Below are 65527 nucleotides of genomic sequence, written 5' to 3'. Positions count from 1 at the left end.
ATATTGCTTATGAGTCCTGTAGCAGCCTTCAGCCCTATTTAGTCTAGGTTCACATCGCGTTTTGGACATCCGCCACCGGTATACAAAGATATTCCGATATATACTACAGCATTGTCATAGACTATAATACATTAGACAGAGTCTGCTCGCGTCTAATTCCATTCAGTTTTATATTTGTTAGACAGACTTGAAGTCTACCATGCGTTTTTGTCCTGTAACAACGACGAAACAGGCCAAATGTGGTCAAATAGACAGCAATTGATTCATTAAATTCTATGGCTGTGCCGCTGTGTACTGGATACCTGTTTGACAGCATCCAAAGAAGATCCAAAATGCGCCTTCAACTTAGATTTGCGCCAACTCCAGCTCTCCTTATTAACAATCATATGAAAAACAAAAAATTTAAACAAAACAAAAACACAAGTCCCTTGTATAACGGAAGACAGCGACCGTCTATATTCCCTTTAGTAACCAACTATATACACTATATAGACGTCATCACCGTATTAATGCGCCTTCGCAAGAGCCGGTCACAGACAGAGGAAATGGGTCATCCAATATGGCCGACATTTGAGGGACTCCTTCTGATTCCAAGGCAAAATTGACAGCCGAAAGGACGACCGCGGTTTATCCACACGTTTACAGCCAATTTTGCAATTTCCACAAAGTGCTTGAGTAAATCAAAACCTCTCAACTCTTCTGTACAGTGAACAGGTTAAAAAAAAAAAAAAAAAAGGCAAGAAAAAATGCCCAAAAGTTGTTCATTGTAGATTGTAAAGCTATGATTTGTGACTTGCAGTAAAAAGAGTGAAGAAGTTGGGGTATAGCAAAAAAAAAAAAAAAAAAAATTAAAAAAGGCAAAATTTATGATCAACTTATGGTGATCGTTCCACCTCCACCACCGCATACCATTTAGGTCACTTTACAGTATAGAAGCCAGAGTCTGGTAGACGTCAGATTTACGCCATCGTACCGTGAGGAAATATTTAAAAGCGTCAGCAAGAACTCGTTCCAGAGTGAAAATTGTCAGTAAAAACGTGAAATATTTCAAGTTTCGAATTTCAATTTTGTATCATTCAGCAAAAAAAGAAAAAAAAAAAATTGTCTCTTAAAATTAAAGTGTCCCTGTACATGTCCATAGAGACGTATGAAAAGCTTTCATCGGTTGGCATTTGGGTGCTGAGCGATCAGCGGTCAAATCCCAACCAATTAAAAATTTTCACATGTCAAATGAGTGTTAAATTTAAAAATTTCAGTTTTTTTCCCTCAATCAGGCACAGAATTTAGAATTTTAAGGTCCCATCAGATGAGACGCGATTTGTGTGTATTGTGCTATGTGTAGTGTACGATTCTAATACCCCTCCCCCCAAGAAAATACCATCTAAAAATAACAATAATATAAGCGTAATAACGGAAATCAATGATCCCTTTCAGCAAGGCTTAAAAATCTAAAAAAAAAAAAAAAAAAATCTAAAAAAAAAAAAAAAATATTGGATGGAATTGGCTTGTTTTTCAAAAAACTAGAAATCTCTTCCCGAAGCGGCAGAAGTCATCCACCACGTGCGATTCCTTCTTTCCGTGCTCTTTGACTTCGCCTCTTCTATAAGGACTCCGATCGTCTTTTATCGGTATGAACCTCAGTCATTGAAAGTAATTGTCACCCCGCCAGCCGCCTGTTCCTTAGTGACGGCCTGGTCTCACGGACGATGAGCGGAATGATGAAGAGGATGGTCAGGAAGGTCTGCAATAGAGGATACAAGAGGATAAAGATGGGTCATGGGGGCTGACACTGCAGACCCCGATAGAGGTTGTACTCTCATACACCAGTGTATACAATTTTTTTATTTTTTTTATTTCTTTAATAATGTATTTTTATGGCCCCTCCAATGTTGCCACCAATGGCTGTGTCAGGAACTGCAGGGTTGTACATGCCCCAATTCTTGCAGTTACATATCACTAGCAATGCCCAGCCTCCCCTGATGTCTATACAATACATGTTAGCATTAGAACTAGGGATGGTCCGAACCTGCCGAGGTTCGAGATCGTATGAACCCTAACGCTCGGCAGCAGATTCCCGCTGCCTGCCCGCTCCGTGGAGCGGGCGGATACAGCGGGAGGAACGCCTGGAAAACTGGGATACAGCCTATGGCCAGTTTTCCAGGCTGTCCTCCCACTGGATCCGCCCGCTCCACGGAGGATTAAGACAGTGGGAATCATTACCGAGGGAAGCTGTCTGTGTCAGTAGATCTGCAGGTACATCAGTGAAGCAGAGCGAGCGGGGACAACGGTCAATCACTGTAGCGCTAGTAACACAGACAGCTTCCTCATATGCAATGTCTATTCTAATGGTAACATGTATTATATAGACATCAGGGGAGGATGCAGCACTAGTGACACAGACAGCTTCCCCCAGTGTAATGTCTATTCTAACACTAACATGTATTATATGCACTGTGTAAATAGGTATTAGGATACTACAGTCCCTTTTCGAAGAACAGATTTATTGGAATTATAATTTTATTATTGGATTGTTACAATTTTATTGGACTTTCCTCACAATACTTGGGACATTGCCAATAAGGTTCTTGTGTTGTTTTAATGTTTTATTTGTTTTTCTTCTTACGGGGACGAGACACCTGTGTGCAGTCCGTTCCTGCTGTTGTATTTCTATGTCTTTTTCTGAAAATCTTAATAAAAAATTATTTTAATCTAAAAAAAACATGTATTATATAGATATCAGGAGAGGCTGCAGAACTAGTGACACAGACAGCTTCCTATAGTGTAATATCTATTCTAATGGTAACATGTATTATATAGACAACAGGGGAGGCTGCAGAACTAGTGACACAGACAGCTTCCTATAGTGTAATGTCTATTCTAATGGTAACATGTATTATATAGACATCAGGGAAGGCCGCAGCACTAGTGACACAGACAGCTTCCACAAGTGTAATGTATTATTATAGACATCAGGGGAGGCTCTGCAGCGATAATTAACTGTGCTGGGACCAGGGCTTGTGTAGTCCTGCAGCTCCTAAACCACTGGTGACACAGAGGGGCTACAACTGTGAATATCTGTGTGTGTGTGTGTGTATGTATATATATATATATATATAAAGACACACATGGCACAGAGATTGAAGACACGCACTTAGCTTGCAGGAAATGCTCTAATAAATCCTCTACTTACCATAAGGATGAAGAAATAGAAGACCCACATCCAGCCTAGCGCCCCCTGTATGACAGACACCAGCACCTGCAAGTGATATAACCAGAAGCTTTCACTGACTGAGATATATACAGTAATACAGCTATAGTGCCGCCATATGCACTCATAAGGGGTGTTCATAGTGGGGTCTGCAGTCTGATGTCATAGGGGTCTTACTGCAGTATGGGGCAAAGCAGTTAGGTCATGAGGCATTAAGGGGTTAACACTCCTAGATCCCTCCAGACATGAACGTACCTGGCCTAGAGCGGCTCCAACGCTGCCTGTTCCGTCCACAATGCCGGTGACTGTAGCTAGAGCCTCGCTGCTGCCTCTTACCATCTCCTGACGCCCCAGATCCGCAGAGATCGCCGAGCTGATCATGTTGGAGGGTCCCCCGATGAAGAACCCTATGGAGAAACACGCAGATAGTCTGGATATACTGTTGTATATACTGTCTATAGCCATGGCCTACGACAACTCTCAGAAGCTTTATCTCTTGGAGTATTAGGTGCATTGAATTAAATGGACAAAGTGAAATGCTGAAGTTTGCCCAGTGGTGGCGCTGTAGGGGAATTAACAAGGTAACACACATCTGATTGCTTATTGTTAAAAGGGGTTGGTCACCAAAAAATGTTTTCTTTCAAATCAACTGGTGCCAAAGAATTGATATTTACTTCTATTAAAAAATCTGGAGTCTTCCAGTACTTATCAGCTGCTGTATGTCCTGAAGGAAGTGGTGTATTATTTCCAGTCTGACACAGTGCTCTCTGCCGCCACCACTGTCCATGTCAGGAACTGTCCAGAGCAGCAGCAAATCCCCATAGAAAACTTCTCTTGCTTTCCAGGCTGGAACAAATACATCACCTCCTGCAGGACATACAGCAGCTAATAAGTACTGGAAGCCTGACATTTTTTAATAGAAGTAAATTACAAATCTCTGGCACCTGTTGATTTAAAAGATCCTTTCTAACAAGCAGATACTGTCCAATGAAGAGCCAAATAAAAAAATAAAATAAAATTGAAATAATAATAATAATAATCATAATACTAATACTAATAATACTAATACTAATAATAATAATAATAACTAAATAAATAAAAAAAAAAAAAAAAGTGCCACCCTTGTCCTAAGGTGGTGTGTGGTATTACAAATCCGCTCCATTAATTTAAATGGAAATGAGCTGCACTACCACACACCAACTGAGGACGAGGGTGGCGCTGTTTCTGGAAGAAAGCTGCTATGTAGAGGCCGTACCTGTGATCGTCATGAGGACCGCGTTGATCGCCTTATCGTTCGGAGAACCTGGGAAAAGAAAAAGCGTAAAGCTACATAAACTTCTCTAGGAAGCAACAAACAATGTACAAAACCAATAAACAATCTGCAGGAAAAAAAGCGCTGTGTGAACTTGGACAGAGCTAGGCCACTAATGGGTTAAACCAGTGACAGGTGCGTCACACATCTCAAATCTCTCCCCCAAATCAGATCACAATGATTCCTAATCACAACCGCAACCACGGCCATAGACGTTATCTACTTCCCCTTTCTCTGTAAGACATCCACAGCTATAGGAGGTTTACACCGATCAGCTGATCACTTCTCTCCCTGCAGGAAACAGTCTCCATAGATCTCTCTGTACAGTCAGTCTCCTGCAGCAAGTAGAGAAGCTCTCAGCTGGGCGCTTCTCTCTGCTCGGCAAACAGACCCCCTCCCCCTCCCGCTAATCAGAGCTTTTTGCCATGACTGACATTATGACAGGTTCTCTAATGTCATGTGATTCCTCTTTAATATCTGTCCTTTTTATGTGGTGATTTTAAGGTTTTATTTTTTATGATTTTATTTCGTTTATTTAATTTAATTTTATTTATTAAGACTTTTTTTTCCATTTTCTCCAAGGTCTATCTACCTATCTACAACTCTGCAGCGCACACACGTATACACAAACAGATACAAACACACAGCTCTGCTACACACACATATATATATGATTTGTGTTTGCATGCATGCATGTAGCAGAGCTGTGTGTACGCCGATGCTGAAGAGGTTTGTATGTGATATATATATCAGCGTACACAGCTCTGCTACACACACATATATATGATCTGTGTTTGCATGCATGCATGTAGCAGAGCTGTGTGTACGCCGATGCTGAAGAGGTTTGTATGTGATATATATATCAGCGTACACAGCTCTGCTACACACACATATATATGATCTGTGTTTGCATGCATGCATGTAGCAGAGCTGTGTGTACGCCGATGCTGAAGAGGTTTGTATGTGATATATATATCAGCGTACACAGCTCTGCTACACACACATATATATGATCTGTGTTTGCATGCATGCATGTAGCAGAGCTGTGTGTACGCCGATGCTGAAGAGGTTTGTATGTGATATATATATCAGCGTACACAGCTCTGCTACACACACATATATATGATCTGTGTTTGCATGCATGCATGTAGCAGAGCTGTGTGTACGCCGATGCTGAAGAGGTTTGTATGTGACATATATATCAGCGTACACAGCTCTGCTACACACACATATACATACATACATACAATCTGTATTTGTGTGCAGGTATGTAGCAGAGCTGTGTGTACACTGATGTTGGAGAGGTTTATATGTGATATATATCAGCGTACACACAGCTCTGCTACATGCTTGCACACAAATACAGATCTGCTACATCCAACACACACACCTCTGCTATATACAAAAACCCACATTTATGAAGAAGGTCATGTGACTGATCACTTGACATCATAAAAGGTCCTGCGGGACTTTCATTTTTCCCTCTAAGTTTGAACACAGGACCTTTATTCTTTTATTTGCTGCGGGAAGCTGGATGATATGTGCCCGTCGCATCCAGCTTCCTCTCCTGCATCAAACGTGAGACAAGACACTGGATAACTCACGGCTGTAACCGAACAGCGAGCCCACGGCAAGCAGCAGACTGATAGCCAGGACGGGGGACCTCTGCTTCATCAGGTCAGAGATAAGTCCCTGGATAGTGCCACCTACAGGAGGATATAAGGAGAAAAACTGAGGATTTAGTCCCTTATTAATTTTTTAACCAAACCTAACGCCCGAGGGATGGTGATTAGTGCCGTACAAATCCGATAATCCGGCATCTTTGTGCCCATTGTAGCTGTATTTGTTCACTTTGAAACAGCGCCACCTTAGTCCAGTGGCTGTGTCTGGTATAGCATGCTCAAGCAAAGTGAAATACTATACACAGCCAATAGCAAAGTGGAATCCTGTGAGGTGGCCAGATGTTCATGGCCACATGTATATAGCGACTCACCTATGATTCCCCCTATGTCGTACCAGATGGACAGCTGGTCGGCCTCCGCCTCTTTCCAGTGGAAGTTAATGCTGAGGTAGAAGGGGAGCCAGAAAAAGAAGGAATAGTTCACCAACTTCAGACAGGCGTAGGCCAGAGAATACTGAGAATACAAGAGAACAATACATTATATATGTATACTAGTATAGGCTGTAATACCACAGAGCAGCCTAACTACTGCCATCTACTGGTCACTGAGGGAACAAGGAGAACAACAGGAATCATAGGATCAGTAATGTATATATATACCAACAGAATAGTGAGTGCAGCTCTGGAGTATAATACAGGATGTAACTCAGGATTAGTAATGTATGTACACAGTGACCCCACCAGCAGAATAGTGAGTGCAGCTCTGGAGTATAATACAGGATGTAACTCAGGATCAGTAATGTAATGTATGTACAGTGACCCCACCAGCAGAATAGTGAGTGCAGCTCTGGAGTATAATACAGGATGTAACTCTAGATCAGTAATGTAATGTATATACACAGTGACCCCACCAGCAGAATAGTGAGTGCAGCTCTGGAGTATAATACAGAATGTAACTCAGGATCAGTAATGTATGTATGTACACAGTGATCCCACCAGCAGAATAGTGAGTGCAGCTCTGGGGTATAATACAGGATGTAACTCAGGATCAGTAATGTAATGTATATACACAGTGACCCCACCAGCAGAATAGTGAGTGCAGCTCTGGAGTATAATACAGGATGCAACTCAGGAACAGTAATGTAATGTATGTACACAGTGACCCCACCAGCAGAATAGTGAGTGCAGCTCTGGGGTATAATACAGGATGTAACTCAGGATCAGTAATGTAATGTATGTACACAGTGACCCCACCAGCAGAATAGTACTGGAAGACTACTGCGAACGACGTCTTATTCAATGCGAACGATTTGCTAAATGATCAACGATTTCTCGTTCGGTTATTAATCGTTAACTGCTATACAAACAAACGATTATCGTTTAGATTCAAATGATTTAACGATAATCGTCCCGTGGAATAGGGCCCTAATACAGGATGTAACTCAGGATCAGTACAGGATCAGTAATGTAATGTATGTACACAGTGACCTCACCAGCAGAATAGTGAGTGCAGCTCTGGAGTATAATACAGGATGTAACTCAGGATCAGTAATGTAATGTATGTACACAGTGACCCCACCCGCAGAATAGTGAGTGCAGCTCTGGTGTATAATACAGGATCAGTAATGTAATGTATGTACACAGTGACCCCACCCGCAGAATAGTGAGTGCAGCTCTGGAGTATAATACAGGATGTAACTCAGGATCAGTACAGGATCAGTAATGTAATGTATGTACACAGTGACCCCACCAGCAGAATAGTGAGTGCAGCTCTGGAGTATATTACATATAACCAGGCTCACACTCACCAGTAATACTCCGGGTAAGCAGCAGGCCTGTACGAAGCCGATAGCTTTGGTCTCACTCGGGGCGTCCGGCTCCTGTATGGAGTAACTCGCCTCGCTGTCGCCCTCTGTGTCCTCACTAATCAGGGGTCGGTTCGCCTCCTCCTCCTGCTCTTCGCTCTCATTCTCCTCCTCCCCAGCATCGGGCAGACCTGTGGATACATAGCCATGATATAGAGCCCGCCGCGCAGCCATACATATTCCTATTATGAGGGCGACTTTACCCACTTACCCAGCTCTTTCGGCGTGGTCACCAGACCAAAGAAGATGACCAGCCCTCCAGCGAACTGTACTGAAGCCGTCACCAGGAAGGCGTACTGCCGGGAAAGATACAACAGTCATGTGATATGGATGAGAGGCCCCCCCTACAGGCAGCAGGGTGCAACTACACTCACTATAAGTGGGATGGGGAACCTGCGGCCCTCCAGTTGCTGCAAAACTACAATTACCATCATGCCTGGACAGCCAAAGGCTGTCCAGGCATGATGGGAATTGTAGTTTTGCAACGGTTGGAGGGCCGCAGGTTCCCCATCCCTACATAATAGTGGTGTCCTATATGCGTAACCTATATAGGTATACAGTGACGTACCTCATACCCATACTGAAGCACAGAGGACGCAAGGAAGGCCCCCAAAATATTCCCCACAGAAGCACAGGCGCTCCACAGTCCGAACACCACCCCTCGCCTGTACGGGAAGAAGACATAGAAGTCATTGTAGAGATTTATCAAACATGGTGTAAAGTGAAACAGGCCCCGTTGCCCCTAGCAACCAATCAGATTCCACCTCTTATTCCTCACAGACTCTTTGGAAAATGAAAGGTGGAATCTGATTGGTTGCTAGGGGCAACTGAGCCAGTTTCACATTACACCATGTTAGATAAATCTCCCCCATTGTGTTTATTTAAAGGGGTATTCCACCCATTCCCTTTCTGCTAAAATGAAGCGGATGAGATGTTCTGGAGCACTATGCTACCTTCTAAAGGTTATACAGGTCAATTCTGGTGCTGGATTGACCCTCCCCCCCCCCCCCCCACCAGCAAGTAACAAGATATCATGCCTGTAAAAGCCCTTTAAGTAGTAATAACATTGTCCGATTTTTCCATAAAGTCTAAAGGAGTACTCCAGCGAAAATCTTTTTCTTTCAAATCAACTGGTGTCAGAACGTTATACAGAATTTTAATTTACTTCTATTTAAAAATATATTTTCTTCCCAGCTGCTGTATGCCCTGCAGGAAGTGGTGTATTCTTGTGCTCTCTGCTGCCACCTCTGTCCATGTCAGGAACTGTCCAGAGCAGGAGAGGTTTGCTCCTGCTCTAGACAGTTCCTGACATGGACAGAGGTGGCAGCAGAGAGCACTGTGTCAGACTGGAAAGAATACATGACTTCATGCAGGACATACAGTAGCTGATAAGTACTGGAAGACTAAAGATTTTTAAATAGAAGTAAATTACATATCTATATAACTTTCTGATACCGGTTGATATAAAAGAAGAAAAAAAAATCTATGGAGTTTCCCTTTAAGACAAATCTACTGATGTGAATGGATGATGTGTAATGCTGTGTTTCTCCTGTGGTGGCGCTGCAGGAAAGCTGACCATATACTGCAGGTTTACCCACAGATTACAGCTGATCTCTGCAGATCGGGACATGATGTGATCAGTTTTGGGGATGGGAACCTTGGCTCTCCAGCTGCTGCAAAACTACAATTCCCATCATGCCTGGACAGCCAAAGCTAAAGCTTTGGCTGCCCAGGCATGATGGGAGTTGTAGTTTGGCAACAGCTGGAGAGCCAAGGTTCCCTACCCCTAGTCTACAGCCTTAAAGTAGGGTTATAGAAAACATGCTGAAGCGTACCCTGATTTCCCGAACCAGTTCCCCATGATGGCCACCACACAAGGCCATCCCGTGGACTGCAGGAGCCCATTGACTATCCACAGCAGACAGTAGAAGATCTTGTTGTAGAAGTGCAGCCATTCAGTGACCGTGCCGAAGACAAACATCTGAGGAAGACAAAGGAGGAGAAACCCGATGTGACAACTGCCCAGCATACAACCCCCTAATGTAATACTTATATACGGGTATCCGGCTAATAAATTCTGTTTCATAGCTTTAAATGGTTGCAGTTCCCAGCACAGCCAATGGTGGCAGCAGAGAGACCGTGTCACCTCTTTCTGATGCAGGTCAGTGTAAAAAAAAAAAAATCTTTAAAAAGGGATTGTTCACCAACAGAAAATTGCTTTCAAAGCAACTGCAAAAAAAAAAATTGTAATTTACTTCTTTAAAAAAAAATCTCCAGTCATCTAGCACTTATCAGCCGCTGTATGTCTTGCGGGAAGTGGTGTATTATCACCAGTCTGACACAGTGCTCTCTGCTGCCACCTCTGTCCATGTCAGGAACTGTCCAGAGCAGTAGCAAATCCCCATAGAAAACCTCTCCTGATCTGGACAGTTCCTGACACCAGTTCCTGGTGGCAGCAGAGAGCACTGTGTCAGTATGGGAAGAATACATCACTTCCTGCAGGACATCCAGCAGCTGATAAGTACTAGAAGACTGGAGATTTTTTTTAATAGAAATTACAAATCTTTGGCACCAGTTGATTTAAAAGAAAAAAAAAATGGTGAACTTTCCCTTTAATAATAATAATACAAACCAGTAATAAAGAAGTAAATCAGTGATCTGCAGTCAGTCTTTTAGATAAAATGAGGTGACGGACATTTCACAACACATTGAGAAACCTCCTTGTAACAAGGAAGATCCTTCTCTTTTCTTGGCACCGCCCATCGGATCTCTTGCATCATCGGCCATTGCTACCTGCTCTGTTTTTTTTTTCTTAGTTCCATTTGTTCAAAGGTATTAAAATAAACAACAAAACACCAATTCCTCATTGGAAACAGCGCCATTCCTGTGCAGTGGCTGTATCGGGTATTGCAGTCCAGCTCCATTCACTAGTAATTAAAGCTGCAGTACCAGACACTGCCAGTGGACACAAGTGGAGCTGTTTCTGTGTCAGTGACCATGTAGTGAAGGTAAATAAGATGTTTCCAGATTACATGGCTCATTACAAGTAGAGATAAGAACTGGAGACAGTGACTATAGGTCGTCCCCTATATAGATAAGAGTGTACAATAAACATACCGTAACCGCAGAGGAGCACATGCCAAATGTCAGGACGTAGCGCATGTTCAGCCGGTCACCGACTATCCCGCTGATGAAGAGACCCTGTGTACAAACAATGTTACACGTACAGACATATCCTGCAATAACTATACACGGTCCCTTCTACAAGGTTACAGACAGTACACTGATGTAAATGGGGGCTGTGCAATACCTTACACCACCTGTAGGGGCGCTGCAGCCAAACTGCACACTAGCTACCAGTTTTTTTTTTCCTGGGGTTTCTGTGATTGACTTAAAGGGATAGTTCACCAAAAATTTCTTTCTTTCAAATCCAGTTTATACCACAGATTTGTAATTTATTTCTATTAAAAAAAATCTTCAGTACTTATCAGCTGCTGTATGTCCCACAGGAAGTGATGTATTCTTTCCAGTGACACAGTGCTCTCTGCTGCCACCTCCCCGTCCATGTCAGGAACTATAGAGAGCAGCAGCAAATCCCCATAGAAAACCTCTCCTGCTCTATAGACTGGAAATGATACCACTTCCTGTAGTACATACAGCAGCTGATAAGTACTGGAAGACTGGAGATTATTTAATAGAAGTAAATCACAAATCTGTGGCATAAACTGGGGCCAGTTGATTTGAAATAAAAAATTTTTTGGTGAACTATCCCTTTAAGTCGATCACAGAAACCCCAGCAAACTGCTGTGATCTGTAGGGAAAAAAAACCTGGTAGCGAGAGTGCAGTTTGGCTGCAGCACCTCCACAGGAAATGTAGAGTATTGCACAGCCCCCATTCACCTCAGTGTACTGTCGCTTTAAATACCTCTGATATGTAGCTGAGAACAAGTCAGAGAAGTCCTAAGCTCGGAGATGGCCCTCCTCCATCACACCCATATTTCCTAATAAGGAATTATAGGCATAAATGATATTTAAAGGGAACCTTACACATTGAAAACAGAGTCCAATCTGCCAGCACCATCTTACAGAGAAGGAGCAGCTGAAAAGATTGATATATTATTTTCATAATTTTGTGGGACAAGTTCCAAGATAGCGCTTCAATCACTAAGTGGGATCGCCCACTTGACTACATAAGCAGAGGTTTACATGACTAAATAACAAGTTGTTATGGAATTTTTCCCACAAAACTATACATCAATCTGCTCGTCTGCTCCTGCTCTATAAGATGGTGCTCACAGAATGGACTGAATTTTTTAATGTGACAATCCCTTTAATAAAATCTTTATATCTAATCTGATCTGGTGATCATAGGGCTCTGCAGGTGCTGAGCAACTACAATTGAAGTGTGAAGTCTACCTGATCTGTAGGATGTTAGAATATAGAATGTATAACCTATAAATAATATGACTCACCACTGCATATGCAAAGAGGAAGATGGTGTCCAGTAACCCCAGGAAGATGGTGGCGCTCTTGTGGTTGGGAAACAGGTGATTGTCATTCCAGGTCTGAAAGGGTAAAAAAAAAAAGTTATGTAACAGGAAACCATTATAAATATATTGGGGGAAATTTATCAACCATGGTGTAAAGTGAAGCTGGCTCAGTTGCCCCTAGCAACCAATCAGATTCCACCTTTCATTCCTCACAGACTCTTTGGAAAATGAAATTGGTTGCTAGGGGCAACTGAGCCAGTTTCACTTTACACCATGTTTGATAAATCTCCCCCATCATATCCAATTGTAGGTTAGCTGGGTGACATCCAAGATGGCCACTTAAAGGGTATGTCATCTAGTAAAGTTGGCAGTCACCCGGTGATAAATTCTTCACAGTCTGACACCCCTCCGGTCTAGTGGAACATCCCACCCATCTGCCGCTGCAGCTACACAGGATTTTATAAGATGTAGCGGGTAGTTGGGTGGAATGTTCCACTGGACCAGGGGGGGGGGGCACACTTTTAGGACTTATCTGAACTATCACACTCACCGTATTGGGGTCCACAATATACACGGAGGTGTTTAGGTCAGACGGGGTCCATTGGTTAGTGATGCTGACCTTCACGTTACTGAACGCCTTCCTGGACGCGTGGAGCAGAGAGTAGCTGGGGAGGGAAGAACGAGACAATGAACGTCACATGACCTTACCGTACGCCCCACTCTTTACCCAGCGCCATACCATAACCGTACAGCAGGTGGCGCCTCCTATAACCTATCAGATCCCTGACTTTCCTATCATTGACATTGGAACTTCACGCCAAATTAAATATCGCCGACGCTGGATACGGCCGACACCGCGTAACCTGCTCCTGGATGCCGCGAGATAGAAACCGGAAATTCAGGTCGAGTAAGGCTGGGAGGGGAGCCAAGCGAGGCCGAGAGAGTGTGTCCTAGTGTTACGTTACAGGAGGGAAGCTTCACTGCAAGACCTGCAAAATCCTGGAGGAGTCCGATAATCCAGAACGTCCGATAATCCAGAACGTCCGATAATCCAGAACGCCCGACAATCTGGGAGCTACTGGTTACAGACAGGAGGAAGGCTTCCTGCCCGCTGCGGATCACTGCAAGACAGTCCGATCCTGGAGGAGTCCGATAATCCAGAACTTCTGATAATCCAGAATGCCCGACAATCTGGAAGCTACCAGTTACAGACAGGAGGAAGGCTTCCTGCCCGCTGGGGATCACTGCAAGACAGTCCGATCCTGAAAGAGTCCGATAATCCAGAACGTCCGATAATCTGGGAGTTACTGGTTTCAGATATGAATAATTCCTTTAAATGGGATAGATGCCGGATTATCAGATATTCTGTAAAAACTGGTGCCAGAAAGTGCCAAGGATTTGTAATTTACTTCTATTAAAAAAAATCTCCAGTCTTCCAGTACTTATCAGCTGCTGTATGTCCTGCAGGAAGTGGTGTATTCTTTCCAGGCTGACACAGTGCTCTCTGCTGCCATCTCTGTCCATGTCAGGAACTGTCAAATCCAGGTAGAAAACCTCTCCTGCTCTGGACAGTTCCTGACACGGACAGAGGTGGCAGCAGAGAGCACTGTGTCAGACTGGAAAGAATACACCACTTCCTGCAGGACATACAGCAGCTGATAAGTACTAGAAGACTAGAGATTTTTGAATAAAAGTAAATTACAAATACGTGTAACTTTCTGGTACCCTTTGATCTGAAAGATTTTTTTTTTTTTCTTGGCTCAAGTTCCCCTTTAAGTATCTTTTTATGGGTATGGCGTATCCATGACCTCCAAATCACCAAATAACGGTGCGGTTTTGGCTCTAGAACGCCGCCATACTGCGCTAGTGTGAATGCAGCCGTACACTGGCCGACCTATGCTGAAAAGAAGAATGGCCACGCCCAGTTGTCAATCTATTCATACACTTCCAGGAGGAGTAAGAGAGGAGCGGCACATCGCAGAAGGTGACAGGTAAGGTGACCTACCTGAAGAACGTCAGCAGGAAGACGACAAGGTGGTGATGTGTGTACCGGGCAAAGAACCCGCGCCGGGCGGCCGTTCTGCGGGGTGACACCGGGAAGTCCATGTCAGCGGATCGTCAGGGGGTCAGGCCTCAGATGAGAGTCTTCATCAGGGTCAGATTGTTTTTCCTGGAAGAAAGATAAAGAACGTTCAGTGAGGGTGACTTAAAGGGATTATTTGGGGGGTGGCCATCTTGTATAAGAATAGAACAGAGGGATGGGAGGGTCACTAAGAGGAGATTCTGCCAGAAGGGGCTGCTCCACAACCTGTGGCTCTCCAGCTGTTATAAAAACTACAACTCCCAGCATGCCCCGGCACCCTTCAGCTGTGTACAGCCATAAACCAGACAACACTGCCATTCATACTGTGATATCACGTGACCCCGTGACGTCATGCCTCCCTGGACCCCTTTAAAACTTCCCATCAATCCCTACTGAATCAATATGCAGGAATATAATAGGAGACGGACAGTGTCTTACCTCGGAGCAGCCACCAGGGGGCCCGAATCTCCCACCTCCCGGACAGTCCTCCGGCCGCACACACGGACGCTCCTTCCCCCCGGGATTCCGCTCATCTAGCAGACCCGGCAGCTGCGGACGTCAACACTAGAGCGAGCCCCGGGGTCACGTGATACTCCTCCCCTGCGCGGGGGCCGCTGGGAGCTGTAGTCTCTAGCTATTGGGATGGGCGGGGTTTGGAGCTCGGAATGCGGTGTGCGGCTGGGACCAAACTAGTAAGAAAAGCAAATGTCTAGACTCGGAGCTTGATATTACATTTATTCCAGTTTAAAATATATTCATGATATATTTATTCCTGTACATCACTGGAAACCACAGTGTATAGTGTTTCACCATCCTGTAAGGGGAAGCAGCTCTATAGGCTTCCTGTTTATGAAATGTACAAGGCAATTCTGGGAAACAGAAACTATTTAAAGGGGATGTTCACAGTTCGGCTATGTTCAAACACAGTTTTATTGCTCAGTAATTTGCAACCAAAACCAGGAGTGGATTAAAAATACAGAAAGGCTATGTTCACACGCTGCTGAAATTGAGTGGATGGCCGCCATTTAAAGGAGAAGTCCGGGCAATTTTAATATCTGGCTGGGGGGAATTTGATCAGGAGTAGGTACTTACCTGTCCCCGTTCCCGCGGTGAGTGATGGAACCGGCCTCGGAACCCCCGCCAGAAGGCATTTTCCGCTGAGTTGCGATGACGTGCCTGGCCCGGTTGATGAACTGGCTGCTTAGCCAATCAGCTAGGGCGGTCTTGGCATTTCTGGGGCCCCAAGCGAAGTTATGTCTGGGCCTCCCCCCCCCCCCCCCCTCGACACGCGTTCCAAAACAATAGACCGCTGTGTGTTGCCCCCAGTAGTATATACCCCTTGTGCGCTACCGCCAGTAATATATACTCCTTGTGTGCTGCCCCCAATAGTATATACCCCTTGTGTCCTGCCCCCAGTAGTATATACCCCTTGTTTGCTTCCCACAGTAGTATATAGACCCCTGTGTGTTCCCCCAGTTATATATAGCCCCCCTTGTGCTCCCCCAGAAGTATATAGACCTCCTGTGTGCTGCCCCAGTTGTATATAGACCCCCTGTGTGCTGCCCCCAGTTGTATATACCCCCTGTGTGCTCCCCCACTATTATATAGGCCCCCTGTGTGCTCCCTCAGGGGTTTTTAGCCCCCTGTGTGCTCCCCCACTTGGATATAGACCTCCTGTGTGCTCCCCCACTTGGATATAGACCCCTGTGTGCTCCTCCAGTAGTATATAAACCCCCTGTATGGTTCCCCCAGTAGTATATAGACCCCCTGTGTGCCCCACCAGTATTATATAGACCCCTTGTGTGCTGCCCCAGTTGTATACAGACCCCTGTGTGCTCGCCCAGTTATATATAGACCACCTGTGTGCCTCATAAGTAGTATATAGACCCCCTGTATGTTCCACCAGTAGTATATAGACCCCCTGTGTGCCCCGCCAGTAGTATATAGACCCCTGTGTGCTCCCCCAGTAGTATATAGCCCCCTGTGTGCTCTCCCACTTGGATATAGACCTCCTGTGTGCTCTCCAAGTTGTATATAGACCCCATTCTGCTGCCCCAAGTAGTATATAGACCCCATGTGTGCTTCCCCCAGTAGCATATAGACCCCTCTGTGAAGCCCCAGTAGTCTATAGCCCCGCTGTGTGCTCCCCCCATATATATAGACCCCCTATGTGCACTCCCCCAGTTAAACAAACCCCTGTGTGCTCCCCCTCCCATATAGTATATAACTCAATAAAACAAACACTTATACTCACCTGGGTCCGAGCGTCTCACAAGAGGCCGCACTCCCCTTATCCTGGCGCCGATGCTCCAGTGATGTCACTGGAGCGCTGGCACCACAAGGACAAAGCTGCCACTTGTGACCGCAGGGAAAACCCTTCCTGCAGCCACAAGAGTGACTGACAGGAACCGAGCCAATGTCTCCTGCCCTGTCAGTGCTGCTGCATGTAACTATGAGCGCTCATTACGAGTGCTCATAGTTACAGTTTAGATGGCAGCAGCGAGCGGGCAGCGACCCTGTCCAGTGGTCTTGAGCATAAGAGCGGGGCGTGGGGGCCCCCCTGGATGTTGGGGGCCCCAAGCAATCGCTTGGGTTGCTTGGTGCCAAAGACCGCCACTGCCAATCAGTGACTTGAGCAGTGTCCCGCCCCAGTCACTGACTGTCTGAGTGGCCAGTCCATTAGCCAAGCCATGACGTGTCAGCGTCAGAAATCACGGAGCCTGGCAGCGGTCCTGAGGCCGGTCCCGTCACTCAACACGGGAACGGGGACAGGTAAGTAGCTAATCTTGATCAAATTCACCCTGCCGGCTGCCGGATTTTAAAATTGGCCGGACTTCTGCTTCAATGGCAATTTTAAGACAATGGCCGTCATTAAATGACGGTCATTCACCAAATTTCAGCAGTGTGTGAACCTTTCTGTGTTTGCAATCTAGTCCTGGTTTTGGTTGCAAAATACTGAGCAGAAATACTGCGTGTGAACATAGCCTTAAACTGTATGTCGTTGTTTATTTTCCGAATAAGTCCAAAAATCTGTCCTAGACCACCAGGGATACTAACATTAACCCCAACTGCTTTAGATCACCAGGGACACTAACCCCTTATGGCTCTAGACCACCAGGGATACTAACATTAACCCCTTACTGCCCTAGACCACCAGGGATACTAACATTAACCCCTACTGCTCTAGATCACCAGGGATACTAACATTAACCCCTTACTGCCCTAGATCACCAGGGATACTAACATTAACCCCTACTGCTCTAGATCACCAGGGACACTAACCCCTTACGGCTCTAGACCACCAGGGATACTAACATTAACCCCTTCTGCTCTAGATCACCAGGGATACTAACATTAACCCCTTCTGCTCTAGATCACCAGGGATACTAACATTAACCCCTTCTGTTCTAGATCACCAGGGATACTAACAGTAACCCCTTCTGCTCTAGATCACCAGGGATACTAACACTAACCCCTTCCCTAGACCACCAGGGATACTAACTTTTTTTTTTTTTTTTTTTTTACAGATTAGAGAAATTCAAACACGCTCAGATTTCCCCGAACATACGTGACTGAGGACGTTGTACGCAGAGCAGTGCTGTTTCTGGAAGAAAGCAGCTTTGTTTTTCTAATCTTACATAACTTCTGTAAAGGTCCTACATTATCATTACTCTCTGATCAGAGACAGATATGAAAATTAAAAAAAAAAGTTTATTTTTTAAATAATATTTTGTACATCATTATGGGGGTAGCCATCTTGCCTAAGCTGTTTTTAAACAGTATTCACTGACACAGACAAGAATGGACAGGGCCGGACATGAGTAGGGGAAACATTAGTAGACATGCTCCGTGACCTTTGAAGAGGTCATTCCATTAGGAGGGTGAGGCTGGAATCAACCAAGCTCAGTCATGAGAGAATTTACGCTCACATCACGTAGCTGCACATCAGCCTTACTGAATCTCACAGCATTGGCACAGTTACTTGTCTCTATTGGATGCCTGATGGCAGTCCCATACAAATGAATGGGGAAAGACACTCACAGTCCACATATCAAGTACTGTGGGATTCAGAAAGCCGGACGTGCAGTCATGTGGCTATTGGACACATCCTGATTGGGGTGAGGGATACTAACATTAACCCCTTACTGCCCCAGACCACCAGGGATACTGACATTAACCCCTTCTGCTCTAGATCACCAGGGATACTAACACTTACCCCTTCTGCTCAAGAACACCAGGGATACTAACACTTACCCCTTCTGCTCTAGATCACCAGCGATACTAACACTAACCCCTTACTGCCCTAGACCACCAGGGATACTTACATTAACCCCTTCTGCTCTAGATCACCAGGGATACTAACACTGATCCCTTACGGCTCTAGACCACCAGGGATACTAACATTAACCCCTTACTGCCCTAGACCACCAGGGATACTAACATTAACCCCTTCTGCTCTAGATCACCAGGGATACTAACACTGATCCCTTACGGCTCTAGACCACCAGGGATACTAACATTAACCCCTTACTGCCCTAGACCACCAGGGATACTAACATTAACCCCTTCTGCTCTAGATCACCAGGGATACTAACATTAACCCCTTATCGCTCTAGATCACCAGGGATACTAACACTTACCCCTTACTGCCCTAGACCATCAGGGATACTAATATTAACCCCTTCTGCTCTAGATCACCAGGGATACTAACATTAACCCCTTATGGCTCTAGACCACCAGGGATACTAACATTAACCCCTTCTGCTCTAGATCACTAGGGATACTAACACTAACCCCTTACGGCTCTAGACCACCATGGATACTAATATTAACCCCTTACTGCCCTAGGAAACCAGGCTTACTAATTTTAAGCACTTAGGGGGATATTTATTAAGTCCGACGTTTTTTACGCCGGACTTATAAATGTCCCCGCATCTCCGGCGCTACAGAGATTTATGTAGAGGTGTACTGCCTCTACATAAATCCCGTGCGCGTCGGTGCGCACGGCAGAAAACCTACGCCACCTGAAAGGTGGAGTAGGTTTTCGGCGTATCTTTTGCCGGAGCAAAAGATAAATCGCGCGGACTCTGAGTCCGGGCCCCCCCGTCCCACCTCCTCCACACCCCCACCCTGCCCCCCCGGCGGAAAGTGCCGATTTGCGAATAAAATAATACGCAAATCGGCACTTTCCGCCGATACGCACCTTAATACATGTCCCCTTACTGTCCTAGAACCACCAGGGATACTAATCTTAACCCCTTCTGCCCTAGACTGTCATGTATAATTACATTAACCCCTCAACTTCCCTAAACCACCAGGGATACTAACATTAACCTTTCATTGGCCTAGTCTACTAGGGATGCTGACTTTAACCATTTACTGATTTACACCACAAAGTATACTAACATCCCACATTGCCCTAGATCACCAGGGACACTTTACCCCTTACTGACCTATACCATCAGGGATACTGACATTACCCCTTACATTCCTAGGCCACCAGTGGGTACTATCGTTAACCCCTTACTGACTTAGACCACCAGGGATACTAATATTAAGCCATTACTGCCCAAAACCCCAAGAGTTACTAATGTTAACTCTTTCTACCCTAGACCACCAGGTATAATTACATTGAGCCCTTACTCCCCTAGACCACCAGGGATACTTAAATTAACCCCTCATTGCTGTAGACAACTACTGGCCGAGATGGGACACAACTGTGGCCAGTGATTGGCTGAGCAGCCAGATAATGCTATGATGTCTTGTCCGAGGGGTGGCGAGCAGCGGAGAGGCCAAAAGTCCCAGGAACATGTGTTGTGCGGGGTCGGTATAGTGATCACTTTGTTTTTACACCAGTCCCAGCAACATATAAAAAATCTGTTATACCAGAATGTCCCTTTTGGCTAAAAAAATAAAATAAAAATCAACCAGATTATTATGTGTAAACTCAGCCTTGGGAATCACATTTATTGGCTCTATACCAACTCTAACCACTAGGTGGTGCTACAGGGCCCCGCAGGCTCAGTATATGGGATCACCTAAGGTTTCTGCATGTCTGTATATGCTCCAAGCAGATCGTCCATCCAGTAAACTCATTTAATTATCAGACTTGATGACAAAGTCGCTCAGCTGGCGCAGATAGCAAATTTATTTGAGGATATTTTGGTCACTGGGTTTCCCAGGCTCGGCCTGTTCTGTTTGGCTGCTGAGCATGAGCACAAGCCCATCATAAGCGTAGTGGATATTCAGGACATGATAAGGATATTTTCATTATAGTAGATATACAGCGATAACAAACTCACCCAACAAGGTGCATATTTAATCTGCTTTTTTACTATGGTCACACATTGTTCTTTGATTCTTAAAGGGATATTCTGGCGAGAAAAAAAAAAATTAAATTACCCCTTTAATTTCAGCCTGAGACCATGTTCACATACAGGGGAGATTTATCCATACGGGACGATTATCATCAACAAGTATTCCTAGAAACGCTCCTTCAGCCGATAATCGGCCGGTGTAAAAGTATCAGCGATCAGCAGAGGAGCAGGAAAACGTCCGCTCGTTGGCTGATCACATGATTTGTGTGGTGCTAGAAGCTGTCATTATCGGCCGCACATCTCCTAGTGTAAACCGCTTAAAGGATAAAATGATCGTTCATGCGACCCAAAAAGGCACTTGTAAAACTACTACAGGCGAGCGCTAATCTCACTGAACGTCCCTTCACGGCCCCATATTGGGCCGCATAGAAGCCCTTACTGTAAAAAATGGTCTCCCATAGCAACCAATCACAGCTCTACTTTCACTTTACCAGAGCGCATGACTAAAAGCTGAGCTGTGTTTGGTTGCTATGGGCAACAGAGAACATTACTGCTGTAAGGCCATGTTCACAGACCGGACGTTCTGTGACCCAGCCTGACCACGGAACGGCCGGTCTCTGAAAAGATCATCCTGGCCGGTACTGCAGTAAAGGCCGGATAATCTTTCGGCCTGCAGAGTTCTGATGCAGGCGCATCCGTGCACGCCCGCATCAGAACTCCCATCAGAACAGCACACAATAGAGCAAACGGCCGGAGCCGCTCGCTCTATTGTGTGAACTGACAGGGTTTTCTGCGGCCGCTATTCACTGAATTGCGGCCGCGGAAAACTGACATGTCAGTTTTCTACAGCGCCACATGGGATCCCGGCCGGAGCGTGTACAATGTGTATACACTACGGCCGGGATTCCCCTCAGGCTGCGGCATTATGTAAGTGCCATGGAAATCACATCCGTTGTAACCACGGCCGTGATTTACGCGGCACTTATGTAGTGTGAACATAGCCTAAGACTGCGCCATAAATCCACCCCTCCCCCCCTTTTTTAAAAGATTTTTTTTCACATTCTATGGGATTTGGCGTTTCCCCTTTTGTTCTGGCAGAGATAAACCACAGCCCGAGTTCTCTAGCTACGGCCCACCCCTCCCTCGACCTTGACAAGCGTTCCTGTGTATGGGGAAGGATGGGCCATCAGTTTTTGAAGGTGTATGGGGGTCTTTACACTTTCATCAGACACAAATTTTGAGGAGTTTTTTTCCTCCCTTTTGGCTGTTTTTTTTAGCATTCGTTTTCTCATTTTTTGTATTCGTATTGGCGATTTTTCTGGCGATTTACCCCCTGCATTTCTTTTGGGGTTATTTTTGTCTCAAGTCATGTGATTCTTTCATCATGTGGTTTCAGGATTTTGGGTACAAAAAAATTTAGGCCCCATTTCTCATCAGGAAATCCTTAGGGTTCTGTTGGGTACGGATGCCCCATAGAACTCTGGAGAGCTCCGGATGCGCCTCTGGAAACTGTACAGAATTCCGGGTTCACAGCTTGGCAGCCCGAAACAGCGCCAGAATCTGGGCAAGTGCTTCCTAGAGCTGACACTGGTCCTTTAACTGTATACGCTCCTAATCCGGAGCCCATACAGTTAAATGCTGGCCTGTGACTGAGAGGGCCGGGAGCCATTGGCTCCTGGCCCTGTCAATTAGTCTTCTGGCTAGTGGCAGCACTAGGTCTCCAATCAGAGGAGGCCGCTCTCTCCCCCCCAAAGTTACGTTGCATGAGTGACATCACTCGCAAAGCCGAAAGTCCGATGCAGCAGGTGAGTGTATATATATATATTAATTTATTTATTTTTTCACCTTCGTCTAATACCCCTATTCCACGGAACGATTATCGTTCATAAACTCGCTCCAACGACCGCTCATTAACGATCACTAAACGATTTTTTTTAGCGAACGATAACACATAACGTGAACGATATATGTAGTGTAACGATTATTTTGCGGTCGTTACATGTCGTTTAAAACGTTTGCCGGGGTGATCATGACCACACGACACACCTACTTTGTTTAAACCTTTTTATGAACGACTGAAAGATTTCAAATTTTACGAACCGATTAGCAAATTATCTTTCGAAGACCACCAATTTTTTTTCGACATGCTGAAAAACAATTTTGAACGACAGTATAACGATTTCGCCTTTGTCGTTCGCTCGTTTACACTAATTCCACGAAGCGATTATCGTTAACGAGCGGTCGTTGGAGCGAGTTTATGAATGATAATCGTTCCATGGAATAGGGCCTTCAGTCTATGGGAGGAAAAAACACCTTTTTTTTTTTTTTAACCAAATTTTTTAACGTCTTTTCTTGTTATTTTTAGCTTTTAGCCTAAAAAAGGGGACAAGATGTAAGTGATATACGGGGTTGGGGGCAATATAGAAAACAGGGCCGCTGTATACTGTATCTTATAACCACAATGAGGTCATTGTAATCCCAGCTGGGTATTATAATGGTGTCACTCAGTACGGCGCCGCCAGACTGAGGCGGAGGATCCCGTATCTTTTTCCAGCAGCTCCTGAGTCAATAAGGGGTTAATTCTCTCCTGTCTCACTATCGCTGGCTCCCTGAGGACTGAAGGACATCAAAAGGTTGTTTGTCCGACTGCCCAGACAGGTGCGTTCACTTCCTTATTGCTATGTCGGTTATCGAACTACATCTCCCACAATGCAACGCTGCGGGAGGCAGTCGTACCTGTTCATCCAGGTAAGGCGCAGACACAGGAAGGTATGTGACAGGTGAACAGTTCCTGGCAGCAGCCGAGGCTACAGGTGAGACATCTATCTGATCCGATCGGGGCTAAAAGGTGAAGCGGGGAATCCGGAAAACATTGCACCAAACGTTCTGGTATCTGAGATGGAGAAGAGCTGCGATATTATATTATAATATACAGGGGGAGGGGGGACTGCTGTGTACATATAATCCAGAATGAATATATATATACACGAATGTTAGCAGGTGTCTTAAAGGGCCGAGATCAGTCACTCATAGATGGATGTGAATGTTCCGGAAGGTTCTCAGCACTGGAGATAGGGAACATCTGAGGGGTTTCTTAGACCCAGCAGGGGTGACAACTCTTGTGGTAAATCATTGGTGCCAAAGTCACTTCCAGATAGGGTTGTCTTCTCCCGCCACCCGTTATGGTGTCAGAGCCCGGGGTCATCATGCAACAAGGTGGATCTGTACATTCATAATGCCCATCATAACAGGCCCCATAAACATTTGATGACCAGTGCTGCCAAAATCACTACATCGTAGATTTTTGGTCCAATTCCCCTTTAAGATGAAGGGTGCCTTTATCTTAAAGGGGAATTTGAGCCAAAAAAAATCAACCCCCGATACTGTAGTAGCATTGAGAAGAATGTTATCTAGGATGAAAGTCTCTAGGAGATTTGGAGCGTTCGGACACCTTATACATTTAAAATTCTACCTTAATCTGTATTGTCGTATTACTTAAAGGAATTTAAATTTTTGAACAGATTTAGAATCAAAAAGCATCATCAGTTTGGAACTGGAAAACTGTCTTTGTTGCCCATAGCGACCAATCACGGTGCGGCTTTTATATTATATTCCACTCCCGGAAAATGAAAGATGCTTTGTAATTGTTGCGATTATTTTTTGTTCTGCCCCTTTAAGACAGATTGTACAGGAACCAATACAATACTAATCTTTGTGATCGGCGCTCGTCTACTAAGCCTTCACACAGTTTGATTCATTGTGCGAATGATCGCTGGATCACCTTCTAAATTCACCATTGTTGTCTGTTTAGCCAGTACCACATGCGGCCAATAACAATGATTGTGATTGGCCAATCAACAATGAAGATAAGTCAGCTGATCACTGGCCCTATTACCCAGGCCAATCATTGTGAACCAATGTTCTTATGTTATTTGGCTCGAGTAAAGGGGTCCTCAGCCCTTGCATGTTTTTATAGTGGTGGTCAAATGTAAAAAAGAAGCAGTCACATACCTTATTGGTTTAAACAAAATATTGCCAGAAAATAGTAGTACTTGATGGTTGCAGTTCACTCCAGGTGGCACTAAATACATGAAAGTTTCAGCACAAACTTTGAACAGTTTTGAATACAATGGTTCCAACTTATTCTCAGGTCAGGTCAGCTGATAAAAAAAAGAGAGTCTGATAATAGACGAGAGCCATTGCTGGTTTAGTGGCGCTTAGAAGCCATGGGAATTAAAAGTGTAAGCCTAGTAAGAGGCTTGGGCATCCTAAGGGCTGTATTAGAAAGCTTATCTGCTAGATCGGCACGCGCTTAGACAGCCTATTACACAGCTCAGTAATTGTGCGGCAGTGGCTGCTTAGGCATTACTAGTGATGTCCGTGCAGCCCTTGCTTTATTCTGGCAAGTATAGAAAATAATAAAGATGTATACTTACCTCTCCATTCTCCCTCGGTGTCCCCCTGGCTTATTTCTGTGTCCCCAGATCACTGCAGCCGTCTTTGGCACTTCTAAAATCTGCCATGACAGGCCGCTCAGCCAATTACTGACCAACACGCTGAGCATGCTGTCAATGCAGAAGTGCCGGAGGTGGCTGTGGTGAGAAGAGAATGCAGAAACAAGCCAGGAGAACAGGGGAGCGTGGAGAGGTAAGTATACATCTTTATTATTTTCTATACTCTTTTATTAGCCTTCAGCCGCACATAACCTATTACATAGAGCAGTGCACGTTCGACGGCCATTGATTTTCAAAAAATGTTGAAAGACGACGATCAGCCGATTAACGGCTCCTCAGCTGATTATTGTCTTTATTACATGGAGCGATATCGGACAGATTCGGCAGATAGTCACTCTGTGTAGTAGGACCCTAAGGGCATGTTACACAGGGCAATTGTCAGCAGAACTTCCAGCAATTGTCCCAATGTAAATTGTTCGTTCAATGCAATGTTTATTGGGTTGTCACAAATGGCTTTCTGGTTGGCTACTCCTGTAGATCCCCTGGAAGACCCGTGCAGCTATCTGTCAGTAGTGGTCTGCAGAAAATTCTTCACCCCAGGGTACATAGGTGTCTGGGATGTACTTGTGATGTTGTGTGTGCAATATAGACGGTCCAGGTACAGGGCAGGGTCGCAACGTTATTGTACTTAGAAAGGATGGTTGGAATGTGGTCACAGTTCCCTTAGCATCTTCTCCAAAGAGTTTAGCGATTGCAGAAGAGTCCTTGCACAGCCATGTCTCTCTCCTCTCCTGACCAGACGATTCTCCCTCAGATCAGGAAAACAGAATTTTGAAATTGATTTCCCCTTTTAGTCAGGATAGACTGGAGAGAATCTTGGGTAAAATCTCCCTTTTCTTGACCCAGATCTGTCTCAGGGGAAACTTTAGAAACTGGATCCGGATTTTGCTTCTGGTTCAGACAAGCCCTAGTTAGGTTTAGTTGGGACGTGAATATTGACTAAACTTTTCTGTCAGGGCCTAGCAGTACAGACTCTCACAAGATGTTAACATTTCTCTGGCAATGGTCACACTAACCAGTGTAGAATGACCCAGCCCTATGGGGATAGGGGTTTGCAGTGATTGGCTCTAACCTTGGGAAAAGGGTTGAACTTGGGGAAACTCCTCCCCTCAGTCCATATGAGTAAAGGTTATGTGACCATAATCCTTAACCCACTTTTAGTAGTAATAAAGGCAAGGTAAATACTCGCCCATTCATTGCCGTATACCACATTGGCAGTGTGACTCATGATACACAGATTTAGATGTTTGAGAGAGATTCCTCAGCCATACAACAACTTTTTTCCTTTTGCATCTGGGATACTGGTACTAGGACACTGCATACTGTCAATTGTCTGTCTATTTAAAAGTAAGGTGGGCATACACCTTCAATAACTGTCCACAGTTATCCCTCCCGTCCTCTTCATACACTTAAATGTTTGGCGGGGCCGATTGTTCCTGTGTTATCTTGGGTGCTGCCTCTGCAAGATAACCACACCCCAATGTCAACTATCTGACATAGAACTACAAGTCCCAGCATATGCTTTTACTACTAGAAATACTTGTTCTTCAACTTAGGAGACCGACACATTGACTAAATATACTGGCTGACATTTGTCTCGGTATGTGACCTTTTACTGATGTATTTGTGAATAGGTGATTTTTTTTTTTCTTTATGGTTATTCTAGTAATGCTGAATCAACATCATGGATCTCCTACCATAGATCCATGGTAGGAAATGATGCTGGCATTGTCCCGATTGATCACCACACACTCCCGCCTTCCAAACTCTATGTTCATAGTCCAACGGCTGGCATTACTGTTAATGAGAGAGATATTGGGTGTGGCCTGTATGCATGGGCGGGGTTTACATTATCATTTTCTCTTTAGGGGGTCTCTCTAAAAATTGTTAAAAATACACACGACTAAGTGATCATTCTTGTAAAACATGAATTTCCTTCTCTTTGTCTTCTTCCAGATTTTCAGCATGTCTTCTGCCTCCTAATCTGCAGCTCTTCGGTCTTCTCTTGGACGATTGACCACACCCACGCGGAGCATGCCTGGAACTGGATTTCCTGAGGATGACCCTTTTGATTTCCTATTTAAAATCATTCTGATTGGGGACTCCAATGTGGGCAAGACTTGTGTGGTGCAGAGGTTCCACTCCGGGGTTTTCAGTGACAAGCACCAGAACACTATCGGGGTGGACTTTACTGTGAAGTCCCTGACTATTGATGGCAAAAAAGTCAAGGTAAAAATCTTCCTCCACAAACCTATCATAGGTGGTCCTTGGCGAGATACTTCATAAAATTGGGGGGGGATTAATCTGGCGCCATGATTGTGCCACTTAAAGGGATCTGAAGGGGTTAGTGGAATTCCTCATGATCTCTACTTCCTGGTCCCATCTTGACACCTTGGAGATAGTAGGAGATACCCTAGGCCAGTGATTGTTTTCCGTGTGTTAAGAGGGGACCGGTGATTTGTGGGGAACCAATAAGCATCAGAACCTAGTGGTGGGGGATCAACAGAGGCAAGTAATCCGCCCCTGAACAATCCCTTTAAGTCCGTCTATTGTCGATATCTCATAGGTACAAGTTTGGGACACGGCCGGCCAGGAGAGATTTCGTACTATCACGCAGAGTTATTACCGTAGTGCGCATGGAGCCATCATTACCTATGACATCACCCAACGCCAGACATTCGAGTCAATCCCTCATTGGATCCATGAAGTGGAAAAATATGGAGCAGCCAACTTGATGATGATGCTTATTGGTAGGTGATATGTCTACTGGCTGAAGATATGATGCCCAGCAATTAGCTGTAATTTAGTGAGTCATTCTGGACTATGGGTAGGGCCACCATATGTTCTTGACATCAGTGGTGATAAGGTCAAGCCTTAGAAAGCAGTAGAACATGGGTTGGCATCAGTTTCCACTGGCATAAGTATCTTGTAGAAGGTTTTGAGGAATAGGGTGTCCCAAAAGCTCTTGACAGTCACAAAATATTTTACCAGTGTGTATTGCCTAATAGGCAGCTGGATGGCAACTCTTGAGGCCTTGGGAGAATGTTCCAGATCTTCCTCTTTTCAGCTACTGGAGGTAATATGGTGGCTCGAACCACCATCAGGAGAGGTCTCTAACTTGATTTTTGCAGTCTTTGCTTAGATAGGGGTCTCTTTGGTCTTCTTCTTCCAGACCTTGAACCCATTGTCTTAAGATTGTCGTACCTACACAAGGGTTATTACCCAAATGGGTGGAGGAAACCTCTCATCCTTTATGTTATCTGTGTTTTTAGGTAACAAATCGGACCTAGTGGAGAAGAGGCAGATCTTGTTTGAGGAGGCCTGCACGTTGGCTGAGAAGCACGGACTGCTGGCGGTTTTAGAAACCTCAGCCAAGGACTACTGTAACATTGATGAAGTTTTCCACCTGATGACTAAAGTACTCATTGCGCGCAACACCCATCACTTCCACAAGGAGAGTCCACGAAACAGCTTTGTGTTGGACTCTCGGCCTATTCTGGCCGAAAAGGAACCAGATAAAAACTGTCTTTGCGGGTAGACATGGACTGGATGATATGGACTTTTCCAAATAGAACTATTTCCTCTTCTTGGAGTAGGAAATGAAGATGGACATGTCTTTGAGAAAGCTGGTAAGGATGGAGGTGGCCCTTTTCTTATAGATGGTGCCAACCCATGGGGTTGTCTTCTCCAAAGAATGGTGGAGAAGGTGAAAAAACACAGGGCTCTTCTGCCTCTAGATGAGGGTTGTGACAAGAGGATCTTGTAGGGTCAAAGTCACAAAAATCAAGAGCTCTTCTTTAGACTAAAGACCATCATACGGAAGACTACAGGTGTCCTGGTCGTTCCACGAGACAGTGGTCGTTGTATACTATGGTTATGATTTGTGATTCTTTTAGATGAGTCCTAATCTACTGTTATGTTGCGTTCACACCTACAGGATCTGCAGCAGATTTGATGCTGTGTTCAGTTATTTAAATGAAATCTGCTGCAGAAAATCAGCTGCAGATCCTGTAGGTGTGAACGCACCATTAAGGAATATCTTTTATATATCTGACATAATTACAAGTGGATGAAACTCAATGGTCTGAACATGGTCATATCTCGAAAAGAAGGATATACAAGGCAACTCTCTAATGCCACCTTTAAGAAGCCTTAGAGCAGGGATGGGGAACCTGCTGCCCTCAAGCTATTGCAAAACTACATTTCCCATTGTGCCAGGGCAAAGTTTGGTATCCCAGGCATGATGGGAATTGTAGTTTTATAAGAGCTGTAGGGCTGCAGGGGGTATTCCGGGCTAGGGGTATTTTTAGTGTATGGCCGGGGAGGAGATGGATATAGACGCCGACATCCACTTACCTCCCCGATTCCAGCGCCGGGTCCCGGATTGTGCCACCCCGTTCTCCCGTCCCACTCCCTGGTCTGAGCTGGGGCTTGAGAAGTGGCGTCTCAAGGCAGCTAAGCTATTTAGCGGACCTTTTATCCCCAATTATGTTTTAAGGCTTCTTATTGGTATCGAAGACTTGAAGAGAAAGCTACCTCAAAAGGTGACATCAGAGAGCTGCTTTGCATATTGTCCATCCCAGTGGAGCATGTCTTCAGGTGGGGTTCTGACTCTAAATAAGAAGTCTTAGGACATGACTAAGAATGTAAGCCAAGCCAGACAACGCTCAAGAAGGTTAGTTTATCCATCTATAGACAGCTGTTTTGAGGTTATTGCCTCCCGTCAGTAGTAAAGCAGGGTGCTGGTTGACTGCAGAGAAACCATATCCCTTTGGTCCCACAACTCTATGTATCCAGCCTGCACCTAATCTGTCTGTAGATGGGTCACTTCTCCTTCTTGAGAGCTGCCTGGCTCGGCTTACATTCCCAGTCATGTCCTAAGACATCGGTGGCAGAAATCTGGGCGCAAATCTTCAATTTCTGCATTTACAATTTGATAATTTGGAACTTCACTATACAAACAATAAGATACTGGCTTATCTTAGATACGCAATTAAGGTGATGACCCTACTTAAAGAACACCCCCAGGATCCATCACAATAACTATTCTCAGCTTTACAAGTCATGGATCGGCCACAAACAACCATCTTTACAGCCTCGTAAACACCATTTAATCACGCTAACTGCATTCATGACACACGCCTCCAGAATCGTGTAAGAATCTGTGGACGGATGCCAGTGTGTGACGTCCGAGATGAGCTGGTTAGACAACATTGAAGCCATTCCATAGGCTCTACCTGCTGTGGACTATATTTAGATGGAGGTGCCAGCTATTGCGATAGGGATATATAGGGAATGGCACATCACCTATCTATAGTATACAGGTACCAGGTCCACAGATTCCAGCAGGATGAGGGTCAGAGAGGACCCTAATCTGAGAAACTTTCCTCCCCCATAATGGCCAAAGACCATAAATGACCCATCCAATAAGCAATCTCTGTGTTATCAGCTCAGAGATAACATGGATAGTATGAACAGAGGGTATTGCACGTGATTTGTAGCCTTTATTGCTCCTGCCTGACATTGAGCTTTACCTGGCCAAAGGTTGTGTAGTATCTCAGCAGTGACCGGTGCGGCAGCTTCTGAGGCCCTGCTATTATAACCATGTAATAAACACTATGATATTGATATCTGAGGAATAACAGGGACTAGTTAAAGCAATTTACTGTTATTCTGTCCAGTGCTTCTTAAATAGGATGCAACTTTGCAAACAGCCTGTGTATAGAGGTTCTAAATGTCTCCATGGCAACAGACTACAAACAAACTCTGTGTAGTCTGACCTTGCAGTCATGTGTTACTCTTCCATAAAACTGATGTTTTTCAGGACTTATGGGACTGACGGCTCCTAAATAGCCAGGGCTACACTTAAAGCGACTCTGTACCCACAATCTGATCCCCCAAACCCCTTGTACCTTCAGATAGCTGCTTTTAATCCAAGATCTGTCCTGGGGTTCGTTCGGCAGGGGATGCAGTTATTGTTTTAAAAACAACTTTTAATCCTACAGCGCTGTGTCTAACGGCCGGGGCTTACATTTGTTTATGCATTAGGATGACACACACTCTCCGTCCTTCCTCCCCACCCTCCTCAGCATTAGGAATGATCCAGGAACATTTACTGCTGTTTGAGCTTTGCACAGGTGTATTAACGATCCAGCCCATGTTCATTATGCACAAATCTGGGGAATAGGAAGCAATCTGCCTGGATCATTCCTAATAATGAGGAGGGTGGGGAGGAAGGACGGAGAGGTGGTGCCAGCCTAATGCATATACTAATGTAAGCCCCGGCCGTTCACAGCGCTACAAGTTTAAAAATTGTTTTTAAAACAATAACTGCATCACCTGCCGAACAGACCCCAGGACAGATCTTGGATTAAAAGCAGCTATCCAAAGGTACAAGTGGTTTGGGGGGGACAGATTGTGGGTACAGAGTCGCTTTAAAGGGGTTATCCAGGACTACAAAAACATGACTTTTCCCCCTCTCATCTCCAGTTCAGTTGTGGTTTTCAATTAAGCTCTGGAGACAAGAGGGGGGGGGGGGGTGAGTAGCCATGTTTTTGTAGCGCTTGATAACCCCTTTAATCTTTTAAAGGGATGTCTGGTTTAGAAACCTAATAATGTACGAGTAGGGAATCCTACATTCAGGACTAGGGATGGTCCGAACAGAGTTCGTACAAACCCGAACCATCCGCAATGATTACCGCTGTCTGCCCGCTCCGTGCAGCGGGCGGATCCAGTGGGAGGAACGCCTGGAAAACTGGAATACAGCCATAGCCATAGGCTGCATCCCAGTTTTCCAGGCGTTCCTCCCGCTGGATCCGCCTGCTGCATGGAGCGGGCAGACAGCGGTAATCAGATGTCGAGCGTTCGGGTTCAGCCGAACCCGAACCTCGGCGGGTTCGGACCATCCCTATTCAGTACCTCCATCAGTAACGCAGAAAAGAGTCATCTTGCTGGAGGACCCAGCATGTTCATGCACTACCGGGGTGGCTCATTCAACTTTATAGGGAAGTATGTAATACTTCATTTGTCCAGTGGCGGCGCTGCAGAGAAACTAAACACCTGCTGAGTTCTGCCATAGATTCCTGCCACTTGCTTATAATCTAAGCAGTAGAAGCCAAATTGTTTAAAAATATGCCAAAGGGGTTAGAAAAACATAGCTATATTTTTTTTCTCCCCAAACAGCACCACACCTGTCCTCAGGTTAGGTGTGGTATTGCAGCTTAATGCCATTTACTTAAAAAAAAAATAAAAAAAGCCGAGCTGAAATACTACATACAAACAGGACAGGCGTGGTGCTGTTTCTGGAAGAAAGAGGCTAGTTGTTTTTCTCATCCCCTTTAAAAAGAACCTGAAAGCAGAACTTGCCGAGGTCAGACACTCCCTTTAACATACACCTGCCCTCCTTAACGTATTTATTTTTGGAACATGGAGCATTAGCGATGTTGGGAGACAACAGTATGCTGGGAGTTGTAGTTCTCCCACAGCTTAAAGACCATGGGCTTATACAGTCAAAAATAGGTGCCCTCCTGTAGAGGCTGTGACTATTCCTCTCCCAGACAGCTGGTGCCAATAAACAATACAAACTGGTTAGACCAGGATCTAATGTAAGCTGACATTTCCTAACAATGCCCCATTCCTTCATCTGCAGCCTGGCACTGTATGCCAACTGCACACACAGGATGGTCATAAACCTGACACCAGACGTGACTATAAAACTAAGGAACGCAGATAAACCTACACGCTTCTCACCTGTTATTTTATCAGAGCAGAGATCTGTATCTCTCTTCCTGTAGGGAAACTACAACTACCAGCATGCCCTGACAGCAGACACTAGTGTGGCCGTGCTGAAAGTTGCAGTGTTCCAACAATTGAAGATTTTTTTATTTTTTAAACTTAGCTGCAGTATCAGACTACACATTTGTTTGTTTGTAGTCTGTAACCATGGAGACACAGGTCTGTACCAGAACCAGCACACAGAAAACTGTGTTATCAGTTTTTTATTTTACTTACAACCCTGATAACATCTCTCATACCCAACATTATATTGCACTGCTGGTCTATAGACCCTGTTGCAGTGGAAAATACTATACACCCTGGACCAAAACCCAAAAAAGTAGGGTTCAACAAACTCTCACCTGATCCTAAAAAGGTGCCTGTACACCCATATACCAAGTTCTAGGCTTAAAAACACGATACTTTCCTCCAGAAACAGCACCAATCTTCTTCCCAAATTTGGGTGAGGGTTTTTGCAGTTCATTTCCATTGACGTAAACGGAGCTGAATTGTAATACAACACAGAACACGAGGACAGGGGTGGCACTGTTTTTTGCAAGAAAGTAGCTGTGGTTTTTTTTTTCTAATCTTGGATAACCCCTTCAAGAGTTTTGCATGGCATTAACTCTAGCTTTGGGTACACTGAATGTCACTAATTTCCCTGTAGAAATAAACAGTTACAGGTTACATGCCTATATTTAGTCATGCACCTTAAAGGGGTTATCTAGGCTTAGAAAAACATGGCCGCTTTCTTCACAGTAAGGGTAGGTTCATACTGAGGAATTCTCGCGGATAAACTCCGCATTATGGGCGCGCGCCCTTCCGCCAGCTCCATAGTCACCATTCTATGGGCCGGTGTATTCCGCTATCCGCCGAAAGAAGTGACATAGCCCATAGAATGGTGTCTATGGAGCCGGCGGAAAAGCGCGCGGACATACTGCGGAATTCCGCTGAGTTTATCCGCGCAAATTCCTCAGTATGAACCCACCCTAACAACGCCTCTCTTGCCCTCACGTTTGGGTATAGTTTTTCAGCTCAGTTCCATTAAAGTGAATACAGCTAAATTGTAATACCACCCCCCCCCCCCACACACACACAAACTAACTTAAACCCTATGGACAAGGCACTACCTTTTTAATTCAAATATCAGAAGGTGCTCTACCCAATATGGCATGGAAGCATATACAACACAAACAAGAAAAAGAATGCCATAAACTGGAAAGGGTGGCACATCCAGAATAAACAGACTATATCCAAAAAATACTGTATAAATAATATAGAAATCTTCATTGATAAATAGAACAGGTGCCAAACAAACACATTAAAATCATTTAAAATACACACAACACATAAGGGACTGTGTAAAATAAACACAGACCCAAAGATACCCCGACATGCACAATCGTAACGACTCCCCCACAAAAAGGTATTTTGGTACAGGCTTCTAGGTTAAAGGAAAAAGTCAAATCTGCAAACCATGATATGTGAGCCTATACCCTAGAATGTACTAGTTAAGGAGTGGCAGAGTGTAAATTGAGCCATATATAGCTAGCCATAAAGGAGTTTGTATCACCATGAGGGGAGGTCCATGTCGAGGTCCACTAAACCCCCACGCGTTCCGTCTCAACACCGAGACTCTCAAGGGTATTGAAGTCCTACAAATATCACATATAAATAGCACCCGTCATTAGAAAAATTGGTATCCATACTCGCATGCTACTAATTGTGATAGATTGCCCATGAGGTATGGTCTGCTCTGCATTCCTAAACATGGCCGCGGCGTCTCCGGACTCATGCGCGAGCCCGAAAGACACTCCCCCTATGACGTCAGGCATGACGTAGGTTCTGCCCAACTTTATTGATGCCACTATGGACAACCCGATACACCGCACAGCGGAATGAATCTGCTGACAGTCTAGTGCAGTGAACGGGTTGTCTCCTCCGTATACACACACACATAAAGGAAAAAAGAATGAATAAGAAACAAGTATAGAAAAAATTATGTATAGAAAGAATTAGAATAATGTGTTACTATCATTTACTTATCCGTATTCTAATTCTTTCTATACTTGTTCCTTATTCTTTCTTTTTCTTTCTATCACAATTAGTAGCATGCGAGTATGGATACCAATTTTTCTAATGACGGTGCTATTTATATGTGATATTTGTAGGACTTCAATACCCTTGAGAAAGTCTCGGTGTTGAGACGGAACGCGTGGGGGTTTAGTGGACCTCGACATGGACCTCCCCTCATGGTGATACAAACTCCTTTATGGCTAGCTATATATGGCTCAATATACACTCTGTACATTCTAGGGTACAGGCTCACATATCATGGTTTGCAGATTTGACTTTTTCCTTTAACCTAGAAGCCTGTACCATAATACCTTTTTTTTTTTGGGGGGGGGGGGGGGGGGGGGGGGGGGGGGGGGGGGTCGTTACGATTGTGCATGTCGGGGTATCTTTGGGTCTGTGTTTATTTTACACAGTCCCTTATGTGTTGTGTGTATTTTAAATGATTTTAATGTGTTTGTTTGGCACCTGTTGTTCTATTTATCGATAAAGATTTCTTTATTATTTATACGGTATTTTTTGGATATAGTCGGTTTATTCTGGATGTGCCACCCTTTCCAGTTTATGGCATTCTTTTTCTTGTTTGTGTTACACACACACAACCTGGGAACAGGGGTGGCGTTGTTTTTTTTTTATATAAAGGGTCACTTTTTTTTTTTTTGCAGAAATCAATAGTCCAGGCAAATTTAAGAAACTTTGTAATTGGGTTTATTAGGCAAATCTGCCATTATCTGCATTCAAAAAGCCTTTCCCCAGGTCCCCCCCCCTCCTCTCTCTCAGTCACTGCTCATTATCAGGAAATCTCGACTCGTTTTTTAACATCAGTTGGGCAGCAGAGCAGAGAACAAAGCATTACACAGCAGGACCTGTGTGAAAGCTGGTATTCAGAGGTCAGTGCTGATTTCAGAGGAGATAGTGCGGTGATGTAACTGTAAATTGATGTAACTGTAAATTAACTCATTGTTGTCCTGTTTTGGTGCCTCATCTCCCCCTCCACCCCTCCCCTATCCATAGAGAACCATGAAGACAGGGGGGAGAGCTTCAAAGTGCTTTTTCATGATAAAAATGCATTTTTCGGCTAATAAACCAAATTGCAAAGTTTCTTAAAATCGCCTGTACTATTGATTTCTGCAAAAAAAAAAATTAAATAGTGACACTTTAATAAATTTTTTTTTTACTAATTAAAAAAAGGTACATGCAACTTTTTAATAGAGAAGCGCCACCTAGAGGTCCATTATTAACATGGCCACTACAACAGCACCACCTAGAGGTCCACCCTGATGAACGTTATCTGCATCTCCACTACATCAGCGCCACCTAGAGGTCCACAACTTAAAGCCATCCCCTGACTTATTACTACAGATCTTACCCATAATGATATAAAGCAGAACTGGACGTGGTTTCTATGTTTTATCATTTTGTGTGGTATTTTTTATTTTGTTTTTAATTTTTTTTCTTTATTTCATTTTTTTTTTTTTTTTTTATCTCGAAACAGAGAAACAAACACTCTGGGGGGTAAGGAGGGGGGAGGAAAAATGAGGAGGGGGGGGAGAAAAGACAGACATCAGGATAAAAATTATTACAACAGCACCTGGAATTGATAGGCCTGCCTAGGAGAAACACAGGCACTGCCACAACACCACAGGAAATAGCTACTGTCTGAAGCGGCCCAGACAGTCCAAACTCCTTTGACTGGCGCTATAGGTCCAGGTCATAAAAATCGTCCAGATCCTCATGGAACAAGTCCCACTCGTCCTCCGAGTCTGTTAGGTCGTCGTCGGCGCCCGCTGCCAACAGCATTAGGAGCATTTCGCCCAGTTCAAAGGTCATTACTTCTTCGTCGTCGTTGTCAAAGGGGTCGCTGCCCTCTCGCTCCTCGAAGTCCCAAAATCGGTTTCGGCGTTGGGCCTAAACATGAAGGAAAGATGTGAATATAAGGAAGGGGTCACTTATGGAAGGGAAAACTGAACCCGCCCGTCTTTCCTGAAATACACTGTGCTGCTGTGACATCTCTTATATCGGGATGGGAAATGTTCAGCCCTCCAGCTGATGCAAAACTACAACTCCCATCATGCCTGGACAGCCGAAGGCTGTCCAGGCATGATGGGAGTTGTGGTTTTGCAACAGCTGGAGGGCTAAAGGTTCCCCCATCCTATATCCAGCTCGCGTTAAGTCACCATTTCAGAAGAGGGGGGCTCTGATCTTATAGAAGGCAGCATCAGGAGCTTACAGCAGCACAGAGCATTTAAGGGAGCAATAAATAAAAAATAAAAATAAAATCACGTCAAAATTTTTAATCCGTCGGGGTCTCACACTATATTTCCATGAGAAGTCAGCCTACGGGACCCCCCCCCCCCACCTTATTTCAGCGAACATCAAGACCACACACACACACACACACACACACACCCTGATCATGAACTTTTTACACATCAAACGTCTTGTACTGACAAGGACACTTAAAAAAAATGGTGCTCAGATCTTGTAAAAGACACACTGTGCTGCTGTGAGATCCCGATCCTCCATCTCATATCAATACCCGCAATGACAGGCGAGAAGGTATCATACAAGATCAGTCTTCACAGCAGTACAGAGTATTTCAGGACATATCCTTATATAACCTCAGACCCCATTGTCTGTATAGGACAGTGATCTTTGAACACTCCCTTCTCCCATCATGCACCTGGCTGTATCTCCATTACCTTGGTAGGACGTCCACTTTGGAGGAAATCACTGAATTGGGCAACTTTCTAACATACTCTGGGTATAAGCATAACCTATTCTGTGCTGGTCCTACCTGTGAGAGTAAGGGCCCTATTACACGGAACGATAATCAGACGAATTGGCCCTATCTGACCGATTATCGCTCCGTGTAATAAACACAACGATCAGCTGATGACAAAGATCTTCGGCTGATCGCTGATATAGGTTTGGACCTATAATTGTCGGGTGCCGACTGTGCATCGCTACGTGTAATAGCGGTGCGCGGCCGGTGGTTGACGATTTCAAAACTGTACACATTACCTATCCATGCTGCAGGGCTCCTCTTGCGCTCTGCTTCTCACAGGGTCCTGTGCGCTGCAGCTCCATAGCGGCCTGTCAGCTGAACGGCCGCTCAGCCAATCACCAGTGATTGGCTGAGCGGCCTGTCAGATGAAACAGATTGCTCTGGAGCTGCAGTGCGCGGGGAGAAGACGACCGTAAGAGGAGCCCTGGAGCATGGATAGGTAATGTATAGAGTTTAAACAAGGGCTGCTAGGACATTGTTACTGATGTCCCTGCAGCCCTTGTTAACATGATTATCGGCCAGTGTAATAGGCCCAGTAAACGAGCGCTGATCTAGCAGATCGGCGCTCGTTTACAGTTATTATCGGGCCCCAATTGGGACGTATAATAGGGCCCTTAATCAGAATGATGACATGGAAACCCATCCCTATACTGCATGACAGGTTACACTAAAGGGACTGGATTCAATTCCAGGGCCTATACCAGGGGTCGGAAACCTTGGCTCTCCAGATGTTGCAAAACTACAACTCCCATCATGCCTGGACAGCCTTCGGCTGTCCAGGCATGATGGGAATTGTAGTTTTGCAACAGCTGGAGAGCCAAGGTTCCCGACCCCTGTCCTATCCAAATCAATGGACTCCTGTTCAATACTCTGGGTGTCATACATTGCGATCACTAATAGATGAACACTATAAAAACGTACCCGGTATCTACTGGACATCCCCCCTTTCTGTCGCGGCTGTGGTTCTTCTATACGCCCGTCGGGGTACGCGTGCTTGTAGAAACAGTTGCCTCCGAATGGGCAGGTGCCGCGTCCTTCGTCAAAATACCGACAAGATTTGTTGCTGGAAGAGAAGTGGAAAAAGATGAGTGATTTGTTAGAAATCAAGTGACAGCGAGTGAGGCCACAAGTCCCGCTCGCTGGGTGGTACAGGTCTGACTGGTTTTACGCCCATTGTTAGACGTGGAGTGAGCTCTCCGGGTCCCATTGAGGGGTTTTATATGACATCTTGTGTTACAGCGAACACTTCACTATGGAGGCTCCGGAGAAAGGAGTAATGAAGGATAAAGACTAAAAGGAAATATATGGCTGCACAGAACTTCTGTGTAAAAGCGCCACCTGCAGGAAGTTCTCATAATCGCATGCTTACAAATTAAAGTGAATCTGTCATGGCGTCTGGTGGATTTCTCTACGCCTAGAAGTTATGAACACGGCGAGACTGTGGATCAGAATAGGGATCATGCGTGTTACGGTCTCCAGGGATATCCAAACGCTGATCGGGCAGCAGCTGTCAAGACAGTTACACTATACGGCTACAAGGATATATGTAGGGATGGCAATAATGTGTCACTGTCTTTTTTTTTTTTTTGCAGAAAATATTAGTCCAGGCGATTTTAAGAAACTTTGTAATTGGTTTTATTAGGCAAATCTGCCATTATCTGCATTCAGAAAGACTTTACCCAGCCCCCCCCCCCCCTCCTCTCTCTCTCATTCACTGCTCATAATCAGGAAATCAGTCGAGCCCTGTGAAACCTATGGAGAGGAGGAAGATTAGTCGCCAGCAGAGAACAAAGCATTACACAGCGGGAACTGTGTGAAAGCCGGTATTCAGAAGTCAGCGCTGACTTCAGAGGAGATAGCCCGGTGATGTAGCTGTAAATTAACTCTTTGTTGTCCTGTTTTGGTGCCTCATCTCCCTCCACCCCTCCCCATAGAAAACCATGAAGACAGGGGGGAGAGCTTCAAACTGCTTTTTCATGATAAAAATGCATTTTTCTGCTAATAAACCCCAATTACAAAGTTTCTTAAAATCTCCTGTACTATTGATTTCTGCAAAAAAAATTTAAACAGTGAAGATATGCACACTTCTGTTCACCTCAAGTCAGAATTGCATTCGAGATCAGTGCTCCCCAACCTGCGGCTTTCTAGCTGTTGCCCAAAATCACGGCCAGACAACACTCAGCTCTTAGGGTACAGTGGAGATTATAGCTCTGCAACAGGCAGAGAGCCACAGGATGGGGACACTGCCCTATTTAACCTAACATCTCATGTATAATCAGGACCTGTACAACGTATAGCCTACTTTCTGATCTCTATTGTGGAAGAGGGGGCTATCAGGCCCCCTCTAGTACAATAACCCCCTGTGTGACTGCCCCTTTAAATTACACATCAGTAACTAGTGTATTCCTAAGGGTTAGGGCACCTTCACACAGATTTATCTGACAGATTGTTGAAGCCAAAGCCAGGAACTGACTAAACAGGGAACAGGTCATAAAAGACAGATTTCTCCTCTTTTCAAATCCATTCCAAGCTTCGGCTTCAAAAATCTGTCAGATAAATCTCTGTGTAAAGGCCCTTACAGATGATAGCATGCGGTCACATGTTATTCTATGCAAAAAACGGACATCTCTCACTGCACAATACTAGCAGAGTGGACTGTACCTCATGGCCTCTTTGTACTTCTGGATCAGCTTCTGTTTCTCCTCTTTTTCCTCCACCCAGTATTCGCTTGGAATGACGAAGTTTGAGGTGATGCGGCATTCTGGACACGACCTGCGCGCAGGGAAACAAAGGGATAGGGTCACTCGCTCCTCTGGCGGTCTCTACTACTACGAAAAGAATGATCTAGAGTTGTTAAATAGCCGCCGTCACTTTAAATCTTTTGACAGGTCCAGTTTGACATGTCGAGCGTTCAGATCACCAGAAGCGAGAAGAGAAACACGCAGCTGGCTGCTTCTCTGTCCTTATGGCTCGTTCTAGTGATCGATCGGTGGGTGCTGCACTTCCAGGAAATACCCCCCCCCCCAAATAGTACCAGAGTAATAAAAACATAACACTAAAAAGGTCCTGCAGGAAATTTTTTATTTTCAGTCTGACACAGTGCTCTCTGCTGACGTCTCGGTTTCCTATGAATCCCCAAATAAAACATCTCTTGCTCTGGACAGTTCCTGTCTCGGCCAGAGACGTCAGCAGAGAGCACTGTGTCTGACTGGAAATAAAACAATATTTCCTGCAGGACATACAGCGGCTAATAAGTATGGGAAGACTTCAACCCTTTAAAGGGAACCTGTCACCCCCTGTGCCGGGGTGACAGCCTCCCGACCCCCCGTTAGAGCCCCCTATACTCACCTAATCCCGCCGGGTCCCGCTTCTGGAGGTGGTCGGGTGATGAAGATCTCAGCCGCTGCAGCCCGGCGCGCACTGAGAGATGAGTCCAACACCCATAGAGAATGATGGAGCGCTGGACTCTCCTGTCATTCTCTATGAGCGTTGGACTCATCTCTCAGCGCGCACGCCGGGCTGCAGCGGCTGAGATCTTCATCACCCGACCACCTCCAGAAGCGGGACCCGGCGGGATAAGGTAAGTATAGGGGGGTTCTAACGGGGGGTCGGGAGCCTGTCACCCCGGCACGGGGGGTGACAGGTTCCCTTTAAAGGAAACCTATCATCCTGGGAGAGAAGGCCAAAACCCACAACACCCCTGGGTAGAGCCCCCCCCCCATACTTACCCCCTCCTGCTGGTCTCCTCGCCAGGAAATCGCCCCCGCTCCTCTGCGCCCACATTATATAAACGAGCATAAATTAATCCGATGCCCCCAGTCCCTGAAGCAATAAAGAGTGTGCAGAGGAGCGGTGGCAATGTTCTGGTGAGGGGAGCAGCAGGAGGGGGTAAGTATGGGGCGGCTCTATCAAGGACGGGGTTGGGTCTGGCCCTCTCTCCCAGGGTGACAGGTTCCCTTTAATGTAAATTTTAGAAGACAACTAGAGATGAGGGCTCAATCCTTCGCTTTTGAATACCAGTAGCCAAAAAAAGATGGCTACGACCTATGGCTTTAAGGCTGCATCCAACTTCTTCAGCTACCAGTATTCAAATGCCAAACAGTTGGGACTTCAGCATGACTGAGTTGCGCTCATCTCTAATGACGACCTTTACTAGGTGAATCCAGTGAGCGCACACGGCCATTGTGGATGCAGTACACGGTCCCCGGCTCGGCCCATCACTGACTTGACAAGCAGTCTTGCAGATGACGAAATGAGGCCAACTCACTTTATGATCTTGCTCTCGAACTGCTTGGCGCTCCTCCACCTGCGGATACACTTCAGGCAGTAGGAGTGGCTGCAGTTGGACAGGATGCCGAAACGTCGCTCGCTGGGGTTTGTTTTCTCGTAGACCACCTCCATGCAGATCCCGCACACAATGTCTTTACTGCGCTGGATGGCGAATGACAACTCCATGTCCTTCTCGTGGGCCTCGATGCAAGACTGGAGGAGAAATAAACATTATGGATGATTGTTAAGGATAGAGCGGGTAACAAACATCAGTCAGTCCGCCGTGTATCATAGCGTACGCTCCACGCTGGAGCCTGCGGGTTCCCTGGAGAGAGCCAGCATCAGGTGTCTGGCAGCTGCGCGCTCATCTGTTCCTACAGCAACAAACCTGGCTCAACTAGGCGTCCATGTTTATGGATGAGGAGGGGGTGAGACAGCTGCCTGTAATGTATGGCTGGCCTCATAACATTGCAAAGCCTACTGGAAATAAGAGATGCAAAATATCTTAAAGAATCTCTAATGCCAGCTATAGGCGGCCATCATGTATGACTGCCAGCTATTGAAGAATTACAACTCCCAGCATGCCACAGCAGCCTGAGGCTATAGGTGGCCATCATGTATCTCAACAATCCGCAATCTGCTTTTCAGGCTTTTGCAAAACTACAACTTCCAGCATGCCCAGCATCCATTGTGTGGATAACAAATGCAGAGCTGGATCTTTCTGGTTTAGTAAGACGACAACTCCCAGCATGCCCTGGCAGCCGTGGATCAACTATCCCAAATCCGGATGCAAAGCTGAAAGTTTAAAAGGGGTAGTTCACCCAAATTTCTCTTTCAAAAGAACCAGACCAAGCACGTGCCAGAGATTTGTAATTTAAAAATAAATAAATAAAAATCTTGGGTCTTCCAGTACTTATCAGTTGCTGTATGTCCTGTAGAAAGTAGTATTTTTTTCCAGTCTGAGAGGTTTTCTATTAAGGATTTGCTACTACTCTGGTCAGTACCTGACATGGACAGAGGTGGCAGCAGAGAGCACTGTGTCAGACTGGAAAGAATACACCTGTTCCTGCAGGACATACAGCAGCTGATAAGTACTGGAAGACTGGACATTTAATTTAATAGAAATAAAATTACAAATCTCTAATGAAAAGCTGTGTGGCTGGGTTCGGACTAACTCGAGGATGCTCAAAGTTCGCTCAACTTTACTAGGGAACCTTTAACAATGCAGTTGTTGCAAAACTACAATTCCCATCATGCCTGGACAGCCGTTGGCTGTCCAGGCATGATGGGAATTGTAGTTTTGCAACAGCTGGAGGCCAGAAGGTTCCCTATCTATCATACAGGACCCATGAGATGTATGAACACTTATCCGACATCTCTTCACCTTAATATGCTGAGATCTCTGCGAGGTGTCTGTCGGATGAAGCACCTGTAGGCCGCACATGTCACACGGGTCTCCGTGCAGGTACACGCAGTTCTCTCCATAGCGGCACTCCCCCACGGTGGCGTATGGACACAGCTGCTTCTTCAGCTCCGGGTCGGCCGGCTGCTCCTTGTTCTCCTCTTGAGGTGCGGTTCCCTGAGTGTCCGTGTCTGGGCCGGATGGCGCTGCGGGTTATACAAAGCAGGATGATTCCATCAGAGAAGCCTGATAATACTGCAAGGATCTCCTACATACACAGCGGCCATGATCCCTGAGGCAAAGGGGGGGGGGGGCTGTCTAGTGTTTAGGGCCCAAACCTCAGATCATGTAACATGATGCCCATAGCAGGATCCTCCATCCGCAGGGCCCGGCCCACATTTCTGGCATTCTTCTTTTACAACTCCACCATACATCATGGACCACATCACTCCGGGAGTGGGGGAGGGGGGAGAGCAAAACTGGATACAAATTCATTGACAACCAATATGGCTGCAATGGTCTTTGCATCTAGATTCCCTACAATCACGATGTCTATGTGAACAATGGATGCATCTAGCTACGAACATCTGGAGACACAAGTAGTAGATGAACCCACTGTCCTTGTCAGAGACCCCGCGATGAAGCATCTGCCTGTTTACTTTATGGCACGGAGGCACCAGGGAGAGGAAGGTGTACGAGCCCCACCCCCTCCCCCGGGGCATCAAGTACACAACAGCAGCCGCCGCCATCTCCTCGTTGCTCCCTGGAGACCTCGCACACTGACAGGACTCACTGGTAATGGGAGCTCAGGCTGATGGCGTCGGCTGCTTTACCTTTTTACTATAAAGTCTATGGACACATTAGAGGAGAGGGTGTCATACAGTGTTCCAGGGTCTCAGAATAGCACATACAACTTTATAGTAATTGTGTGTAATGCTTCATGTGGCCTGTGGAGGCGCTGCAGGGAATGCAGGTTCCTTCACTAATTAAAAAAAACAAAACTAAGTGCTGGGGGTTCCTGCATTGCTTTTATTATTTTTTTATTTAGTCCTGCTTCTGTACTCTGTTATATATTAACTTATAACGGTGGCCCCCCAATGACAAACTTAAAGGGGAACTATCAACTGGTGTCAGAAAATTATACAGATTTGTAATTTACTTCTTTTTAAAAATCTCTAGTCTTCCAGTACTTATCAGCTGCTGTATGTCCTGCAGGGAGTGGTGTATTCTTTCCAGTCAGACACAGTGCTCTCTGCTGCCACTTCTGTCCATGTCAGGAACTGTCCAGAGCAGGAGAGGTTTTCTATGGGGACTTGCTGCTGCTCTGGACAGTTCCAGAGCAGAGAGCACGGTGTCAAAGTACATTCACACCATGGAATCCGCGCAGAAACTTCGAGTGGATTCCGCCGGGTGGCCTCTGCTTGAAGTTCTGCCCATTCCATAGATTCGTGATATTTGCCAGCACATTCCTCCATCTGCCCAAAGAATTCACACATCGATTCTTTGGGTGGACGATGGAATCTGCCGGCAAATATCTGCCGGAATCCACTTGAAGCTTCCACACGGATTCTGTGGTGTGAACGTACCCTACGACTAGAAAAAAAAAAAAAAATACACCACTTCCTGCATGGCATACAGCAGCTTTTAAGTACTGGAAGGCTGGAGATTTTATGTTATAAATCTGTAAAGGTAATTATCACATCAACTTGTGTCAGAAAATTATACACTTTTAAGGGGCTATTGGCCCCCAAAATGTTACACTACTTTCTGCATGTGGCTCTACCATACGCATGTGGCTGTGTTACAGTACAAGATCCAATCGGAGAAAATCAGGAAAGGCCTTCTCCTCCTTCCTGATCTTCCAGGATGGGATCTGGATCGGTCATCAGTGCTAAACATGGATCTGTGATACCTGGATGGGACTGGACACGGCACAGACGTCACGACTAGGACATAGATCACGTTCATAGACACTGCATAAAACCAAAGTTCCCTCCCAAGCAATTACCCCGTCCGCAGTAGAGTTGCCCCGGCACAAACTCCACGGCATTGACCCAGTCTTCAGCTTGGGAGACCCCAGCTGCCACCTCGCTAGCTGCCTTCTTACTGTTAATGTCGCTGCTGGTTTCCGGGAGGGATTCGGGTGGACTGCTCCTGGCCCCGGAGGCGTCTCCGATAATTTCTTGCTTTAGTGGTTTTGTGTGTTCATATCTAGAAGAGGAGGAGGGAAGACATTAAGGATAATGGTCCAGCTCTGTTCCTAACGCTTGATGTGAGCGGTGGCGCCCCCCACCTGCAGTGGTCTCCGTAAGCACAGCACCCGCGTTGGTAGTACCTGCAGATCATCGCAGAGCGGCTGGTGGACAGATCGTGAGAATAGCGGCAGTTGTTTCCTTCTTTGCAGACGCCGTGCATGAAATATCTGTGGAGACAAAGGAGAAAGTGGGAAAGAGAACCGGCACTGTCCCCATGACAACACTCCCTGTCTGAGGAGGTCAAAGCCTCATCACAGGGACTCTGGATTTTGGATATATATGATAGGATCTCGAGACACAACCGCATGTGATGTCCAATAACTACAGAGAGTGGCTCTACAATATCGGAGACACTGTGCAGCCTAGTTTCCCCCCACATGTGACGATCACGACTTAACCCAACCCCCACGTCTCAAGAGGTGAAATTTCAGGAAGGTCCCCCACACATCTTCAATATCGTTAAGCCGTCAGTTCTCTCTCCGTCCTCCCCATACACAGTGAGCGTTCCGGTGTTCTCTATGGGAAGGTGTAAGACGCAGCCAGAGGGCTCTGACCGCAGCTTACCTCTCTCAGAACAAAGGGGTTGGTGAGTTATCCCCTATCTCCACTCATATCTGTCAGCTGTCAGTAGGGAAAGCCCTATAAACCTTATACCGATTAAGAGTATGTGCACGCTGAGGAAATTTGAGGGAAAATCCGTTGCTGAATTCGCCGCTCGAGGACTGCGGCGGGTGCCCGTGTCAGACTCCATTCTATGCACCGGTGGATTCCATCGTCCATCCAAAGAATAAGCACGCACATCTGTGTATTAGTGGATATGTAGCCGACTAATGTTGCGTTTACACGGAATGATTATCATTCAAATTTTCGCAATAACGATCGCATTCAAACGATAAACTGCTTGTGTAAACACAGCGAACGATCAAGCGAAGAGCGAGAAATCGTTCATTTTGATCTTTCAACGTGTTCTCATAGTCGCTGGTCATTCGCTAAAAATTCGCAGATCGCTTCGTGTAAACAGTCTTTCACAGATTCACCCTGTGTGCGAGATGGGCTTAAGCGATCTCAAAACGATGGCAATAACAATTTTTTAAACGATTTTTCACGTCTAAATGGTGATCGTTATAAAAATCAAATCTTAGCTTCAAAATCATTAAACGATTGATCGAATTATCGCTCGGTGTCGTGACCGTCCTTCTACCTGTTACACCTTTGACTATCTGCATTCTGGACACACAGCGCCGCTGTTCATTAGGAGTCCAGGTGATACTTGGTTAGGGTCCTATTACACAGAGCGATTTTTAACGATTTAACGACTAACGATAAACGATCACAAACTAGATTGTTTATCGTTAACCTGAAGTCGTTCACCGTATTACACAGAACGATAATCGTTACGATTGTTACTAGGATCGTTTATTCCTTCTGATCCCAGCAAAACAATGAACAATGTGCGATTACACTGAGCGATTAGTGAACAAATGCGGAACTTGAGCGAACGAATGTGGAATTACAGCGAACGATTAACGATAATTTTAGGGTCAGATCTAATGCTGCGTTTACACGGAACGATTATCGTTCAAATTTTCGCATAAACGATCGCATTTGAGCGATAATCGTACATATAAACACAGCAAACGATCAAACGACGAGCGAGAAATCGTTCATTTTGATCTTTTAACATGTCCAAAAATCATCGTTTGTCGTTCGCTGAAAATTCGCAGATCGCTTCGCCTACACAGTTTTTCACCGATTTACCCTATGTAAAAGATGGGCTTAAGTGACCTTAAAAACTATCGTAATAACGATTTTTCTTACGAATTTTCAAACATCGAGCCAGAGAGTCCCAAGGTCTACTCCTATGTAAGGGCCCTATTACACGAGACAATTATTGTGCAGAAAATCGTTATATCGTTCGAATTTAAACAATAATTGTCCTGTGTAATTGCAGGCAACGATCGGAAAATCGTTCGTAGGTTGATCGTTGATTTAGATCTGAACCTAAAATTATCGTTAATCGTTTGCTGTAATTCCACATTCGTTCGCTCAAGTTCCGCATTTTTTCACTAATCCTTTAGTGTAATTGCGCATTGTCCATTGTTTTGCTGGGATCAGAAGGAATAAACGATCATAGTAAAGATCACAATAACGATCATAGTAACAATTGTATCTAACGACTATTGTCCTGTGTAATATGGTGAAGGATTTCAGGTTAACGATAAACAATATCGTTTGCGATCGTTTATCGTTAGCCTTCAATTGTTTAAAAAATAAAAGAGGGGCCTATACCACGGAGCGATAATCGGCCCGATTCGGACGATTATCGCTCGGTGGAATAGAGATAACGATCAGCCGATGATCGTGTCATCGGCTGATCGTTTATTTAGGGCCAGACCTAAAATAATCGTTCCCCCGCCGCGCATCGCTACGGTTGAATAGCGATGTGCGGTGGGCGCCCAACGATTTGAGAAGCAGCATACATTACCTGCCAGGGCTTCTCCTCCGCTCAGTCTTCCTCCCCAGGTCCCGCTGCACAGCATCAGCAGCTCCAAAGCGGCCTGACTGAGCTGTCAGACCGCTCCGCCAATCACTGGTCAGGACCGCTGCGGCCAGTGATTGGCTGAGCGGTCTGACAGCTGAGACAGGCCGCACCGGAGTTGATGCTGCGCCGCGGGACCCGGGAAGGAAGATGGAGCGGAGGAGAAGTCCTGCCAGGTAATGTATGGTGCAAGGGCTGCACGGACATCGGTAACAGTGTCCCTACAGCTCTCGCTCAACGATTGGGCCGTGGAATAGGCCCAGTAAACGAGCACCGATCTAGAAGATCGGTGCTCGTTTACATCGTTGATTGGGCCCCCATCGGCCCGTGGAATAGGACCCTTAGGGCCCTATTCCACCGGACGATTATCGTTCAGATTATCGTTAAATCGTTCGAATCTAAACAATAATCGTTCGGTTGAAATGCAGTTAACAATTAACGACCGAACGAGAAATCGTTGATCGCTTTATAAGACCTGGACCTATTTTTATTGTTGCTCGTTCGCATTGAATAAGACGTCGTTTGGTCGTTCACAGTAGATACGAACGCAGTAGCGAAGAAATAACGATCGCAAATACGATCATAAGTAACGATTATCGTTCCATGGAAATGAGTGAACGATTTCAGGTCTTTCGCAATAGCGGTCGTTAGAGATCGTTAATGATTATGCGAACGATAATCGTCCGGTGGAATAGGGCCCTAAGACGCAGACAGATACTTCGAGACCATTGAGACACTTCATATAGAGTAGGGAAAACCCAGCGACTGTCTCCAGCTCCAGTACACAAAGCTTTGTCATGTAAATTACCTGACGTGCTGCAAAGTCCCAGGTGTGATCACAGCCCTACAGTATACACACACACACACACAAACACCATACAGTATACACAGGTGAAAAACCATTGCCAATCAGGACGCAGCTTCCATCTCTAGGGAACTTTCCCCAATCATCAATTCTTCCCATAACTTGAATACAAGCCGCCGAACCTTCAATGACATTCAGATGGTGCCAGACTGGTAACGTATCAGAGCCCCCTAAGGGCCCTATTACACGGAGCGATTTTTGGCGACTAACGATAAATAATCGCAAACAAGATTGTTTATCGTGAAATTAATCACCATATTACACAGAACGATGGTCATTAGTTACAATCGTTACTACGATTGTTATTGCGATCGTTACTATGATCATTTATTCCTTCTGATCCCAGCAAAACAATGAACAATGTGCAATTACACTGAACGATTAGTGAAAAAACGTGGAACTTGAGCGAACGTGGAATTACAGCGAACGATTAACGATAATTTCAGGGTTAGATCTAAATAAATGATCAACGACGTACGAACGATTTCTTTTAGCTTTCTACAATGTCTCCTCCTTTTAAAGGCCCTATTCCAGGGAACTATTATCGTTCATAAACTCGCTCCAACCACCGCTCGTTAACGATAATCGTTCCGTGGAATAGCTGTAAACGAGCGGACGACAACTGCAAAATCGTTGGCGAGTCATTTAAAATTGTTTTTCAGCAAATCGTTGGTCTTTGAAAGATAATTCGCTAATCGGTTTGTACAGTTAGAAAACTTTCAGTTGTTCGTAAAAAAAGTAGATGTGTCGTATGGTCATGGTCACCCCGGTGAACGTTTTAAACGGACATGTAACGATCGCAAAATAATCGTTACACTACATATATCGTTCATGTTCCCACGTGTGTAAAAAAACAAACAAAAAAAACAAAAACGTTTAGTGATCGAGCAGTCGTTGGAGCGAGTGTATGAATGATAATCGTTCTGTGGAACAAGCTCTCATCTATAAGGCCCTCGGTATACCCAGGCTGATGTGTGTAGACGCAGAGGTCACACCGGGGGATTGTGTCGCCTCATTAACCATCTCACACCCAGTGCATTCCACACACACAAACCTTATTATCGGTGCAAGGAAAACACAGTTGCCCAGGCGACCAGACCCCCCCCCCCCCCCATACATCACACTACGGAGACCACATGGCCCTCACCTTTTAAATTGCTTATTCCCAATCCACAGGATATGTGATAACTAGCTGATCAGTGGGGGTCCCATCACCGAGACCCCCAGCAGCACAAAGACCAACTGTGTACATGTAAGGTCTCCATTGTTTATATATATATATATATATATATATATATATATATATATATATATATATATATATATTCCACCTCCCCTGTCAGCCATCATTCTGCACATCTGCCCCCTAATACCCCCATGTTAGTGCGCCCAACTCCATACACTCTCTCTCTCTCTATATATATATATATATATATATATATATATATATATATATATATATATATATATATATATATATATATATATATATATACACACATACAGGGGAGGTTATATATACACCCATACCTGCCCCTAATACCCCCCATGTTATTGCCCCCACCTCATATATATATATATATATATATATATATATATATATATATATATATATATATATATTATACCTCCTCTGTCAGCCATCATTCTGCACATCTGCCCCCTAACACCCCCATGTTAGTGCGCCCAACTCCATACACTCTCTCATATATATATATATATATATTTATATACACACACATACAGGGGAGGTTATATATACCCATACCTGCCCCTAATACCCCCCATGTTATTGCCCCCACCTATATATATATTATACCTCCCCTGTCAGCCATCATGCCCCCACCACCTGCCCCTAATAGCCCCATGTTAGTGCCAATACCTCACTATATAACTATATATATCCTCCCCTGTCAGCCATCCTGCCCCCTAATACCCCCACATGTATATATATATATATATATATATATATATCCTCCCCTGTCAGCCATCCTGCCCCTAATACCCCCCTGCTCGTGCCCCCCGTCACCTGCCCAGTATAACTCCACCCCCCCGCCAGTGTCCTCACATAACCCACCGCCGAGCTGCCACCTACCTGCAGGTCACCTGCCGAGTCCAGCCACCCACGGGGGGATTATCCGGGAACGCGGGCAGCGGGCTCTTCCCTGCTGCTGCGGCTGCTGATGGGAGAGATACAGGCGCCGCCGCAGCTGCCTCCGCCATTCCTGTTTATCCCCCCTTCCTTCACGACGCCGGAACTTCCGGGATCACATGCTTCCGGCAGGGGGCGGGGCCGGCCAGTCCAAAACTTCCGGTGAGGGAGATGAAAAACAAAACAGGAGCCGATTAGAGGGGGCGGGGCTAATGATTGGACCCACCTCCTAATCCCTGACCGACGCTACTCTTACCCAATGAGGGCAGAGGAGTACGATAACCCCGCCCAGAGCATGCTCCTCTGTTGTCATGGCTACAGAGCTGAGCTGTTATGTCCGATTGTGTTCTCATTGTCATCTGTATTGTCACCTGGATGGGAAATAAAATGTCATTCCGCAATGTTATTAACGTTCCCATAAAGATTCTGATGCGTCTTATTGTTTTCAATAGGAATCTGCACATATGGCCTGGTATAATACCGCTATATAAGGGCCTGAATAATACCGCCACATAAGGAACACTAAGGTTACCAGAAAATAGTGACTGAATAATACGGCCACACTGTTACTGAATAAAAACCACTATACAAACATATATACCGCTATATAAATAATACTGTCACACTGTTACTGAATTAAAAACCACTATACACAGATATATACCGCTATATAAATAATGCTGACACACTGTTACTGAATAAAAACCACTATACAAACATATATACCGCTATATAAATAATACTGCCACACTGTTACTGAATTAAAACCACTATACAAACATATATACCGCTATATAAATAATACTGCCACACTGTTACTGAATTAAAAACCACTATACACAGATATATACCGCTATATAAATAATACTGCCACACTGTTAATGAATAAAAACCACTATACACAGATATATACCGCTATATAAATAATACTACCACACTTAATGAATAAAAACCACTATACACAAATATATACCGCTATATAAATAATACCGCCACATAAGGAACGCTAATGTTACCAGAAAATAGTGACTAAATAATACTGCCACACTGTTAATGAATAAAAACCACTATATAAGGGCCTAAATAATACTGCCACATAAGGAACACTAACGTTACCACAAAATAGTGACTGAATAATACTGCCACACTGTTACTGAATAAAAACCACTATATAAGGGCCTAAATAATACCGCCACATAAGGAATGCTAACGTTACCAGAAAATAGTGACTAAATAATACTTCCACACTGTTACTAAATAAAAACAACTATACAAAGATATATACCGCTATATAAATAATACTGCCACACTGTTACTGAATAAAAACCACTATATAAGGGCCTAAATAATACCGCCACATAAGGAGCGCTAACGTTACCAGAAAATAGTGACTGAATAATATGGCCAAACTGTCACTGAATAGAAACCACTATATAAGGGCCTAAATAATACCGCCACATAAGGAACACTAACGTTACTGGAAAATAGTGACTAAATAATGCAGCCACACTGTTACCGAATAAAAACCACTATATAAGGGCCTAAATAATACTGCCACATAAGGAACACTAACGTTACCACAAAATAGTGACTGAATAATACTGCCACACTGTTACTGAATAAAAACCACTATATAAGGGCCTAAATAATACGCCATATAAGGAACACTAACGTTACCAGAAAATAGTGACTAAATAATACTGCCACACTGTTAATGAATAAAAACCACTATATAAGGGCCTAAATAATACCGCCACATAAGGAATGCTAACGTTACCAGAAAATAGTGACTAAATAATACTTCCACACTGTTACTAAATAAAAACAACTATACAAAGATATATACCGCTATATAAATAATACTGCCACACTGTTACTGAATAAAAACCACTATATAAGGGCCTAAATAATACCGCCACATAAGGAGCGCTAACGTTACCAGAAAATAGTGACTGAATAATATGGCCAAACTGTCACTGAATAGAAACCACTATATAAGGGCCTAAATAATACCGCCACATAAGGAACACTAACGTTACTGGAAAATAGTGACTAAATAATGCAGCCACACTGTTACTGAATAAAAACCACTATATAAGGGCCTAAATAATACTGCCACATAAGGAACACTAACGTTACCACAAAATAGTGACTGAATAATACTGCCACACTGTTACTGAATAAAAACCACTATATAAGGGCCTAAATAATACCGCCACATAAGGAACGCTAACGTTACCAGAAAATAGTGAGTAAATAATACTGTCACACTGTTACTGAATAAAAACCACTATACACAGATATATACTGCTATATAAATAATACTGTCACACTGTTACTGAATAAAAACTACTATACAAAGATATATACCGCTATATACTCCGTACAGTGACCATATAGCGGTATATACCAGGCCATTCCTATAGAAAATGAATAGGGTGGTGGTGGAGTACTGCTGCCCCATGTGGGTCCCAGTTGTTGATACTGATGGACAGCTGCCCCCCATATCAGTGGGTGGGTGACTGATCGTCTCCTAGGACAAGAAGAGGACAGCTCCTCACTGGTAACCAGGGGACGTGTCTGGGAATGTGGAGGTCAGGGCCTCCAGTTCTCCATCAGAAGCAATGAAGCCATTTATTTTGATGTGATGGAGTCTGAAAGTCAAATAGTTTTCATGATCTGACCTGGAAGAAATGAGATACAGTGAACTTTACAATACCTGAAAGTTAACAAGTTAAACTGTTAATATAAATAAAGTTATTTGAGCCGGACATTCTAAACTTTATTTATAAACACCAAAGCAGACATAAAGGGCACTTGTTGCCCATAGCAACCAATCCCATTTCAATTTTTAAACTTACAATAAATGTGGGCTCTGGTTGCTATGGGTAACGTCATATCTCCCTGCAAAATGGGCGTCAATGGAGATGAGCAATGAAATGTGCCCCAAAGTGGGTGTTGGTAAAGAGTTGAGGGATTTTGAGGTGAAACATAGGCAAGATATAATAATGCCCCCTGAAAAATGGTGGAAGGTGTGGTAAACTGGGTATAACCACCAACGAGGTGAATAGTTGTATGCTGCAAGTTAGGGCCCTTTTACACAGAAAGATTATCTGCCAAAGATTTGAAGCCAAAGCCAGGAATGGATTTGAAAAGAGGAGAAATCTCAGGCTTTCCTTTATAACCTGATCTGTGTTTATAGTCCATTCCTGGTTTTGGCTTCAAATCTTTGGCAGATAATCTGTCAGATAATCTTTCTGTGTAAATGGACCCTAATGGTGCATTTACACAGAGAGATTTATCTGACAGATCTTTGAAGCCAAAGCCAGGAACAGACTATACACAGGGAACAGGTCATAAAGGAAAGACTGATATTTCTCCTCTTTTCAAATCCCTTCCTGGCTTTGGCTTAAAAAATCTGTCAGATAAATCTGTCTGTGTAAACGCACCATTATGCTGGGTTTACACGGGACGATAATTGATAATTAACGATTGATTAACGATGATTAACGATGTCGGAGTAACAATTTTTTTTTTCATAACAATCAGCGTTCAGATGGTACGATATATCGTACGGAAAAATCGTTTTGCGATCGTTTTAAGATCGCGCGTCCGCAGCCCGGCCCCACGGTCAACCGCAGCCCCCTGCGCCGCCCTGATCGCCACCCCCGCCGCTCCGATCACCACCCCCGCCGCTCCGATCGCCCCCGCCGCCCCGGCCACGAGCATACCTTAACTGCTCCGCGTTGCAGGTGTTCGAAATCCCCGGCTCCCCTCTTCAGTGCATTGATTGGCTGAAGAGGGAGCGGCGGGGGTGGCGATCGGGGCGGCGCAGGGGGCTGCGGTTGACCGTGGGGGCCGGGGCTGCGGATGAGCGGGGGGCAGGGCTGAGAGTGGACCGGGCTGCGGGCGCGCAATCTTAAAACGATCGCAAAACGATTTTTCCGTACGATATATCGTACCGTCTAAATGCTCATCGTTATGAAAAAAAAAAACGTTACTCCGACATTGTTAATCGTGCGATCGGGCCAATTATCGTCCCGTGTAAACCCAGCATTAGAATCTGTTCACACTGACATTATGGTTTCCATTATATAGATAACATGACACCAATGATGGACCCCATTGACATAACATGGTCCGTCAGCCTTAAAGGCGTATTCCCATCTGGTAAAGATGGTTTCCCGGCCGCCTGTGGTATGTTTGGAGGTGATGAGGATGTCAAAAACAGTTGGAGTAACTTCCAACTGATCCCCGCAAGATATTCTGTTTACGTAGCTTGTTGAGTTGCATAAAAAGCATTGCTCCCATTAACGTAAATGGGAGCTAAGCAAATTGCGTAACTCTTTTGATTTAGCTGTCTGGCTTTCATACAGGACAGAGGTGGCTGGGAAGCAATTTTTATGAGATGGGAATACCCCTTTAAGGCAGGGAGGGGTAAATTGCAGCCATCTTGTTCCTTCCAAAACAATAGGGTCAGGTGGAGGCAAACCAACATGCTTGCCCCTTCTCTCATTTGTCTATGGAGAGTCGGGAGGCTACCATATACCTTACCCAAGTTGCATTGCATACAGTGTTATTGCTGCACTTTCCAAAAACAGCTCCCCTTTGTCCTTAGGTTGTATGAGGTATTGCAGCTTGGCTAGATTCACTCTATTGAAGCTGAGCTGTAATTCCACACACAATCTCCAGACAGAAGAGGGTCTGTTTCTGGAAGAAAGCAGCCATGTTTTTCTTTAACCCTGGACAGTCCCTTTAAGGGTACGTTCACACTTACCGGATCAGCAGCTGATTTCATTTAATTAACTGAACACAGCATCAAATCTGCACCATCAAATCTGCTGCGGATCCTGTGGGTGTGAACGCACCCTAAGGGTGCGTGCACACTACGGAATTGCCACGTATAACCCGCGGCGTATTCCGTCGCTCGTCCCCGCACGCGGCGGCGCGCTTTTCCGCCGGTGCCATAGACACTGTTCTGTGCACGGGCGGATTCCGCTTTCCGTCGAAAGAATTGACATGTCAATTCTTTTGGCGGAATGCGGAATCCGCCCGTGCATAGAATAGTGTCTATGGCACGGACGGAAATGCGCGCCGCCGCGTGCGGAGAGGAGCGACGGAATACGCCGCGGGTTATACGTGGCAATTCCGTAGTGTGCACGCACCCTAAAGGGGTTATCCAGCCCTACAAAAACCACTTTTGCACCACTCCTGTCTCCAGTTGGGTGGGGCTTTGAAACTCAGTTCCATTGAAGTAAATGGAGCTTAATTGCAAACCAAGCCTGAACTGGACACAAGAGAGGGGGAAAAGTGGCCATGTTTTTGTAGCGCTGGATAACCCCTTTAAGGATGGGGAATTGCTGAGGGTCTGACCACCGAGGTCAATGCAGTTCCAAACCCAGCTATGTTCCTATTGATAGTGAATAACGCAGTGGCCGGGCACGCACACGACCTCTCTTTGATCTTCACTTTCGTAATCGGTGGGGGTCTGGGGAGATAGGTGATCAATTTTAATCCTGGGAGAACCCCTTTAAGCGCCCTAATCTCATAAGCCGTGACATGTACATGCCGTGTGTCAGACGCAGTGTCCGGTGTCTGGACGTCAGTTTTATTAAAATGACCATAGACGAAATCACGGATAGTAGTCGGAGCACCTACCATTGTTTTGGCTCTTAGGGCATGCTGGGAGTTGTAGTTTCACAACAGTTTTCAATCAGACGATCATGACCAGGAGTACCAGAACGTAATAACATTTAGCTCAGTAGATCTCATTCTACGTTGGTCTGTGATGCCAGCGTGTACCCCGCTCCCTCCTCCCCCTGTGTCCTTGTTAGGAAGCAGGCATGGTGCCCCCTGGCCCACCCCCTCCCCTCACCCGCTGGTCTATTGGTTAATGATCAGCCAGAGACTATCTGTGTTTGGTATGCAGGACAGTGTGAAGAGGAGGGACTGGTGCCCCCCCCCCTCCTTCTCTCACTATAGAAGTGGCGTGGGTCTCTGGAGGTAAGTATGGCACCAAATTAGCCCCCTGTATTGAATCTAGCATGCTACGTTCCTTCAGTGTCTAACTTTTGCCAAGTAGGAAACTTTTTGCACCGAATTTACTATGCTTTCGCCCATAGTCGACCCTTTAAAGGGGTTATTCAGCGCTACACAAAAATGGCCACGTTCTTCCAGAGACAGCCCCTCTGTTGTCTCCAGTTTGGGTGCAGGTTTTGTAACTCATTTCAATTGAAGTGAATGGAGCTTAATTGCAAACCACTCCTGAACTGGAGACAAGAGTCATGCTGTCTGTGGAAGAAAGTGGCCATGTTTTTGTAGTGCTAGATAGCCCCTTTAAGTGAAGTAGTGATCTAAGTGGCAGTCATTTCTACGTTTTCGTGACTGGTCGGAGTCAAAACTACAATTCCCATCATGCTTGGACAGCTGAAGCCAAAGCTTTGGCTTCCAGGTGTGATTTTCCTTGGACCAGCTGTGTACAGAGGGCTACCTTTATGGTAGATATTAGGGAAAGAAAGATTGGACATGTTCTATTTCAACTGTCTGATCCTTTTGTTGAAGGTGTTTACATATGCATGCTCAGCTAAGTGGAGAGTACACGTGTGTTAGGGGATCAGGAGGGATAGCTGTAGGTTGGGATTTTAATTGCCTGATCCTTTTGTCAAAGGTGTCTGGCATCGGCTTTTTCCTCCCCATTAACAACATACGCATGCTCAGCTGATCCGAGAGTATGGAAGTATCTAGAAAGATTGCTTTTGGCTAAAAGAGTGTTTAGCACATAGCTATCCTAAACATATGGCCAGCTTAAAGGGGTACTCCAGCGGAAAAAAAAAATATATATATATTTTATTTCCCCTCCAAATCAAAGTTGTCATTTCTGTAAATTTGTAGGTTACTTCTATTAAAAAATCTTCAGTCTTCCAGTACTTATCCGTTGCTGTATGTCCTGCAGGAAGTGGTGTATTCTTTCCAATCTGACACAGTGCTCTCTGCTGCCACCTCTGTCCATGTCAGGAACTGTTTTTCTATGGGGATTTGCTACAGCTCTGGACAGTTCCTGACATGGACAGAGGTGGCAGCAGAGAGCACTGTGTAAGTTTGAAGAGAATTCACCACTTCCTGCAGGACATACAGCCGCTGAGAAGTATTGGAAAATTGCAGATTTTTTTTATTAGAATTGATTTCTAAATCTGTATAACATTCTGACACCAGTTAATTTAAACAAATTTTATTTTTGCCGGAGGCTAAAAACACATGAGCAGCACCACACTTGTGCAGCAATTGTCTGCCGCATTTCAGCCTCATGCAGCTCATGTATTTTCGCTTCAAGATGAAAACCCTGTGGACATATCATGTTATTTTGGCCACTAGATGGCACTGGATTTACATGCAAGGATTCTATTCATTAGAATGGGGAAATGTTGGCTGAAAGTTCCATTTAGATAAATAGGACATTCAGAGACGTTTCTGTACGTCAGCCACCGTCACTCTAACCCAACGAGGTCCTCAATATGAGCGGTGTTATTCTTCAGTAAACTGTGTCAGTACTATAGCCTATTTCCTGTTCAGCGCTCCCCGGAAGGAGATCACATCATGGACGGTTCTCACCGCTGAGGTCGTAGATCATTCTGACAGTCAGCTTATATATTCACAGCAGGTCGTAAAATGAGTCACTTTTTGGTGTTAATGTTTGTCTCTGCTTGTTTTATGTGTCTTCTATATTCCTTTCTGCTATGCAATGACATAGAGCTGGTGAAAGAGCTCTGGACTGTACAGGTCGGCACTGTGCTGAGCGAATGACCTACACAGTACAATGCTATAGATGGCCTGTGGGTGAGAAGAGGTTACTGATGCGCTAGGTTTGCTATATAAAATATGGACAGGATTCCAGAAGGATTACGTCAAGCACTACCCTGATACTTTTGCTGAGGCTGCTGAGAAGCTAAAGGGAGGGGGAAGGAGATGACTACGGCTTCATGAGTGTTGGTAGATATAAGGGAAGCCTTAATTTACCTTTAAGGAACAGTGTGACCGATCTTCAGTAGGCAGATTAACTCACTTTGTAGTTACACAGGTTACAGGTCTGCCATTAACACAAGGCACAGCTGCCCACACCTTCATGGGTTGTCAGAGATGAGAAGGAAGCCTTGATTTACCTTTGAGGAACAGTGTGGCCCACCTTCAGCAGACAGATTAGCTCACTTTGCAGGTACACAGGTTACAAGTCTTCCATTAACACAAGACACAGCTGCCCATGGGTGTTGGTAGATATTAGGGAAGCCTTGATTTACCTTTGAGGAACAGTGTGACCCATCTTCAGCAGGAATATTAGCTCACTTTGCGGGTACACAGGTTACTGGTTTGCCATTAACACAAGGCACAGCTGCCCACAGCTTCATGGGTGGACAGAGATGAGAAGGAAGCCTTGATTTACCTTTGAGGAACAGTGTGGCCCACCTTCAGCAGACAGATTAGCTCACTTTGCAGGTACACAGGTTACAAGTCTTCCATTAACACAAGACACAGCTGCCCATGGGTGTTGGTAGATATTAGGGAAGCCTTGATTTACCTTTGAGGAACAGTGTGACCCATATTCAGCAGGAAGATTAGCTCACTTTGCAGGTACACAGGTTACTGGTCTGCCATTAACACAAGGCACAGCTGCCCACAGCTTCATGGGTGGTCAGAGACCCAGCAGCCAGGTTACTTCATTTTGCAGGTACACAGCTGTAGCTTTCTCAGACTCTCTGTTTTTCTCCCCACCCCCACCCCCACTTCCTGTAATTTGTCCTGATCTAGCTGTTACTAGAGACAGACTTCCCCTGCCAACAGTAAATGAAAAGCAAATTGCAGGGAAGGGAGACACCTAGTGGTCAAAAGTTTTTTTTTTTTTTTTTTTTTTAGGGTTAGGAATAATTTTTGGTTAATAAAGTAATGTACAAACATTGCTATATCACATGGAAGGAGGTTTTCTTGAAACACCATTGCTTATTTGAAGGTGTGAACCAGTTCTAAAGTAGGACCCTGTCATGTCTGGTGGCTTATCTCCCCAAGATTAAAAAAGAACAGCAGTTGAAATCCAAGGTGCCCAATCCTGCCATTGGATGGGAGTTGAAAGTTTGGCCAACACTTATCTTACGTGTATAACTATGACCCTGGATGAGTGAGTGGATGTGCTATTCACATCATAGGTCATAGCATTATTTAATAGTTTGTTTGTTTTTTTTACATCAGATCGGATGAACTACAATGCTGGTCTCTGCCCTTAGAAGATGTTCTTCCGGAGTACCCGGCGCCATGATCAGGGCAGGGGGTGCCGTGACCCACAGACGGTTGGAGAGCCAAAGTAAGTTCCCTTTGTAAGTCTTTAAGAGTTCTTAAAGGGGTAGTTTACAAACAAAAATCTTTCAAATCAACTGGTCCTAGCAAGTGACAGAGATTTGTAATTTACTTCTATATATATATATATATAAAAAAAAAAAAATTCCAGTACTTATCAGCTGCTGTATGTCCTGCAGGAAGTGGTGTATTCTTTCCAGTCAGACACAGTGCTCTTTGCTGCCACCTCTGTCCATTACAGGAACTGTCCTGATCAGGAGAGGTTTTCTGTGGGGATTTGCTACTGCTCTGGACAGTTCCTGCACTGTGTCAGACTGGAAAGAATACACCACTTCCTGCAGGACATACAGCAGCTGACAAGTACTGGAAGATTGGAGATTTTTTAATAGAAGTAAACTAAAAATCTCCAAAACTTTCTGGAACCAGTTGATTTAAAATAATTTTATTTTGGGGAACTAGCCCTTCAATACAGGGATGGGGAATCTACACCCTTCAGCTGTTGTAAAACTACAATTCCCATGATGCCTGGGCCTGGCACACATTACACACTCATATGGAGATTGTCATTAAGGGGCCTTGAATTTAATATTTTTATGTCTTGCCTGAACCTAAATTTCCCCTTTAAGGCTCCGCATTCAGAATCCATCCCAGCGTGGAGGAGGCACTGGCGGAGGGCCAACCAGTCGTGGCACTGGAGAGCACCATCATCACACACGGGATGCCGTACCCTCACAATATCAGGTGAGGGCGGATGTCTTGTGTTCTTTCCGTTGATGTCCGACCCCCGCTGGTTACTGACGCTTGTCTATATCATGTATGTGAACAACAGCATGGCCAACCAAGTGGAGGAAATAGTGCGGGCCAATGGGTCAGTACCCGCCACTGTGGGCGTCATAAAGGGCAAAGTGCACATCGGCCTCTGCGAAGAAGAAATCAAGTTCTTGGCAACCGGCAAAGACTGCGTGAAGGTGTCGAGGAGGGATCTGCCCTATGTGCTCAGCCAGGTTTGTGTCATATACTGCTAATGGCATAGGAATATGGGTGCCGCCATGATGGATATTCTACGCTCTATCATGGGTATCTACATTTATTGGGGGATATTTATCAAACATGGTGTAAAGTGAAACTGGCTCAGTTGCCCCTAGCAACCAATCAGATTCCACCTTTCATTTTCCAAAGAGTCTGTGAGGAATGAAAGGTGAAATCTGATTGGTTGCTAGGGGCAACTGAGACAGTTTCACTTTACACCATTGTGTTGTAATTCCTGCCTCTTCCAGGGCCTGTCAGGGGGCAGCACCGTGTCGGGGACAATGGTGGCGGCACATCATGCCGGGATCCCTATCTTCGTCACTGGAGGGATTGGCGGAGTACATCGCGATGGCGAGAACAGTACGTTATTTCTTTCTTTTTATAGCATGGTAGAACTATCTAAAGTATTACGGTACGCGGCGTTCATTTAAAGGGCAACTCCATCTTTTCCTCTTTGGCTTCAGCAATGGATGTCAGTGCTGATCTGACCGAACTTGGAAGAACCCCAGTAGCTGTTATTTCCGCTGGGGTGAAATCCATCCTGGACATTGGCCGGACCCTGGAGTATCTGGTGAGTGAGGAATGGCGCGTTTACCAACCAATCAGAGCTCGGCTTTAGTTCTATTAATGGCACTTCATATACAGTTGACAATATACAATATGGCCCCACTTCTCCAGTTTCCCCCCTGTTATATGCAGCAAAAAAAATAGATTTTTGTGGGTGAGCCCCCAAGTAGGTGGAGCTTATATTAATTGTATTCAAAAGGGGCGTTCCTGTCAGTTTAAACTTACAAATTTGTCTTGTCTGCCCCTAGTGGTCAACTGTGGAACTGCTAGTTCATCAGTATAGTACATGGAAGCCATGGCTCTTAGGAGGTCCTTAGGAGGACCTCTGACTATATCCTTTCCTCTTTATTGTATCGATAGGAGACCCAAGGAGTCTGCGTTTCCACGTTTGGTGATTCCAGAGACTTCCCGGCTTTCTTTACCCCGCGCAGTGGCTTCAAGGCCCCATATCATGTCCGCGATGAGGAGGAGGCCGCAAAACTTATCGGTACGGTGGTAGAAATAGGATATTGTGATCCATTGGTCATCATGGCCACTGTTCATGTATATTGTGCCATATCTTCCTCCCACAGCCAGTTCTCTGGAGCTCAGGCTAGACAGCGGCGTCTTGATCTCGGTTCCTATTCCTTCTGAGTATGCTGCGTCTGGACAGATGATAGAAGAGGCCATTCAGCAAGCATTAGAGGAGGCCAGGTAATACGTATAACCAGGGGCATGACTATGGTGGGTGTAGATGGTGCAGTCATATACATAGGACTATGGTGGTGCCATGCCTGGGTCCTATACAGAGGACTATTTGCCATGCCTGGGTCCTACACAGAGGACTATGGTGGTGCCATGCCTGGGTCCTACACAGAGGACTATGTGCCATGCCCGGGTCCTACACAGAGGACTATGTGCCATGCCCGGGTCCTACACAGAGGACTATGTGCCATGCCTTGTTCCTACACAGAGGACTATGGTGGTGCCATGCCTGGGTCCTACACAGAGGACTATGGTGGTGCCATGCCTGGGTCCTACACAGAGGACTATGTGCCATGCCCGGGTCCTACACAGAGGACTATGTGCCATGCCTTGTTCCTACACAGAGGACTATGTGCCATGCCTTGTTCCTACACAGAGGACTATGTGCCATGCCTGGGTCCTACACAGAGGACTATGTGCCATGCCCGGGTCCTACACACAGGGCCGGTTTTAGACTAGATGTGGCCCTGGGCAAAGTTAAAGGTGGGGCCCCAAATGCTGAAATATTTTAGCAACAATTTAAGGTCCCCATACATGTTACTCTTTTGTTGGTGGTACCTGTTGCTCCTGGTGGGTTCGGCCATCAGCGTAAGGTGTATGGGGCTCTCTGGACAGTCCTCTGACAGATGATATCAGTGGACATAGGGGGTCGAGCTTGATGGAAAATCAACGCCCAACCTCTTTGTTCTCAGAGAGATAAGCCGGCATCAGATCTGTATGGCTATGGCTTTCCCCTCTCATAGAGAACACAGGAACACTCAGATGTGCCAAATTTCTGTGTATGGGGAGGACGGGACCGGATGGGACAGATAATTGTCAGCTGAAGGATTGTTCAGCCAGCAGTTATTGGAAGTGTACGGCCACTTTTAAGGCCGTATTACACGGCCTGATATTCCGCAGAAGCGAGCGCCAATCTGGTAGAATGGAGCTCGCTTAGAGAGCCTACTACATGGCTCTTTTATGATGCAGCAAAAGCTATGGAGGAGATTTATCAAACTGGTGTAAAGAAGAATTGGCTCAGTTGCCCCTAGCAACCAATCAGATTCCACCTACTTAGAATGTGAGTAATGAAAGGTGGAATCTGATTGGTTGCTAGGGGCAACTGAGCCAGTTTCATTTTACACCATGTTTGATAAATTTCCCCCCCTATGTGTATATATACAGTATATCATTAGTGATGTGTGTGCAATCCTTGCTGTATATAGTAAACAATAAAGATATATACTACCTGATTAAAGTCCCCCGGTGTCCTCAGGCCTTGTCTGTGATATATACTACCTGATCATGTTCCCCAGTGTCCTCTCAGAGCGATAGCGTCCTGATTCGGACAATTTTCGCTCCATGTATTAGGGCCCTTACTCAGTTCAGAAGGTTACATGCCGGGACTGCCGCTATATGCCAGGACTGCCGCTATATGCCAGGACTGCCGCTACATGTCAGGACTGCAGCTACATTATGAGTCTGCCGCTACATGTCGGGACTGCCGCTACATGTCGGGACTGCCGCTACATGTCAGGACTGCCGCTACATGTCAGGACTGCCGCTACATGTCAGGACTGCCGCTACATGCCGGGACTGCCCCTACATGCCGGGACTGCCGCTACATTATGGGACTGCCCCTATATTATGGGACTGCCGCTACATTCTGGGACTGCCGCTACATGCCAGGACTGCCGCTAGTGGTGTAAACACAAGAACTATTTATATGAATTGCATTAAAAAAATAAAATAAAAAAATCACTATAATCAGGACCAAATATTACCTCCATACCGTTATTGAAGAAAACACACTATATATAGGCTAATATTACCACCATAAAGTGACCGCCCCATAATGACTTTATATACACTATATACAGACCAATATTACCGCCATAGAGTGACCACCGCATGACTCTTTATATACACTATATACAGACCAATATTACCGCTATAGACTGACCACTGTATAATGAATGACTCTATATACACTGCATAATGACACTTTATACAGACCAATATTATTGCCAAAGAGTGACCACTGCATAATGACACTTTATACAGACCAATATTATTGCCAAAGAGTGACCACTGCATAATGGCTCTATATACAGACCAATATTACCGCCATAGACTGACCACCACATAATAACTCTATATACAGACCAATATTACTGCCATACAGTGACCACCACATAACTCTATATACACACTATATACAGACCAATATTACCGCCATAGAGTGACCGCCACATAACTCTATATACACACTATATACAGACCAATATTACTGCCATAGAGTGACCACCACATAACTCTATATACACACTATATACAGACCAA

General features: G+C 45.1%; 4 protein-coding genes across 5 annotated transcripts in view; 2 read left to right on the top strand and 2 right to left on the bottom strand.

The window, feature by feature from the left end:
• SLC37A3 (solute carrier family 37 member 3) overlaps positions 1-15155 on the bottom strand; it is a 15462-nt gene extending 307 nt beyond the window's left edge. The window contains exons 1-15 of the mRNA XM_069952337.1: positions 15018-15155; positions 14502-14666; positions 13047-13161; positions 12479-12571; positions 11124-11207; positions 9842-9987; positions 8575-8671; positions 8218-8302; positions 7950-8137; positions 6514-6655; positions 6125-6226; positions 4464-4511; positions 3464-3615; positions 3191-3256; positions 1-1741 (exon numbers count right to left, since the gene is read on the bottom strand). The exon at positions 1-1741 is cut by the window's left edge and continues 307 nt beyond it. Of these exons, the coding sequence (XP_069808438.1) occupies positions 1658-1741; positions 3191-3256; positions 3464-3615; positions 4464-4511; positions 6125-6226; positions 6514-6655; positions 7950-8137; positions 8218-8302; positions 8575-8671; positions 9842-9987; positions 11124-11207; positions 12479-12571; positions 13047-13161; positions 14502-14602 (1503 nt within the window). The 5' untranslated portion in view covers positions 14603-14666; positions 15018-15155 and the 3' untranslated portion in view covers positions 1-1657. The remainder of the gene's footprint in view (positions 1742-3190; positions 3257-3463; positions 3616-4463; positions 4512-6124; positions 6227-6513; positions 6656-7949; positions 8138-8217; positions 8303-8574; positions 8672-9841; positions 9988-11123; positions 11208-12478; positions 12572-13046; positions 13162-14501; positions 14667-15017) is intronic.
• Positions 15156-23616: 8461 nt separating this feature from the next.
• On the top strand, positions 23617-29376 carry RAB19 (RAB19, member RAS oncogene family). The gene is made up of 4 exons (XM_069952325.1): positions 23617-23709; positions 27367-27639; positions 27977-28160; positions 28683-29376. The coding sequence occupies exons 2-4, from the start codon at positions 27445-27447 to the stop codon at positions 28946-28948; spliced, it is 645 nt and encodes a 214-aa protein (XP_069808426.1). The 5' UTR covers positions 23617-23709; positions 27367-27444; the 3' UTR covers positions 28949-29376.
• Positions 29377-36656: 7280 nt separating this feature from the next.
• MKRN1 (makorin ring finger protein 1) lies at positions 36657-51725 on the bottom strand. Of its 2 annotated transcripts, none has more exons than XM_069967621.1 (8): positions 51470-51725; positions 46009-46137; positions 45724-45926; positions 43698-43921; positions 42312-42526; positions 40706-40816; positions 38966-39107; positions 36657-37164 (listed from the first exon to the last, which is right to left on the bottom strand). In XM_069967621.1, exons 1-8 carry the CDS (start codon positions 51595-51597, stop codon positions 36955-36957), a joined length of 1362 nt encoding a protein of 453 aa, XP_069823722.1. In that variant the 5' UTR covers positions 51598-51725; the 3' UTR covers positions 36657-36954. The 2 variants fall into 2 exon arrangements, with proteins under 2 accessions (XP_069823722.1, XP_069823729.1); XM_069967628.1 differs by having other exon boundaries at positions 45823-45926.
• A 5764-nt stretch (positions 51726-57489) lies between these two features.
• Positions 57490-65527, top strand: part of LOC138789064 (uncharacterized) — a 24213-nt gene continuing 16175 nt past the window's right edge. The window contains exons 1-8 of the mRNA XM_069967608.1: positions 57490-57529; positions 60761-60872; positions 61492-61606; positions 61695-61869; positions 62143-62254; positions 62359-62465; positions 62822-62948; positions 63034-63154. Of these exons, the coding sequence (XP_069823709.1) occupies positions 60776-60872; positions 61492-61606; positions 61695-61869; positions 62143-62254; positions 62359-62465; positions 62822-62948; positions 63034-63154 (854 nt within the window). The 5' untranslated portion in view covers positions 57490-57529; positions 60761-60775. The remainder of the gene's footprint in view (positions 57530-60760; positions 60873-61491; positions 61607-61694; positions 61870-62142; positions 62255-62358; positions 62466-62821; positions 62949-63033; positions 63155-65527) is intronic.

This window comes from Dendropsophus ebraccatus, chromosome 1 (assembly GCF_027789765.1).
Source record: "Dendropsophus ebraccatus isolate aDenEbr1 chromosome 1, aDenEbr1.pat, whole genome shotgun sequence".
Lineage (NCBI taxonomy): Eukaryota > Metazoa > Chordata > Amphibia > Anura > Hylidae > Dendropsophus > Dendropsophus ebraccatus.
This window is presented reverse-complemented; position numbering and strand designations above follow the sequence as displayed.

Coding starts and splice junctions, on each gene's coding strand:
- RAB19 (XM_069952325.1), top strand. CDS start 27,445: ATGCCTGGAACTGGATTTCCTGAGGATGACCCTTTTGATTTCCTATTT. Junction 27,640..27,976: donor TTGATGGCAAAAAAGTCAAG/GTAAAAATCTTC, acceptor GATATCTCATAG/GTACAAGTTTGGGACACGGC. Junction 28,161..28,682: donor CTTGATGATGATGCTTATTG/GTAGGTGATATG, acceptor CTGTGTTTTTAG/GTAACAAATCGGACCTAGTG.
- MKRN1 (XM_069967621.1), bottom strand. CDS start 51,597: ATGGCGGAGGCAGCTGCGGCGGCGCCTGTATCTCTCCCATCAGCAGCC. Junction 42,527..43,697: donor AGAGATCTCAGCATATTAAG/GTGAAGAGATGT, acceptor TTTCTCCTCCAG/TCTTGCATCGAGGCCCACGA. Junction 39,108..40,705: donor AAGTACAAAGAGGCCATGAG/GTACAGTCCACT, acceptor CTTCTCTTCCAG/CAACAAATCTTGTCGGTATT.